This window comes from Anarrhichthys ocellatus, unplaced genomic scaffold, assembly GCF_004355925.1.
Source record: "Anarrhichthys ocellatus isolate YVR2014 unplaced genomic scaffold, GSC_Weel_1.0 scaffold19, whole genome shotgun sequence".
NCBI classification, from domain to species: Eukaryota; Metazoa; Chordata; class Actinopteri; order Perciformes; family Anarhichadidae; genus Anarrhichthys; species Anarrhichthys ocellatus.
Genome location: NW_022280049.1, coordinates 2,249,230 through 2,317,415, shown reverse-complemented (window position 1 = coordinate 2,317,415; position 68,186 = coordinate 2,249,230). Strand labels below are relative to the sequence as shown.

Below are 68,186 nucleotides of genomic sequence, written 5' to 3'. Positions count from 1 at the left end.
GAGAGAGGGAGGGAGAGAGAGAGAGAGAGAGAGAGAGTAGAAGTTATGACACATCAAGCATATTAGATCGTAATGTGTGCACTTTGAGAGAGCCATTTCCATTTCCCTGCATGCGTCTCACTCATACATTCATAACACAATTATGCACTAAACTCAGTTTAATATCTTGTGGTGTCAGCGTTGATAGGGATGACGCTATCTGCAGGAGATTCCAACGCATTACTGCTAATACTGTCAAACACACACACACACACACACACACACACACACACACACACACACACATACATAAAAAGGGGACAATGCCGTGAAGTAAAACATTAGAATTTCAGGAAATGGGGTGCGCTGGGGTTTAAAGCACCGACTATGAAGCGCAATACCCCGCTAGGGATCGTCGTTGCCCATTTTCTGTCATCTCTCAACTCTCTAATAAAGACAGAATGTGCCCAAACACACTTTAACAAAACTACAGGTGCACACAGGGAACATGTCACTGACACACTCAATATAAAGAACATTTACAGTTTATAGTTTAAGGTTATTTGATTAATCAATTAGACAATCAACAGAAAATTTATTACCAGTAATTTTGCTGGTTGATTCAAAATTTCAAGTCATTTATCGAACAAAAATAGCCCAGATTCTCAAATGTGGTCATTTCTGCTTTATATCATAATTTACATTAGTTAGTCAGACAAAATAAGCAATTTGAAGAAGTCACCGTGGCCTTATTTTATTTTTATGATTTTCAAACTAAATTAATTAAAAAAATAATAGTTAGCTGGATCACAGAGCAGGTGTTAGATGAGTGCAACTTACTCGGTTGCTGGACTTGGATCTTTGTTCTCCATGAAAGTAAATGATGCGCTGAAGAAATAATAATAATGTAAAACATGAAATCAACATTAGTGTATCAATAAGGTGTACCCACAGAGCTCAGTGTGTCTAGTATACCAGCTGCTGATTGTGAATACAAAGTATTGCAATGAACAATAAAGTACAGCAGTTGTAGTAATTCTAATATTATGTAGCAACATGATAATATCGGTGCTACAAGCAAAGGTTGCAATATAGAAAAAGGGGGATTTGCATCATCATTCCAGTACCTGTTGCTGGAAATATCAGAGCGAGGCTGGAGCAGGTCAGAAGAGCTGCAATGGAGAAAAGTGGCTCATAATCAGAAACTGCTGCATTATGCATGACGGGATGCTATCTGGCTGGCTGGAAAACAGTCACAGCTCCAAACCAATATGATTACCTGTTAGAGGATGTGGTCCCTATCGGATATGGATCAAACGGATCAGCCGAGCTGAAAAACAATTTCACACTGATTTCACTCTCAATTGTCAGCATGGCCCATCTTGTGTCAAAGGAATTCTGATCACATTGACTCATAATGGAAAGATTTAATGCAGTTTGAATGGTAAACAGAAACACAGAGGAACCCGGGGCCAAACTCAACCAAAATCAGAATCTGGATGACTTTGACAAATGGAAAGACTATCCTGCTGCTGAATGGCAAAACCAGTGTAGTTAAGGCTTTCTTCACCCAAAATGAACCCTGACTTCAGTCTATACCAACTACTGAAAACTAAACAGATCATTAATGTGATCAAATCTGTTTTCAGATTTTTTTACAAACATGAAATGATTTCCTAAACATTTTTATCAAAAAGCATTTATGGCATTAGACTTAATTGCCTATTTAACTGGAATGAGAATCTATTTTACAATTGAATCCTATTTTTAAGCAGCATCAGTGGAGTAAACTATTCCTAAACACATTTAAATACATATTGCATCCACTTTAACACAGACATCTTAAAACACCAGCTCATATGTGACATGGCAGCAAATAAACTACCTTGATTCGGTGACTGTGGTCGTCTCACGTGAGCTCCATGGATCTGCATTGTCCTCTTGGCTGCTTGGAGGCGTGCGATAAAAGTAAGTAAGTAAGTAAGGAGAGTGGTACAGATGAATGGCATGAGATGGGAAGGGAAAAGAGGGCAAGTAAAGGTGAGCGTGGTTCTTCTCATACACTATTTACAATGCCAGTCCATTGGAAAAGATTGGAACCCACTGAACAATTTACCGAGCATGAAAAACATCTGAAAAACATCTGAATATAGTACAGAGCAGACTTTCTTTCTGTATGCGTGTGTGTGTGTGTGTGTGTGTGTTCTCATACCTTTTGTCAGTAATGATCACAGTTTTGGTGGTTATAGTGACGGTCTCTGTGAGGCTGGTGAGAAGAGAGCGACAGCATAGTTGCAGACGGAGTTAGTATAAACCATTACAAGGCATATCTGGATAGAATGCATTTCTTAGCAGGAACAGCTCTGCATAGATAGATAATTGTTTAAGAGCAGCCTGTCATCTCCTTCTACCTTTGTGTTTCATCTGTCTGTTTCTCCTCTCGCTGCATGCTGCGGCTGGCGGAGCCAAAACAAAGCAGCAATACTAATCAGTACAGAACATTCTCTTCTATTTCCAGTCGCGTTCGAAGATAAGACATGGCTTTCTGTTTCAAAGCATTACTCAGTTGCTTCAGGAATCTGCGACTTTGTTTCTATCTAACATGGTGCAGGGGTTAAAATAGAACGCTGGAAGTGGAGGAGCCCTGATTTATGGATCAAACTTGAGGCGGATGGGGTTTATTAAAAATCGTACACCTCAGGGAGCTGGGACGCTTGGCTCCTTCATCTGCGGTGATAAGAATTAATGGTACACATACTGTAGATGGGAGGTATGGGGAGCAGAGGCCATCACAAGCCTGTCTCTGTCTCACCTGCGTGACTCTGTGTTGATTGGAATGAAATCGTTAGCCAGGAGATCCAGGGTGCCACTTGTCTTTGCTGGGTTTGAATCACTAAAAATATCAAACACAAAAATCAAATACAGAGCAGAGTTTGTGCGCATGCTTCCTCTAAACTGCACCCAACTCTGGCAAAGTAATTTAAGGTAATGCCTCTGCTTGCTACGGACAAGGGAGCTATTGATTTTCTACTGATGAAAGGATAATTCTTTGCATAACATCTGTATTTGGGGCTTGGGTGGGAAATAGCTCTCTTCCTATACCTGTTTGGTCCACTAAGCAGATCCTGACTCCAGCGTCCTGTAATGGGGGGGACGGGCTCTGCGGACTCCTCTGGACTGCGGAGGCGGAAGGATGAGAGGAAGAGGAAGAGGAGATGGTGGCGATGAACAAAAGGGGGGTTTAGAATTCAGAGGAGATTTCAGGGCAAGAACAGGCCAGTTGAGGGAGAGGAGAGAGGGGGGGGTCATTAGAAGTCCAACAGTGCCACCTTGTGGGTAATATTAAGAGCATTTCTAATGCGAGGCTTTCTCAAAACGGCAAGAATGTATTTCTAACTAACCCGTTGGTGAAAGCCAGGAGATCATCTGTCAATGGTATACCGTTGCTGAGCGCTGGAGCTGGCTCCTCTTCTACACTGCTGACAGTAAGAGAAAAACAAATGAGTGCAACTGCTTTGGCACGTACGCGTACATCTCTATATTACATTTATAAGTACCACGTGTAATCAAGTCTAATTAGGGAGACCCTCTTGTGTGAGGTAGTTTAAGGCACCTGAAATAGAGATGTGGAATATTTTGTGATTACGTTAAAGTGAACACAGTGGCAGTTAGCCATTATTTATTTTCTTGCCAATCCTGCTCTGCCATGAATGAGGAAGTTGTTGGTTTTATACCCGTTCTCTCTGGTGCGACTGTTTGCTGAACCTGCTTCTTCCTCTGCCATCACTGGCTCATCATCCTTAAAGCTGGAGAGGAAATACACTTATTATCAGATGCTCATTGAGGCTGGAACATAAAAATCTATTTTTTTTCCATATTGGTTTCTGCTGCTTTCATCTTTTTCTTTTGCCAGTACCTGGTTGAACTTGAGTTGAAAGAGATGAGAGTGTCAGACGAGGTGGTGCGCGTGTCAACACTGGAGCTGTGAAAATATATGGAGAACAAACGCATGACATTCCAGGTCAGCTTTCAATCATACACGTGAAAAGAATAAGAGCAAACATGCACAAAGAAAACCACATGAAGGCATATTCAAAGCTTTGCTTAGGAATTATGATATGTATTCATTGTATTACATAAAAAATATCTTGGCAGACTTTATGATGATGTTTGAGGCTCATTACCACCGAGTTAGAGATAAAGTATACTGATGAAAACACTATGCAGTGGTGGAAGTATTCAGATCCTTTACTTAAGTAAAAGTGTGTATTTAGTTGAAGTTTGTATTTAATATATTAATACACAAAGTACTTAGTTACTTTCCACCACTGATACTATGTTAAAATATCTGACAGCACTGATTTTGTTGAGTGGAAATCTGACCTTGGCTTTTGAGAAGGTTTCGGTGCTATTTCTGGTTCGGTCTTCACTGTGATCTCTGTTACAGCAGACACTGGGGCAGGTGACAGAGGGACGGGTGAAGCCGGGGCAGGGGCTGCTGGAGTAGGTGATATTGGGGTTGGTGACGCTGGGGTGAGTACAACCATAGGGGGATTATCCCGCCAAGAAATGTCTGAATCCTTGGGTTCTGGCTCTGTACGGGCTGCTTGAAAACATTCTGGGATGAGTACAGGGAGAGGAGTGGCCACCTTGGTGTAGCCTGGTTCCATGCCTTCAAATGGGTCCTTTTCTGTCACAGACACTGGTGGGGGGTCATCCTTCACAGGCTCTGGGGCAGGCTCCACCACCTTTGGTGCCACCGGCTCATTAGCAGCAACGTCAACAGCTGTCTTAACACTGGTGTCGACTCTGTAAACAACACAGGCAATCAATGAGTTTGAAGAAAGCACTCGTTGTGCTGGATGTAGAAACACGGAGCAGGGCTTACACTTTCTGTGGTTTGGGCTCAGACTTGGAGGCAACAGATGTGACGGGCACGACGGGGGAGGGGGACAGAGGGCTGGCAGGTGCTGGTGTCGCAGCGCTCTCATCCTCAGTAGTCTCCACCCTGCACATTTGTAGCGAAGCACAAGTGTGCACACACATGAATGCATGTGTGGAGTTGGGCGTGCACACACATAGTTGACAGACAGAGTTACATTTGAAAACTTTGACTCACAGGTTTGTCTTTTGTTTTTAAGGGGTTACAGAGGGAGCATTTACCTTGTAGCCACAAATGCTGGAATGCTGTCGACCAAAGAGGTTTCGGGCTCCGTTTCTTGACTCCTGAGGTTTTTTCAACAAACATTTGTCATAAATTCCTCCAGAAATGCCCAATATTTCATGTGCGAGTGAAGAGTCTTTTTAAAATATGCAACTCACTTCTATTGAGTGTTAAGATTAGCATTGGGAGAGTGACATAAGACATACATACTCATATTTCTTAGCAGCAGAAAGCACATAAGACCGTTGCCTGGCTGAAGATTTCTTCAGAACATTGCTGGCAGCCTCCGTCCTACAAAATGAGTCATTATGATGTTAATGTAATCTCTTTTCCGGGGCATGCGAGTTCAAATTGGATGGCGTGCTTTTGCGTGAGGACAGTCATACCGTTTCTCCTGCTCCTCGTTGCTAAGCTGGTCCTCCTGCTTCTCTAGAGTGGGCCTCACAGTGTAGGGGGCTCTAAGGAACAGAAGCGCAAAACACACACCCATGAAAATACGTTCTCACTCATCTGCCTAGCGGTCAACTGGGAATCTGATTCGTGTTTGCTCACATTTTCTTGTAGCTTTCTGAGGGTTTTTTGATAAATGGTGTTGTTGGTCGACTGTCAAAAAAAAACAACAGATCACATTAAAGCGGGAATGTCTAGTCACATGATTAACTTTGCTTGTTTAAGCAGGAGAAGCTCTTACTTAACGCTGTTAGTTGTTGGAGATGAAGCAGGCTTGTCTAGTTTAGTGAAAATGCCTCTGAAAGAAAAATATCACTAAATTCATTAGTTTTTTCATCAATGTAACATATAGTTCAATTACAAAATGCCCCATTGCGTCCTTTTTTTAAGTGCTCAGATGAATCTACATTTTGGTTTCAAACTGGATTTCTACATGTGCAAGTGTTATTCTTACCTAATCAGGTATCCTGATGACGGTGCTCTAAATTCAAAACAGAGACTCAATGTCAGCACAATGGTGTGTTGGGGTTAGGTCTCCAAGTGCTCGTTAGATAACTCTGTGACATTAGAAGTCTGTGTTTACCTCTCAGCGTCAGACTTGGTGGCTGGCGGTGTGGGTGTTGTTGGTGACGACACTGGACTGCTCTCAATGGGGGCTCCGTTCAAACGGTTGGCCCTTACTTCTGCTAACCTGCATGTTTTCACAGGAACTTGGTTTTGTCTCTTCAAGTGACCGAGTAATGGATAATACGTACAGAACCCTACTTGAACACGTGTCTCACCATGGTTTCTCCTTGTCGGTTTCATCCTCAGGCTCAGCCTCACTGCGGCGCTGCAACCAGCTGCCGTCTCCCTTCAGCTTGGTCCGCACTTTGGTGGTACGGAACACAGATTCTTTTCCCACCTCTGCGACACAAACACGTGCATGTCACATATCAACCCACACACCATCTGAGATATTACACACACGGTAGGCTGCATCATAAGGACATCTTAATCACTGTATGCTTGGTAGCATGCGTGATAATCAGTCCCCTTTGGGCCAACACACAATCAACCACTTTTATTTCTGCATTTACTCAAGGCAATGACAGATCAGAAATGACAGAGAGTCATCAGCTTGGCGCAGAGGTACACAGGCGGACGCGCTCTGCTTTCATTGGAGGAAACACGTCATCTCACATTCAGATCACACCAATCAGCCTACTCACGTTTTGACATGCTTGTTCTAGCGGAGTCTCTCTCTTCTTTGTTCTGTTATCTCTACAAGCCACCTGACAAATATATGGAAAAAACACATCTTGAATTTGCAGAAAATTGAAATTGATCATGACAGTCTTGTCTCAAAATGGCCCTTCCCGCGCCATGTTCCCTCCCAATGAAGGACATGTGCTCTGTGTCATCCTTTAGACATGTAGATGATCCTGTCTGACCACTTCCCCAAAAATACTGGTGTTGCCTAAATGCAAATGAGCTCAGACAACTACATATATTTATGATCCTTTGTGTTTGGATACAAAAAACATTTGCACAGAATGATTTATGTGGGGGAACCCACTTCCCCTGGGAACTAAAGAAGAAAGTAGGCGCAGACCACAGCTCATACAAACTTGTAAAACCAAATTCAGGATGCAAATATATAACGTGTAAAACTCCTAGGGCTGGGAATTCACTCCTTCAAAATCATGTCGCCACAATATCTCTGGAGAATATTGTCCACAATAATGGTGACAGAACAAATACACCGAGGGGTCAGAAAGCATATTTATCTTAGGCTTAGCAAATCGGTCCACGGAGGATAAATGATTGATGAAGAGCAATAGCATTTAAGACAAACGAGGAACAGGATCGACAGCTCTGCTGACAAGCAATCATGACAGGGAAACACCCAGAGAAAATGAGAGAGCAAACACCGACAACCACCTGTTAACACTCTAAACAGTTTATGTGGCATGATTGATTACTTTTAGATTTTCGGTTCTTACAGCTGCTGATTACTGACACTCTGAATACAGAATCTATCCATATACTTTAAATCATGTTGTGAATAACACACCTGCCAGCTGGAGCACCTACCTGCTATCACTTTATATCCAGCAGAGAAATGGCCACCAAGCTCAGTCGAGAGTCTGCGACTAGTGTGTCCCTCTGAGTGTGGCTGGTGTGAGCAGAGGGGAAGTCTTTCTCTGTCAGACAGGTGTCTCGGTCCCTGTGCTAGCAAACTGGTACGGGCGTGAGCACTACCAAGCCCAGTCATTCAAGGAAGATAGGTGTGGGGTGGAGCATAACGTGTTTATCTGTGCGAGTATGTGCGTAATAGAGGTTGCTAAGAACTCATTTGTGTTTACTACACCTGCACTGTGTTCATGGGAGTAGGCAAGCACATACCTGTCGTACAAGGTGGCAAACATTCAATTCTGAGAAGGAGTGAGGCAAAGGGAAGAGGGCGACGCAGTGCACAGCATGGCAGACATAAAGGAAGCAGCATGTCCTGTGGGAACGCTGCTCTCGTGCTCACTGGGTAGGAAACCCCCAGGGAGCACACGCACACACATCATTAAAATTAGATCAACAACAACAACACACACACACACACACACACACACACACACATACACACAACCGAAATGAGAGAAACAGAAACAGAGGCCCACACGTCAATAACAAATAACATCAAAGCCAATCTCATTTGGATGGTATTCTAATTTTGTATTTGAAATAGAAAATGAGTACTTTCATTTGTTTTTGTACAAAGAAAACTGAAACCACCACCTTAAAGTATATCATATCTTACATAATCAGAGTGTAGTAAAATCAATCATGACTTAGTTTCACCTTTTGTAGTTCATATTCTAGGGCGGAGGGCAGGCAAAGCGCAGCACAAAGTAAACGTTTGATCAATGTGAGTGTCTACGCTCCTGCCATTGATCAGCAATCAACAGTAAGCATGGATTGGCCGACCAGTGTTTCAGTACAAAAAGCAATCTCACGCATGTCATACATTTACCGATACTTTTCGAATTAGAAAAGAGTGTGAATAGATTTCACAACATATGAGAGAGAGGGAGGGTGGACGAGGAAATTTGCATGTCCGAGAGCCTAAAGTTCACTGTGGTGAGAAGCTCGGCTCTATTATCTACCTGGATAATCTCTCGCTCCCCTGAACAAGAAACCAGTCAGACGGCCCTGCCTGTGACGCCAGCAGTGAATCATTAGGGTGCTGCTGGTGCGGAAATAAAACGAGAATTCAAACTATCTGAACATAACCCCCACCTTGTTGTCACCACACTAAGACACGGAATGACAAAAATGCTTCACCTCGAAAAGGCGAACTAGCTGTGGCAGCTAATGAATACATTTGACACAAATACTTTGAAAATGAATCACTCTGGTTTGTCAGTTTCGTAACTCTGTTGTTATTAAAACAACAGAATGAAAGCCGGCATGTAAGAAAAAAAAGGAGGGTTAAGAAAGCTTACAATGCATTTGCATTGTCCATCCGATTATCGTATTTGATGACAGTCCTTGAATAGTATTTTAACACTTGGCGCAACTCTCAGAAACACATGCCATTAGGATGATATACAGTATACCAGAGATAATCCAGTATCGGTGTGAAGGTAAAATGTGTTTGGAACATGTGAAAAAAATGTGTGAATTATGCATCTATGGAAAAACACTACATGACCGAAAGTGTGAGGACAGCGTTTCCTTCGAGGGACAATTACCCAAAGAGGGGATTTTGTACTTGTACACAGAAGGTTTGGATGTTACCCATTGATGTGTCGATCTTTTATTTAAAAAAAAAATAAAAATAAAAATAAAAAAATAAAAAAAATACAAACTGCCTCATATTGGCTTTGGCTGAACTTCGATATCAATTTGTGCATATAATGAATGAAGACTGTGGATTTGTCACCCATTTCTTGCATTATAAAGTCACATTAGGAAGAGATCCTTTCATTGTCAGTGTGGACAAGAGGAACAGTTACAGCAACCAAAAATTGTTTTAATGTGCATATATGCATGTGTTGTCTTAGGACACACTTGAAGAAGGTAAGCCTACACTCTAAACTATGGGCAGTAATATCTCTGTCCACATACTTATGGCCATATAAATAAGATTTTCAGGCAGGTTGTTGTGGGAGAATTGTGGTTTAGTGGAATGAATTAAGGCATTTTGACATAAACAGCAGCATCTCAATGCGTGTACAGCACAAGATGAAAATATACAAGAATACAAGTCTTTGCAGTTTTCCCAGTGTAAGATCAGAACATTTATGTGGTCACAAACAGTGGTTTTAACTGGTCACTAAGTGCTTTGAAACTTTGGATAGGCCAGACTGCAGTGTGTGGACCAAAATCAGAGGAACTTGCTGCCATCTGCTGTTGGAAATGGTACATACACGTTGAAAAGGCACCGATATGCTTCACATTGGGAGGTTTAGATAAAGGTAAACTTTCTGTTCCCTCATTCTGAATTGTCCATTCAGGGTCCCTTATTGCTAGAGTGGGTGTAACTGCACAGCCTTACGTGTCTCAACAGTCTTCGTCTCCCTTCTACCCTCAAGCTCCTTGTCTGAGGTGAGGGTAGCTCTGCACTGTACGCGCTATGCCGTCCTTCAGACCGACCACCGGTTTGTAGCCCAGGTCCTGCTTGGCCCGGTCACAGCTGTAGTAGTGATGGGTTCCAGCCAGAGCCACTCTCATTGGTGTAAAGGTGGGTTTAAAGGACACTAGAGGGCGCAGGATCAGGGCCAGAAGCCAGAGGAGCAAGGCCAGGCCGTACACAAGAGTGTAGGGGAGGTGGTAGCGAGGAGCGGCGTATCCCAGACCCACCAACACCTCAGACATGAAGTCCCAGAATCGAACTGGCTCGTCATTGGTGATGTGGTATGGCTGAAAGTAAAGCGGAAGATACAAGTTAAATGATAAAAGGTGTGTGACTCGCAACATGATTGTATGCACAGCATTGTTTAAATCGGCTCTGTGTTTGATTTTATTCTCACTCACTTTTCCACATATGGGAGAGTCTGGCCTCAGGCGTTCAGCAGCCAGGATGTGGCCATGAACTACATTCTCCACAAAGGTGAAGTCCACCAGATTGGTCCCGTCACTGCAGAAAACAAAGACAGAGAATTAAATTAAGAAATACACCATTAAGAATACAAAAAAAAGGAGGTTAATCATTCAGCGCACTGGTACAGCGGTCCGTGGGTCTGAGCGACTATCGCTAAAGAAATTTAAACTTTTCAAGTGGCAGGGGAGACGTGGGTCGGCCGGTGTGTGTGTGTGTGTGTGTGTGTGTGTGAGAGAGAGAGAGAGAGAGAGAGTGAGAGAGAGATTTAAGAGGAGGGAGAGTGGAGGTGTAAGTAGGTGTATAAGTAGGTTTGAGAGATAAAAAAAAAAGTCTGAATCCAGTATTTGACTACAGCGTGAAAACATAAATTAATGCAAATATGATTTTAGAGAAGTATTATGGTAAAAACAAGTTAGAAAGGTTAGCAGAACAAGCTGCAGCCTCTGAATACTGGAGCCTCACACGTCGTTGATGATTCAACAGCGTGCACCTCAATACATATTCATATTTTTTACTATTTGCAGTGATTATTGCTGAAACCAGTTGGATTGGCATCATTGGTTAAACCCCTACGACTTACCCGATGATGAACTTCATCTTGCCCCTGCGAGCCGCGTCCACTAGAATAGGAACCAGCTGGGGGTCCCGAGGGCCAAAGATGCCATGAGGCCGGATGGCAACTGTGAGGAAACCCTTCTCCTTGTCACAAGCCTCAAGGACCAGCTGAAACACAAAGACAGTAGAACATATTCCTACTCTGCATCCTTATTCCTCTCATCTCTCTCGTGGGTGTGGCTGATTGTGAAGGGCATGGATCAGATGACGTGCAAACAACAGAGGAAGTCCTGGAAAGATGTACTCACTGCTGCTGAAGATTATATTGTGTTGTTGTATGACGCTGACAAAAAATACAGCTAAGTATACAAAGAAAAATCTGCTACTCATGAGTAAGGAGTAAGATGTAAGAACTATTAAATCATTGATTCATTACATTTATTTATTCCTTTTCAAAATCAGAGCTGAAGACACTGGGATCAGTATATCACAGGGCTAAAACACACAGCTATGTGCAATTTAGAGGCTCCATTTCAAACTGAGGTTTGAGGAAGGTCACATATACTAAAGTGTTGTGGGGCAGCAACAGCACAAACTGGGCTACACTGGTGAAACCAATACTAAAAATACCACTCTCCAACCTTTTCTTGCTCAATCTTGGTCTCTGTGTAATAGTCGATGGGCTTCTTGGCGTATGGTAGATCCTCTCTCCCATTCTTAACGTCCGTCCCTTCAAACACTACACTGGCACTGCTCGTCAGGACCAGTTTCTGGCAAAAAAAAATAATAATCACAAAACAGTTAAGCCACTTCGATGGCATCTTTCATCCCTGAACAGTGAATAGCAGGCATAAACAAAAAAAGAAAATCCTAGCATCTCACCACAACCCCTCCTCCCTCCACTGCCTCACCTGTACTCCAGCCTCGACGCAGGCCTCAATGACGGTGCGTGTGCCCTGAATGTTGACCCTCTCAAATAGCCCGCGGTCATCGCTGGAAGGGGCAGGAGAGGCACAGTGGAAGACCAGGGACACATCCTTCAAAGCCAACAGCAGAGCCTGGAGCAGAATGTGACACACACCTTACAGCTATTGACAATTGTTCCATGTCTAATACACTGCTCAAAAAAATAAAGGGAACACTTAAGCAACACATCCTAGATCTGAATGAATGAAATAGTCTTATTAAATACTTTGTTCTTTACATAGTTGAATGTGCTGACAACAAAATCACACAAAAATTATCAATGAAAATGAAATTTATTAACCCATGGAGGTCTGGATTTGGAGTCACACTCAAAATTGAAGTGGAAAAACACACTACAGGCTGATCCAACTTTGATGTAATGTCCTTAACACAAGTCCAAATGAGGCTCAGTAGTGTGTGTGGCCTCCACGTGCCTGTATGACCTCCCTACAACGCATGGGCATGCTCCTGATGAGGTGGCAGATGGTCTCCTGAGGGATCTCCTCCCAGACCTGGACTAAAGCATCCGCCAACTCCTGGACAGTCTGTGGTGCAATGTGGCGTTGGTGGATGGAGCGAGACATGATGTCCCAGATGTGCTCAATTGGATTCAGGTCTGGGGAACGGGCAGGCCAGTCCATAGCATCAATGCCTTCGTCTTGCAGGAACTGCTGACACACTCCAGCCACATGAGGTCTAGCATTGTCTTGCATTAGGAGGAACCCAGGGCCAACCGCACCGGCATATGGTCTCACAAGGGGTCTGAGGATCTCATCTCGGTACCTAATGGCAGTCAGGCTACCTCTGGCGAGCACATGGAGGGCTGTGCGGCCCTCCAAAGAAATGCCACCCCACACCATTACTGACCCACCGCCAAACCGGTCATGCTGGAGGATGTTGCAGGCAGCAGAACGTTCTCCACGGCGTCTCCAGACTCTGTCACGTCTGTCACGTGCTCAGTGGAACCTGCTTTCATCTGTGAAGAGCACAGGGTGCCAGTGGCGAAGTTGCCAATCTTGGTGTTCTCTGGCAAATGCCAAACGTCCTGCCCGGTGTTGGGCTGTAAGCACAACCCCCACCTGTGGACGTCGGGCCCTCATACCACCCTCATGGAGTCTGTTTCTGACCGTTTGAGCAGACACATGCACATTTGTGGCCTGCTGGAGGTCATTTTGCAGGGCTCTGGCAGTGCTCCTGCTGTTCCTCCTTGCACAAAGATGGAGGTAGCGGTCCTGCTGCTGGGTTGTTGCCCTCCTACGGCCTCCTCCACGTCTCCTGATGTACTGGCCTGTCTCCTGGTAGCGCCTCCATGCTCTGGACACTACGCTGACAGACACCGCAAACCTTCTTGCCACAGCTCGCATTGATGTGCCATCCTGGATGAGCTGCACTACCTGAGCCACTTGTGTGGGTTGTAGACTAAAACTTCAGCCAGAAAGCATAGGAACTGAGAAGTGGTCTGTGGTCACCACCTGCAGAACCACTCCTTTATTGGGGGTGTCTGTCTTGCTAATTGCCTATAATTTCCACCCGTTGTCTATTCCATTTGCACAACAGCATGTGAAATTGATTGTCAGTGTTGCTTCCTACGTGGGCAGTTTGATTTCACAGAAGTGTGATTGACTTGGAGTTACATTGTGTTGTTTAAGTGTTCCCTTTATTTTTTTGAGCAGTGTATATATGAGGTCAAATGTGCAGGCCCTTAATTAAATACTCAAGGTGCCATGCAAGGCCTACATGTCTCTGTCTTATCTATATTGTTCCAGAATGTTGCCAGTTTTTGGTCTTGTCTTTAGTCAGGTCAAGTCTCACAACAGTCAAGTCCACATTTTTTGTGATTGATGTGGTGCTCGAAGGGGGCAAGTGTCACCTGTTTGTCGCAGAGGTCTCCCTGGTGGAAGGTGACGCCAGGCAGCTCGTAGCTCTGGCGGATGTCGAACACAGAAACGGAGTAGCCTCGACCCAACAGCTTCTCCACCAAGTGTCTGCCCAGGAAGCCAGAGCCCCCGATGACTGCACACCGCTTACTGCTCTGTATGACACCGGTTGATACATGTCAAGCGAGCAAACAGCACTGGCATCATGAAAAAGTTCAAACTGATTTTGCACCATTAAAAGAAACGTCTCAACTCACCGGTCGCACGCGCGTGGCCATGATGATGAGGTGAGCGAAAGAGTCAGTCACCGTGGTGAAAATATGTTCCCTTACAAGTGGAATAGTAAGTAACGAAGAGTTTTCCGAATTATATAAAACGCAGGACCTAAATGTGACAACTTTTAACACAAGACGCACGGAATAAACTACTGTATTTACCTGCGCGTGCAACGAAAACACGTATAAACTATGAACTGTCTGAATGAGCTGAGTGACAAGTGGTCTGTGATTGGTGGAGCCAAAGCTCAGCACGAGGATGATGTTTGAGAGTGGCCAATGGTGTACAAGATACGTCAAAGAACGCCACAATTTAAACCAATCGGAGCCCACGAAATGGTTCTTTCCACCTCCTCGCTCAAAGACCACGCCCCCTGGTATTCGTCAGATCAACGACACAGCGGGTAAACGGAAACTTGTTTAATGTAGCTTTTGTCCTTAAGCAGCCTAATGATTTTTTCCGAGAACATTTTCTCCTTCCCTGGGCTTTTGTTTTCATTTTTGTATTTCGTTTGCTCATGCATATCATTGAGCTCAACATTAAATAAACAGAGACAGATAAACCAATGTCCATATGACTGCCGAATACCAGTTGATTTCAAATAGAACTACAGTATGAAGGAAAAACGTGTAGGCTAATAGAAGAAAGGGATAATAGTAAAGAGAAAAAAAGTAAAAGAAACAGCTATAATAAAAGAAAACAAGTATTTAAACGTATAGTTGATATGATAACATATTTGAGGTGAGTAGCCATAGGCTAGCCACAGAGTATAGCTGTACTACTCCGGACCCTTATGAACCATTTCCTCTAAAATCTAATCTGAAATTAGACAAATTGTCTCATGAACGTGATTTGAAGTTAGCTCATGAATGAGATTTTGAAGGGCTTTAATTTTGAAATGCTACATCAGAATGTCCTGGTCCTCTCTGAGTGACACCTTGAGGTGGTCTGCTATTAACCTGTAGTGAAAATATTTTTGTAACGATGCACCATTTCTTTTCAAATCTAATCTGAAATTCAAAGGAAGTTGGCTCATGAATGACATTTTGACGGTCTTTAATTTTGGTCAGAAATGTCCTGAACACATACAGATCAGTACGTCAGATATTATTAATTTCATTATCTTTCCAGCAACCCTCAAATCAAAGAATAAAGACACAATTTGGTTGTATTTTCCCTTTAACTCACGAGATGCAGGTAACATATTTTATACTTAATGTTAATATAATTAATTTAATCTTATTTCCACAAATGCAATTTGTATATACGCTTAGTTGACATCTTATTTTGGAAACCGGAGTTGTCTGACGGCAATCTTTCACGCTTATTTGACATCTTATTTTGAAAACCGGATGTTGTCTCACGTTAATCTTTCCGCTAACTTTGCAAAGTCCTTCGCTCGCTCCCGATCTGTGCCGTTTGAATGCGTTTACCGTGAATTTCAGCATATAGGCGCACTGAAATGTAAGTGTCTGCTGGGTTGACCACGGAGATCCGAGCTTCTGCTGACCTCACCGCAGTACCATCTTTTCTGTTAAAACGCTAATCTGAGGTCTGCAGACACTAGATGGTGTATTGAGATGCGCGAGGAGCAAATGCACCATTTATATTATGCAATGTGTAATATCATGTATTTTGCAATAAATATGAAACAAATACTTTCCCATGCTTCATATTCTGTCTCAGTGTTTTATATTTCTACAGGAAATCAAAGGAGGTTTCATTTCAGTCTCCAACGGCTCTGAATTTTCTGATCGTGCCTTGCACCACGTGATCTTCAGCAGCCAATCATCTTTTTGCCCGACTGGTGCGTTTGATTTTGACTCCCGCTTGTGCCTGATTGTGTCCTGCTTTAATTGCTCAATGCAGATCAAATAATCGGCTTGTCTGCTAACACAAAGGGTGAACAAATCAAACGCCTGGGGCTCCATAACAGCAGCTCCGGGACGGACAAACCTGTGCATGTTGTTAGCTAGAAACGTCAATTTTCCGCGCGTTTTAGCAGCCGTTCCTGCGAAATAAATAGAAGGTTTTGAGGAATAGGAGACTATCTTATTGTCAGGGTAATTAAACAGGTAATGCGAGCAACTGATGAAGTATAAACCGTTTGATCATCTCCTCCCTAAATGATAGGAAGGCTTCATAGACCAGAGGACAACATATTGCCTAATAGATCTGCAGCTCCTTTTTGTCAATCAAATAAACAGCAACCGATGGTGAGTTTAAATGTTTCATTCTAACCTGAATGTTTGTTAGTGTGTTGCATTGGAGGTGATGGGAATATACATTATTCCTTTCGGGGAGGTGCTACTTTTTACCCAGGCACCTCTCTGATTCTGTTGTCATCATAATGGTTCTTGTGTCTAGTCTACAACAATGAAGAATTGTTTCCCTCTGCCTCCCCTCCTGTGTCCCCACCAGGCAACCAGTGCCAAGAGACCATCCCTGCAGGGTCCTGTGCCACCTCCTCGCAAGAAGACGACCCCCAAACCAGAGCTGACCGAGGAGCAGAAGCAGGAGATCAGGGAGGCCTTCGAGCTGTTTGACACCGATGGATCCGGATACATCGATGTCAAGGAGCTGAAGGTAAAAGTGCCCGGACGCTGATCACAACCTCACGTGTGGTGTCAGAGGGGGGGGGGGGGGACAGTTTTGTGTGTGTGCTTCACTCTCTCACGTTTCTCACACTGTGCCAGGTTGCAATGAGAGCTCTGGGGTTTGAACCAAAGAAAGAGGAGATCAAGAAGATGATTGGCGACGTGGATAAGGACGGCACAGGGAAAATCTCTTTCGCTGACTTCCTCTCTGTCATGACTCAGAAAATGGTAGATATGTCATGAAATATGCTAAATATGCAACCCCAACTGTCCTTTATTTGTCTTTACTTTCAAAAGGAGTTACTGGTTTTGTCCTGCAGTCTGCAGAATGCCGATTTTAAACCAGTTTATATATTAGAGCCCACAAACTGCACCCTGTTAGCCACATTTAGATTGACCGTTAACAGGTATTGCTTTTCATTGGCACACAAACTGGCCACATTTCTGTTGTCTGTTCTTTGACTCCTACATACCCCCTGCAGAATGGCTGTTTGTGGTAAAACTACTCTCCATCTTTTCTGATTTTAGGCCGAGAAGGACTCCAAAGAGGAGATCCTGAAAGCTTTCCGCCTGTTCGACGACGACGAGACGGGCAAGATCTCATTCAAGAATCTGAAGAGAGTTGCCAAAGAGCTGGGAGAGAACCTCACAGATGAAGAGCTGCAGGTAAAGCACACCATTATGGAATGAAACAATATTAAGATACATGAAGACTCACAGCAGACTACTGAAGCTCACAGGCCGCTTGTGTTTCCAAGACAATGGTTTTTGAATCCGGTCAACACACAATTGTGCAAATGAATGCTTCTAAACTACCTTGATTTGCTTCCTACATTCTTCTTTTCATCTCCTGTTATATTGTGCGTCTCTGTAGGAAATGATAGATGAAGCAGACAGGGATGGAGATGGAGAAGTCAACCAGCAGGAGTTCCTGCGCATTATGAAGAAAACCTGCCTGTACTGAAGGAAGTGCATGACATTGGGTTTGTTGATGTGGAGGGGTCCAGTGGTGGTGTCACATGTAATGCTGCTCGTATATCTAATTCACCTTTCCTTATTATTGTGTTTTTATTTCCACTTATAGTCAATCAAAAGGTTTAACTGTCACATACTGTCACTGGAAGAAAGTTGTATAAGACTCGTGGTCAATTGCCAAAATATCATCCTCTGACTTACATGATAATCTACATTACATTTGCCCAAAAAAACGAAAGAGATCACTCTCTTTCCTGCTTGGAATGCTGCATACTTTCATGAAGAATACATTTGTTGTATTAAGGATAATATGTAGGTTATTCATTGTCAAGAAATCTCAGTGCCTATGTCAATACAGTGACAAACACAGTACATTCCAATGCTTTGATTGATGGTACAGTATGCGCATTAAATTTGGTTTACACTGGCAACTCCGGTGTTTCATGTTTTAGCTCGTGTAACCGCTGTCTCACCTCAGTGCTACCTGTGGATTTGTGCCTCTTAAAACAGGTGATTCCACTATCTTTAAAATATGATTGATTGTGTATGCATTTTTCGTGTAGCATTGATTATGTATCCCTCTGTGTATAACGAATGTATAATATACAAAATACTCTGTATTCTTGAATGTTTTGTAAGATGCATAGTGACTTTAATGAGTAGATAAACAGCATATAAGTGTTTACGGTACAAATTAAATATCTTGAAGCAGTTTTTCCTGTCTTTTATGATTTATTACTATAAGCATCCCTCATATTTCATCTAGTTATCAGTGTTTGAACGGCTTGACTCCTGTTTTTTTCTTTTTACTCACATCATTCATTTTACTGCTGCCGATAAATTATTTACAGGAAGATGCTGCTACCTTACCACAGCATATTGACTCAGTTATCCAACCCGACTATTAAAAACAATCAAGTAAATGCAAAGCGTGATGCAATAAATGTGGATAAGCTGCTGTGCTGAACAGGAATATACCGCTCTTCTCTTTCAGGCAGCCCAGGAAAAAATAATGACACCCCAAGGTTGTAAATGGTGGTGGTTGCTATATCCAGAGCATTGCTGTGCAGGTAGCCAGGGATCAGGTAGCTGTCCATGACTACCGGAACAGAAAAGAGGACGGTCTGAGCTACCTGCAGGGTCAGGGTCACACAGGCTCTCTTGGTGCAGAGTGGTCCTGCACGCATGTCCCAGCAAAGCAGACAGAAGCACCCCAGGATGGTCAGAGAGCAGAGAGGCACCACAAAAGCAGTTCCCACTGTGCAGTAAAGTACCAGACCCGATGTCCCTGACAGGCAGGGCGTAAGGATGAGAGGACCACAGCGGGGAAGGGTAAAGTTGACCTGGACGGAGTTTAGGTTGAAACCCAAAGCCATGCTGCTGAGCACAGCTGATAGTGTCCATATCGCTGCAACAGTTGCTCTCTTCCTTTGAGGACACATCAATAACTCATAGTGCAGGGGCCACTTGACAGCTACAAAGCGGTCCATAGCCAGAGCTGTGGTCAGGAAGAGGTCCACCTACACAAAAAAGCGAGGACATAAAGTAGATGCTTTTTATTTTCTGTTACCTGCCACGTCAAGGTTTTAGAAGTGCAGTTTTCATAATAGATGAGTCACAGCAGGCAGACTGTCTACAGAGTGTAGAGCATGAATTTAGGTCACATTTATGTCCATGGCCGTGCTTTTAAAGAGGCCTCCAGATAAAATGAGTATTGTTTTTACTGTGAATTACTGTGCTGCCCTTTGGTCGTATATTTGTTCTACTGTGAATAATTCACAAATAACACCCTGCATGGAAATTAAGCAACTCCACAGTGGAGATTTTATACATTAATGATATGGAGTAAGCATGAAAAACTCAAAACAAATTATTAGTGGATGTACATTATCAGGACTACACAATAAGTTAAAGGATAGGTTTACATTGTTTAAACAATAATCGCATGCCCATTGTTACATTGAAGGACTTATTGGTCGCCGCAGATGTGCCTCCTGTCCATACTGGCTGTGAGGAGATTCCTTCTGAATGCCATCGCAAAATCCACAGTCTTCAAGCTAAAATGAATTTCAAAATCAGCCAAAGGTAAAATAACTTTGTATCTTTTACCTTTACTGTGTTTTTAGTAGAACATTCTCTCTTTATGTTACTACTGTTTTCCTCCACCAGAGCTCAACTGTCTGTGGATACCAAAAGAGGATTTTTCTGCCTTTGAAAAGACTAAAATCTAACTTTGTAGATACCAATTGATGTGACTGCTGGTAAAACTAAAGAAGTTGTTTTTACACAGAACGAGGATTCAATACATTTTGTCCTCATTACTTAGACTGCATTGGAATCACATTAGGAAGAGATCAGTTCTTGGCAAATATAGACAAGGAACAATTACAGTAAGAATTCTGATACTTATGGGCATAAGAGATTTGAAAACATGAGGCACAATGAGTAGGATTTTCAGTTTTCAGGACGTTTCGGGGCTTCAACCTCTACAAAAACGTAGCAACCAGGTGCCAGATCACAAGCATGCATCCAAGAGGAAGCCACGAAAATGTAAAAAAAAAAAAAGAAGCTAATATACCCAGGCAAGACGCCAAGCTGACAAAGCCCGTTCCAAAATGAGGTTGAATCTGGGGTTGTCTTTCACCCAAGGTGAGCACCTTAACTCTTGTTGAGCCGGGGCCAACTTGGGACACTGAATGTTGGGATTACAAACCGAAATCGACAAATCCTACTCTTTGTGTACTGCCAATTCATATCCCAAAGAACTGGATGTTGTCATAGCTTAGAGTGACTAAAACAGACATGGATCTCATAAATATAATCAATGTTTTACAAACCAAAGAGCAGGCCTGGATAGCAGCACAGAAGATCAGACACTGGGTCACTGGCATACCTTCCCTGGATCTTAAGAGAACTGCTTTGATTGTCCAGAGGAGCAGCTGGAATGGTAATGATGGTGATCATCTAGCTCAAAGGGCTTTTTTCATCACCTCAGTTGATTAAAAAAAAAACAGGTGTACTGGAACGCTTCAAAATGAAAGAGTGTAGATCTACCTGGAGGTTTTCACACAAGAGTGAGGAGCAGGAAGCGAGTGTGTCTGAGGAGGGACGCGGAGCACGTGATGACCAGGAGTAGAGGAACACTGAGTACGGTGTTCAAGGTGCAGCTCACACACACATGCTGACCATCTCCACCAGGTGGTAGACGGTGGAGTCGATCCGTGTCTGAGTCTCTAGTGAGGTCACATCGCAGGATATCCATGACATGAAGCTCCCTCTGATTTGCTTTTCCAGATACTCTTGTAAAAAATTAATAAAACATACAAGTGTTAGCACCTGCGTAGCTTAAAGACCAAATTAAAATCACGTGTGCCTCATCTCAAATGAGTAAATAAAGATGTTATAGACTCACCCTCACATCTGTGTCTCTTGATGGTCAACAGTCAGTTTCATTCTAATGACTGATCGAGACTGAATCTTCTCGTCATGTGCCAGCGTCACAGGCTGTGCATTTACTCAGCTCCACCACATCAACGTGTCAGACCTCATCCCTGTGGACGGTGATGTGTCAGCTAGTGTTTGTTATCAGGATCACATTTGCTTATTTACACAAATGGTCTGGGACAATATTAATGCATTTGTACAGAATTGTATTCTACCTGTCAATATTTGCCCGATAGCAGAGGTGCAGTCATGGAAAACATAACGCCATCCTCTCACACATTACCACATTTATGTAACATATTTTTAAAAGATGTTTTAAACTTGGACTAGAAAAAATAATTTTGTAACCCAACAATCCCGTAAATGAGTAGATCAGTATGAACCCTCTATAACCAAAGGGACTGAAACCAGATTCAGAAAATTACAAATTATATGTAAAAGTAACTTCCAAAATCTATAATGTTAAAACGATTAACTAAAATCAAAATGTCAAACCATTTAATGTACAGTCACATTTAATCTTTATTTATAGAGTTCCTAACAGGAAGATAAAACCAGTAAAATACATGGATAAAAATCATACGTTTACCGTACAGTACAATGCCAATCACTGGAAGATTCCAGCAAATATTAGATACCAGGGATGAATTTCATTGTTTGACACGGCCTCTCTCTCTCTCTCTCTCACACACACACACACACACACACACACACACACACACACACACACACCCGGGAAAATGAACTTAATGTTTAGGCTCAGATCGTTTTTCAGTGCCAGTAGACCCAGTCTAACAATCACATGCTGATGAACACAGAAATTACATGGAAAACATTGAAATAGATTCATTATCAATAGTCACAGCTGCATTTCAGAATGTGAACAGGTTTGAACACGTGCAGCTCAGTCCATGGCTGCAGGTACAGAGAGCATCAGGATCTCAGCTTTGACTTAGTTTAGTCTTGGAGGCAAAGTCTGCACTGAGTTTACGCATCACTTCCCCGTGGCTTTGTCCCGTTAGCCCCTGTCGTACAGTCCCGTAATTCTCTTTGACAAAGTTGGCAAAAGGTGTGGGGGCCCGCGGCTTGGCAGACGTCAGTAAGACAAGTTGTCCTTTGCAGAGGGCACACGCGAACCTCTGCGTGTCCAGTGACTTGGAATGACGCCCGATCCTGTGAAGAATCATGAATTATATTACCCGGTGGGAAAGTGGCACAAAACTCAGTAAAAGCAAAGGTGGATAGTGAAGAGCGACAGGAGGTTAATGACTAGGAGGTTTTAGTCAATGTGTCCAAAGAGTCAAGACGTACGTGTTCTGGCAGCGGGTGCACTGGTACTGGAATTTGTACTTGATGTCGTAACTGTGGCAGCGGGTGACCATGGGCAGCTCAGGATGCGCCATAGTGGACTTGCGAGCATACAGCTTCCAGAAGTTTCCGTGGCCGTCCCTCACGCCATTGATCAGCCAGGTTGCAGCATGACACATCTCATGAATCAGCGTGTCCCTGAGACGATCTAGGAAGGGGCAATGAGGAGATGGTGATGAAAAGATTCAATCCAGCATAAACAGACAAGAGGATTTGACTATGCATGACATCACATATTTACATTCAGGGACTTTCAAGCAGACAGTTTATTACTTTGCTATATCTGGCTTACTAAAGCTTTACCTGCAGAATCACAGACTTTCTCCGACAGTTCAATGCGGCCATAGCGGTTCCCTCCACCTCGCTCCTGACCGGTGATACAGTAACCGGCTGTTTTCCGCATCTTCTTATTCCAAGTCACCGACATATCGATGGGGAGCTAGAAGTCATGTCAGACAAGGAAAAATAATACATTCTACATGTTAACAAAGCGATTACACAATCATTGAATACAATCAAAATCAGGTGAAAATTCAGACAGAATCAAAAGAAGGGAAACACTGTTGTTCATCACCTTACTGTCAAACACACTGGTATTGTACAGCTGGTACAGTCTACTGGTGAGTTCTTCCTTGTTCTGCTTGAAATTGCGGCCATAGCTGGAGCCAGGGTTTGATAATGACTGCAAGAAGCACCCGGGGGTCTTACACGGTGCTACCCTAGAAGGGAAAGAACAGGTGAACGCAAGACAAATGTCTGTGTATGAAAGACAGACTGGAGTGAGCGACGTTCGAGTCTGTATATGAAAGCTGCTCAGTAGATGTACCTGCTGGTGGGGCCGTGTCTGGGCTCTGTCTGACTCACTGTGGGCTTCAAGATGTTGGGTTTTCCAGGTGTCGTCACACTCAGAGGGGTTTCCCCAAATAATTTAGAGGCTGGTGTTACAGGTGTCTTTACAGGAGGAACTGACACAGGAAAATATGTAATCACAAAAGATATCAACAACTAGAATACAAAAACAACACCTAGAGATTGTTTAAAATGCGACAATCCAAACAAAACAAGTTACCATGGGTGCTCCTAGGTGAGAATGTCGTGCCAGTGAACTTGTTTTTATTTTTCAGTCTCTCCAGCAGGGATGTGAACTCCTCCTCAGAACTGTCTGATTCATTCAGCTTAGAAGGTGCAGATAGATTGCGTTTTGGAGAGGCCAGGGATGTTAGAGTTTTGTGGGGAGGAAAAGGAAAAGGAGAATGGACGGAAGGGAAAGGCAGCGGTGGCGAACTGTCCTCTTCATCACACCGCAGAGCATTATTCTTGTTAGCCTTTGGCAGGGTTTTAGGTTTTAAATGGCGAGTCCTCCAAGTGCTCTTGACCACAATATTATCGTCATCATCATCATCACTGTCACTAACGAAGACTGGGGAGTCACAGTGAGATAGCGGTCTCCTCGGTGGAAGCTGGGCTGCTGGAGTGTTGCTCTTCTTAGGCACTGTAAAACAGTGGACACAAAAACATCACTGTTATACACATATAGTGTTAAGTGCCCTTTCTTTGAAATATAACAGAACATCAGCACTGATAGGGTCTTTCAAAGTTACCTTTAAAAGATGGTTTGGTCTTAATAAAGTCATCATCTGATGAGCAGTCATCCACTATGAACTTTTTGAGGCTTAAGCAAAAACAAAAGAGAAAACATATTTTTAAAAACAGAATTTTCCAGACATTGACAATGATTTAGTCGAAGAAAAATACATTTAAAGAAAGAAAGAAAGCTCACCTATCTTCACTCCCACTCTCTGATATTTTCTTAGGCTTGACATTAGGGGTTTTCACTCGTTGCAGAACTTCAATGTGCAAAATGAGAATTAAGGAGAGTAAGATGAAGTGCATAAAAGATGTTTTCCTCATCATCTAACTGATGAATCTACTGTTGCAGATACAGAGAACTGTACCCAGAAGAAAAAGGTTCCTTACATGTCTCGAAACCGTCGTCATCGTCCGAGCTCACCACAACAACATTTAAACTAAAAAAACAAACAAAATGCTTTAGAACATAGAACTAAACAGAAAACTTTAAAGAGAGAAATGAAATGGTAAAAGTGAAACCAGAAAAAACACAAAGATGTTGCTTCATGAAAACATTTTCCGCTCACTCCGTACCTGACTTTCTTTGCAACACTACGTGGCTTCAGTGAGGCAGGTTTGGTCTTCGGTGTAGCCCTTCCCACAAGAACTAAGGAATAAAAAGGTCAAATGAACACATTAGTGTTTGTAAACAGAGTCATTCAATTCAGCAATATGAATTCATACACTTTAACTCACATTGGTCAAAATCCTCATCGCTGGACTCAATCAAGGGCTTGTTTCTGTAGCCGTTGCTCTTGAAGTATTGGTTCTCCTTCTCCGAGTTATCTTCACTATCAGAGCGGGAAAGCTGGACCGGAGAGGCCGAGTGATCCACCGATCGATGCCCTCTCGTGGCAATATTTCGAGTTTTACCAATCGAGCTCATCAGCTACAAACAATAATGACAGACAGAAAATAAACATGCCCAACATTTAAATAGAGATGCTACTAACGATTATTTTCATCATCAATGAATCTGTTTATTTTCTTGATTGATAAATTAATAATTTTGTTAATGAAATTGCAAAATTGTATTTTTTATTACTTGTTTTAGTCGACCAAGAGTCCAAAATAAATATATATTCCGTTTGCTATGATAGATGACTATAAAAGCACAATATCCTCACATATAAGAAGCTGGAAACAGCTTTTGCTTGTAAAAAATACTAAAACGATTCCATTCTCAAAAGAGTTAGAGATTTAATAGCTTTCACTCTACTTATCATTTAATATGTTTGTATACTAGCAATAATATTTATCCCAGTGACCCAAAAACACATAACGTTAGCTTATAGTGAAATATAGTGAAACAAACCTTTTTTTCTGCTGTGTCCAGTCCTCCCTCGTCAGCCCAGCCCATCTTCTTAGCAACTCCTTGAAATAGTTTGCGGGTATCATCATTCATTGTTTCCCCTGCTCTGTGAAAACGGTACACAAGTCAACACGACATTTAACATTTAAAGTCCAGCGCTAACGTCAAACCTTTCGAATATAATTAACTAACGATATAAACACTCAGTGCGGCTAAATGGTGGTTAAAACAACCGTTCAACCTGTTCGTTTTAATGCAATTAGTCTGTTAACAGGTTCTAAATGTACACACGCGCTTACTGTAGAAAGAAACGTTAGCGTCACTGTTAGCAACTTGCTAGCTAACATTAGGTCTGGACTCGAGCTAACATTTTGAAAGCGGTTCAGACTTTTCCCTTAGTATGCATGAACCGCACACTGAATATTAATAGTTTTGCTAAAATAATATATATTTGATTCAACAGATGATTACCAAATTCGCGTCTGCTGTAAATACAAGACGTAGGGATGACAAACCGAGCTAAACGATGGTAAATTCAAATATTGTGCTCCATTAGACCGGAAGTTGTCGATGAACACATTCGACCAATCGAAGCGGGTTTATATGACAAGAGGACGTTATGTCCACGCCCACCATCATAGAGATACAGCGCCGCTGTTCGTGTGAAAACCAACCTAAAGAAAAGCTACAAAGCGGGCTCGACTACAGTTAACATTTGTATACAGAAAACGTGTGAATATATATACTTTTTAATATTAGATTGCTGGCGGAATTATTCAACTGTATTATGGTAAAAAAATAATGTCAATCTTAAAGTTGTCGATATCGGACAGAATGGTCCAGACCCTAGCAAACACTACAGTGCCTCAACATTACCACTAGCATCTGAACTTTTCAATTTGAGCACATGAATTTGTTAATGTTGAACTCAGAACTTTTACTCAGAACTTTGGCATTGTGAAACCTCGAAATTTACTTCATTAAAAGATATGAATACATGCTCCTCTAGTGGTCTTTTTTCACCATTGAGAGCACATATACCTGGCAACCCATAGCAGATTAAACATCTTTTATATCATTACAATGCACCAAAAAGACTAAATCTATTTGAGCAACTATCAATTCTTCACTTATTTTACAATTATTGCCGCAAAGAGAGCCTATGCTAGCTATCTAAACAACAAAAAGGTTTATTGTCCCAACAACTGAATCAAGCAAGCACAAAATACCGTATCAGAGTTCTGCCATCTCTTTATTCTTTTTAATTATATTTAGAACCTCGCGGCATTATTGACAGCATACAGTTAACGGACAATACAAAAAAAAAAAAAAAAAAAGCTTAGAAAATACTTACCTAGGCCGTTCCTGGTTTGTGTGATTAAAAAACAAGATCAATTTGACATCTAAACTGAAATTTCGGCCCTTTCCAATGAATTGAAGCTCCCATGACCAGCTTTGTCCAATCATTTTTACAAGCATGGTGTGACATCAAACAGAACAGCCATTAAACATATTCCTGGACTGACAAAATCAATAAAATCTGGCATTTGGTGAAGGGAAGAACACATTCCTCAAAACTTCCACATCTACTCGTAGTAATTAAACAGTTTAAGACAAACTAAAGAGCAATCTCCGTTGCGATCTAAGTTTTACAATTGCATGTTAAAGCTGATGAAACTTAAGAGTTACAATTTCAATGGTGCAACATTGTCCCTTTTAAAACACAACACTCTTAATCCATTTATAAATAGATTAACAAGAAATGACGGTTGAGTATTTTCTCCACAAGCTGCAGATAATCTCTCACACACACACACACACACACACACACACACACACACACACTTCACTGATCCAAGTACAGAAGGGTTAGCAGGGCATTCACAAGCTCACCAAATATACTGTGTTTTAGGACAAGAGTCTCAGACGAGATGCCTGAAAGTCTCAGGCTGCATCTGGCTCAGGAAATGCAGATGTGTGAGGAAACAACGGGTGTGACGGGGAAAAGTGTGTACATCTGTAGGCTCCTTCACAAATAAGAGTCCCATTTATAGTAGAGGAGAGCAATGGAGACAATCATTGAGGGAGAGGGCTGGAGTGGACACTGACCATTCCAAGCAAGAGTGTCAACAATGGTTTAACAAAACAAAAAGACGGGGGGAAGGGCTGGATAGGATTTGGGGTATAAAGGGACAAGAATTCAGCATGCTTCCAGTTCAGGCATTGTCACTGGCCTCTACTGAATGGATGTTGATCAGGGGTTCGGGCTTTTTGCCGTTGCTGTGGTGCTCCCACATCTGCAGATAGAGCCGCTCCAGGTCAATCGTGTACTGCTTGGTGTTGAAAAGAGGGCTGCAGATCCGCTGCTTCCAAACACGCGCTCTGACCATCTTCAGGCTAAAAAAAGGAGACAAAATAAAATAGTCAAGACTTCAGAGTTCAACAAAGATGTGTTTTCAAAAGAAGTCGATCAAATTCTACTTACTATTCCATGTCAGAGCCCAGCTTGACTGCTATGTCCTCATAATCCTGACGACTCTGCGCTATTAGCTCAGGGCAGCCCAGACAGTAGAGTTGTGAGGCAGCCACACGGGAGGCAAGGGTCTCACCTTAAAAACCAGGCGTTACAATTAAAAAGCAGCCTTCACTTGAAATGTGCTCTGCGTACTTGGTATCTTGTCAGAGAAAATGTGTAAAATGATTGTATTGCAGAGTATTGCAGTAAGATTGACTCAAACATTTGTATGAAATTAGCAACCAACAGTTGTAAGCCCGCCCCTCGATACCCTAGTTTCCTAACCTGGCATGGTGACCATGGGTGTTCCAGCCCAGAGGACATCCATGCCTGTGGTGTGACCATTGCACAGAGGAGTGTCTAGACACACATCAGCCAGCTGGCCCCTTCTCACGTGCTCCTCCTTGGGGGCCACAGGAGAGAAGATGATGCGAGAGCCAGGCAGACCCATATTCAGAGCGTACTGCTGGATGTTGGGCTCGCCGACGGCCGGGAACCGGAGAAGCCACAGCACACTGTTGGGCACGCGCTTCAGGATCTGCGGGGAGAGGGGAGCTTTAAAAGCAGAAGACAAAAGGAACACCCAAAGCAGCTAGAACCAAAGTTTATCCAACTTACATTGGCCCACATCTGAAGAGTAGGGGGGTCAATCTTGTAGAGCTGGTTGAAGTTGCAGTAGACAATGGAGTCCTCTGGGAGACCGTACTGGGAGCGGGTCGTCACAACGATGGTGCGTGGCACCTCCTCCCCAGTGGCAGCTTTGTTGTTGATCTAAAATGGGGGCCAAAACAGTATTGCTTAGAGGTGGAGTAATCATAACACTTTCATCTTGAAGAGTTACCAAGTGTGACAGATCTTAACTTAATGGTACCGAGCCTACTGGTGATAATATGGTGTTTGGAAAGCCAAGATCGCATTAATCATTTTACAGCCAATCCATTGTGCCACCATTTCCCTCACCAACAGCTCTGTGCCTCCACCTTACATACCTGTGTGGTTGCAAGGCCATTGCTGACAGTGAAGCCATTGATGGTGACCTGGATTTGGCCTTGGTTGATCATGTTGATGATTGCTTCAGCTGCTGTGTTCATGGGGATTACGGGCATGGTCAGAGCGCCATTTGTGTCCCCAACAGCTTCCTGGTTGATGTCACACTTCATCTGGTCACAGAGAACAGTTTCAACTTAAAATCATTCAACAACATGATGATAGGTCCTTAATTTATATTCACTTATTGCAAAGATTTCCCCCAGAAAACTTGAACATAAGGAAGAGATATATCGTTTTGTTTTGCTCTAAAATTGGGATTCACTAGTTCCCTAGTTTGTCATTAACACACTTATAATAACGATGTCTTCTTCAGGAAATGTTCTTAACTCACCTTTATCACTTTCACATCTGGCAGACTGTCCAAGTAAGCCTTCAGATCAATACCATTAAGAACAATGCGGTTGTCAAAGATATGTCCATTAGATTTGAAGTCAATCACAGCCTTTTTCTGTGGGGCCAAAAAAGAAAACAAATGTTTAAAATATAATCAATCAAAGTGTTTCCTATTTAAACAAGACTGTCAGCTCACCGACACAAATAGCAGAATTGTTGGAATGGACAAACCTTGAGGTGAGGGAACATGTTGGCGTGGTCTCCGATGAAGAAAGTATGGGGCATGTAGGCCAGTTTCTCAGAATACTGGTCAGCTACTTCAAAAGGTGACGTTTCCTTGTCAGAGATGATGTAGTCCATGAAGGGAGCACCACTGGTTCCAGGGTAACCCAGCCACATAGTCTGTTGAGATCAGATTAATAGGACTGTGAAGATGCAGTTATTCATTTGTACAGGCGACATTTATCCCCCAGAGTTATAACTCTGTGTCTATCAGAAATCATAGGTATTGATCACCTGAACGGGGGCAGGGCGGAGGGCAAACAGCTCATTCCGGGCTCCCTTGGTGTATCCGTTCATGTTGACCAGAACGTGGATTCCATCCTGGTGAATACGATCAGCTGCCTTGCCATTGCAAGGAATCTACAGGACAGAGGTACCAGTTTCAGTTTGTTTTTGACATCGCATACAGCAACGCTTATATTCAAATGATCCTTAAGGTTAATAGACACACAAGAAGCATCCCCAGGTCAGTCACCTGTGAGAGGTCTGTGAAATGATGAGCCTCTGCTACCACTTTCACACGGAAGTTGGTGTTGTCATCAGGGCTGAGCGCATAGCAGAACACCTTGAGGAGAATAACAGTATTGACTTGTAGGCTCACATTTACTTACATGCAATCTATCAACTATATCAGTCAATTACCGGCAAGCCCATACTTTGTAAAACATTATATTCAACTTGTCAGGTCAAGTTTGTAATTTCTAAATTTGAAATTACAATAAAGGTCTCCTACCTCAAATTTCTCCGGATTGTGCATTCCAGGAATGGACTGCATCAGGTGGGAAGTCGGGTGGTTGCCGAAGTCGGAGCTGACGTAGCCAACACGCAGACGACCACCGCTGGCCTTCAGGTCCTTTGGATGCTCAAAAGCAGGTTTGTGCAGCGCATTGATCTGTGGAATTAGCATTAGTGTGAGAATACAACGACAGCAGGATAGCCAATTCCAGTTTGACTGAGTTACACATACTGTAGCAATGTTGGACTAATACTGAACCAAGAGTAACAACCATTGACTCATTTAAATTCATGTCCAACTTTAAAACCATACCCCTATCCCTGCAAGCAACCCATGCACCACAAACTGTCACCTCTTTTTCTACAAAGCTTAAATACATCCAGTATGTTGCCCATCCCTTACCTTCCCCATATCCCTGCAGACAGCCACTGCCACTTTCCATCCCCCCCCCAAAAAGGAATTAAAGTTTACTTGCTTTGATCAGTGCGTGTACCTTGTCCAGGCAAAGGTTTCCGTGGCGTTCTGCAATGGCCTTGCGGAAGCCGTGGGAGAGTGGATACAGCATGCTGTGGTGTGGGTGCACTGAGGGCAAGCGGTTCTTATCCAGCTGGTCGGCCACGATGCTCACAAGCTTCTTCATCCGCTCGTCGTAATCTGTCCAGTCGCACACAATCTGGGAGAGTGACAGAAACAAGAGTCATTAGAAAATGTGCTTAAATTCAACCGGAGCAAAAAAACAAACAACTGGTATGTACTGTAAATGCATTGGCATATATGGACCTGCAGACAATGTGCCAAGTTGCAGTAAGCATCAGGGAAGTCCGGCTTGAGCTTCAAGGCTGTGCGGTAAGATGAAATAGCCTCTGGGATGTTTCCAGAATCCTAATAGTCAAGAGAAACATTAGAATACAGAAGTAAAAATGCATTACATCACACATAAACAGGTGGTGATGTATGCATCAGTGCGTAATCTGCATGTGACTCCATAAAGTAATCATTACATGTTCTTCCTTTCCCTAGCAACAAGTTCATCATCGGTTGCCTCAAACATCAATTCAAGTGAAATCCTACATACTGTATATAATTTAAACTAATATGAACCAATTAGCCATTACACCGTTATTGACTAATTCCAACTGTTTCTAGATATGTACAAATATAATTTGAGTGATATTGAAAAAACTATTGCAATGTCACTGCTGTTCGAGCTGCTGGCTGAACCTGGAGAGGTAGAGCTCAACAGGGAACAGACACAATTCTGAACAGTCATCTTAATGGCAAACAACAAGGGAATATTACCAAAGATCAAAGAATCCTTCCTACCTTGTGGATAGAGGCCAAATTACTGTGAGCGTCAGCAAAGGCCGGGTTGATCTGGATGGCACGGGTGTAGCATTGCAGCGCTCCCTGTACGTCTTGCATTTCCTTCAGTGTATTGCCCATGTTGGAGTAGGCGTCGGCAAATGTAGGGCTGATTCTAAAACCAAACAGGAAATCGGTTTAAAACGTGTACAACACCATCACGTCTTGTAAATATTGTGCCTAGTTTATGATGATCTACTTTAGATCATCATAGGTTAAACTATACAGAACATGGAAAGTGTACTTGTTCACCAACTGATGGAATATCTGAGTGATGTGATCTCACACCAATATCATTAGGTGCACTGTAGGTTTTGCTTCAACTATTGTAAAATAATATTACATGAATCCAAACTAAGTCAGCAGGTAGCTCTAATATATAGCTACAAACCTGATGGCCTCCTTGTAGTGCATGAGGGCCTCCTGGAGTTTCCCCTGCTGCTGCAGGACACTGGCAAGGTTAGAGTGAGCTGCTGCAAACTCTGGGAACACCTGAGGAAAAACAAAACGGGTTACCGAGAAGAACAGCACAAGAAATGCCATGCTCACTTTCACAGCAAACATGTTAAACAGACCTAGTCACAGCAGAACATATCAGTCAACTCTGAACTCGCCTCTAGTGCCTTCCTATAGAGCTGAACTGCCTCCTCAATGTTGCCCTGCTCACGCTTGATGTTGGCCAAGTTGTTAAGAGAGTCTGCGTGGGTTGGACACAAACGCAAGGCTGTGTTGTAGCACTCTTCTGCTTCAGACACCTGGGAAAGACATTGGCATTTTAAAAAGTGAAATTCATTAAATGCTGACTGAATTATAGAGACCTCACAACTATGTGCTGCCTTACATTGCCTTTCTCCTTCAGGGCATTCGCCAAATTGCAATAAGCATCGGGGAAGTGGGGCTGCAATTCAATAGCCCGGCGGTAGGTGTCAATAGCCAGATCGATGAGGCCTTGCTCGTAGTAGACACAGGCCAGGTTTCCATGGACCACCGCATGGTTGGGGCTCAGACTCAGGGCTCTCAGGTATCCGGCCACAGCTCTGGAAACAAAAGATAAGGGGCGTATAAATTGTAGTTTTCATCTTTTTAAAATAACTTCTCACAAGCCATCAACAGTCGAACTGCTACATTTTACACAATTTTATTTCATTTCTACTATTAAAGTACAAATTCAGTTCTGAAAATAAACCCACTGTACAGCAGTTGAGTTACAGCCATGACCACGATGGTGCAATAAATGTGCCCTGCCTAAACAGCTCCGGGGTCAACACAGATGAGGAGGTAGTGGAATGGACAGAACAAAAGTTCTTGACTCATTTGAAATTCCACAAGGTGTGGCAGAGGACAAAGGAGCAGACATGAATGTATAAAGGGAGTATCATACCGTCTACCATGTCATGATTTGAACTCACCTGTCAAAGATGCGGGCTTCTTTCAAAACATTTCCTAAATTGATGTATGCGTCAAGGAAATTTGGGTCCAGGGTCACCGCCTGAAAATTGAAACCAAGCTTAAAAACATGCGACAACAAGAATATAGACCAGACAGTAGCAGGGTGCAAAAATCAAGGTTCCTAATCTTCACTAAAGACAATTTTCCAGGACATTCTCAGTGATAATCGCGCTTTATTCTGTACGCTCATCTCTGTGGAAGTCCGATTTAAAATGACGTGCAGTCAATAACGTATCAGGGAAATCATCTCTTACATGCTTAGAAATTATGACAAATTGATCCTAAAATAATTTAATAAAAACTACCACAATTACTGTTATCGGTTACAGTGATCGCTGGTAAATAGACTAGTAGTTGATTGGAAAATAAGAGAATGTTCAAACTAAACACAAGATCTTCTGGGACATTTGACTTTTTCTCTCATTTAACATGTTTTCCATGACTGGAACATTGGTCAACTGTTGTCCAGGGACAACTGGGAACCCTGAAAATGGTACCAAAAAAAAAGTGTGGAACTGACCTTTTCAAAATGGTGTATGGCCAGCCAAATCTCTCCTTGAGCATTGAACACACAGCCCAGGTTGCTCCAAGCCACTGCAAAGTTGGGCTGAGTCTCTATGGCTTTCAGGTAGCAAGCCTTCAAAGGGTGTACAATGAAAAACCATAGGAAAGGAGAAGAGGTAGAATGGGAGAGGTATAGTGTGTAGAGGGGAGGACAAGGGATGGTAAAATAAAAAAACAAATAGAAGATTGAGAATAAAAGCAAGAAAAAACAAAAAGGGCAGAGAAAGCAGAATTAGTGACTATTCTCCATCATGGCAAAAAGTGAGTCTACAGCATGGGCTCGCGTGCGCAAAATTCTGCCGCGCTAAGCTGCATAGCTTTTTCCTACGCTGCGCCGATCCAACCAAAACCCACACTTGTGCCCGCATCCTTCAGTTATAACCACATTGTCACCAAATGTAGTGGTCCCCACATCAGGCACAGCATGCTGTCCTTCGTCAAATCAACGGCGTTTAGTTAAACCCCCCAAGAGTACAACATATTATACTAAGATCTAAAAGAAATCCCAAATTTAATGTGGGTATGATATCACACAACCTGGGATGCTGGACAGTTCGTGCCAGTGATGGTCCCTGTAATGCGTGCGCAACAAACGCGAGCGCATGGCGTGTCTATTGCCACCACCACAACGCCCCATATCATGCCATTCGCGTGACCTCGCTCATGGCAAAGGTCATTTATCGCTGCTGCGCTCGCTGGATGCTGCAGACCAATAACCCCGGGCAGAACGCCTGAAACACCAGACTAGCACACACTCGGCACCCATCACATCTCAGAATTGAGGGGGATTGAGGGGGATTGAGGGGGGGGGGGGTCACCCAGTGGCTACACCGGGATGTTAACACAGTGGGGAATTTGGAAATTAACAGCCAATAAACAATAACATTTGTTATTGAAGTGGTAAAATGGTTTTACTGTATGGCCAAATCTGTGTTTTTCAACAGGTCTGAGATTAAGGGGCATTTGGGAGCGAAGCTGGTTGTGAGTGGGGAGAGGTCCGCAACCAACGGGCCAAAGGGAGTGAGGGTGTGTGAGTCGCATGCTTGTGCTTTCCGCCCTTTTGGTTTCTTGGAGGATATCGCTGCGCGGCCCCTGCGCTACTGCAGACTCACAGCGCACTATCTGCATCATCAGAACGCTGCAACTCCAAATCAAGAAGGAAAAACAACACAAAATAGGAAAAATAAACACGTAAGAGTTAGAGGGTTCTTACTTGTTTTGCACGATTATTCTTTCCAAATCCTAGTTTCTTTTTACTTAATACAGAATTGGGTTATTAGTGTAGCATATTGTAGGGAATGCTTACTGTAATTCGTTTTTGCTACTTTTTTTTTCTTTTGCTCTTCAAAGGAAGCCACAAGACAGAGGAGCATGAAGTGAGGTGGTTTTTCTTTTCTTGTCAGTTACAAACCCGTTACCATATTTTTGGACTTTGTCAGAGTTGTGGCCGCAGCTGGCTGGAAGAAGAGGAGAGGACTGAGGCTGCCCTAGTGTTCCTTTCCGCCAGGCACCTACGCAGGAATAGTGTCACCCACCTGAAACCTTCTAAATAACAATATCAGTTGTGGAAAAACCAAAAGAGACAAAATCAGAAAACAAGATCGTTAGTAAAAGTCTTCAAACAATACAATCTCTTTAAATTTGGAAATAAAACACAACAAACAGACTATACTTAGGCTTTCATTCATGCAATGACCGTTTCATTTCAAAGAAAACAAAAGAAATGCTTCCGGGTAAGTGGGAGGGAAGAAAGGCTTTGATGTGTTCAGTTTTATCAGTAAAATATAGGTTGAAGTCAGATTTGCAGCTGTTCATCAATTCAGGTTTCATATGAAACTACAGGAGGGCAGTTACTGGCTTGATCTTGGCCAAATGAACTGATCCCATTTCTTTGGGAATAGTATAACATATTTGAAGGAAAGGGGAAGAAGTATTAATCACTTTCGGTCATTCTTTTTGCATCGTCATGAAATATTTTTGAATCTTGGATTTCGTTTTCCTGGCTTGCTTTCTTGAATCCTGGCCAATGGGTGGGGAGAAAAGTCTGTGGTGTAATTATTGGCATCTAGAAGCCTCCAAAGCTCTGAAATAAAGAAGTCATCGCTGTTGCTGCGCGGGCCTGTCTTCTGGCGACCCAGCATCTGACGCAGGTGGTGGAGTACAGATTGTGAGCTGTCTGCCTGACGACACTTGGAACCATTTTATGGCACTTGAGAATGAGCACTCATTCATAACCCCCCACTCAGTTTAACACACTATTCAACAGCAGTGGATATCAGTCAGATAGCCAGCTGAGTGCAATTTCATTTTATCAACCATAGCCAAAAGAACTAATGCATGTGTGCACGAAAAGCACTGTCGCGGTGTGCTTGAGCACCGGCAGGGCGAAGCTAAAGGGTCAGGAAGGCAGCTCTCAGCGCGCAGACTCCACCAATCCTTTGCGAGCGCGCGGGGGGTGGAGCGACAGAGCAGGGGAGCTTGTGACTCCCTGATGCTCCTCCCCACTCCTTTACCCCCCTCTAGCACGAAATAAGATGGCCTGTAACCACTGAGACAACTCCACGTTTGATCCAACCCAGGGAGCCCCTTTATACAGACCGAAGTCTTAAAATGACAAAAGGGAAGTGAAACCCACACTGGCAGCAACTGTGCTGACAGCAAACTGAGACCAAAAGCTTGTCACTGGGCACTTGATAAACCATTTTGGGAGTGTAGTGGTTAGGTTAGAAACCATCTTACCTTTTGCACTGCAAAGATAAACTAGCTTCTCATCAGTTCATATATTCTTCAAAGACCGAGCCAGCATTTTCCCTCCAAAATCTATATGAAAATGCACGGGCTGAGTTCAAAATTGACAATATAGATCAAATGTTTCAATTAAAAAAGCTCCAGCCTTTCTTCCTAAAGGAGAGGGGCTGACCATTGGTAAACGGTCGGGGTAAAGCAAAGGCTTAAAGGGGATACAGGTCGGGGACAAATGTGATAATATACTATATAAAAAAAAGAAAATTGATCTAGCCATTTAAAAAGTAATCACCAGAAAGTGTGTTGTATGATTATGAAAAAGATTTTTTTTTTTTTTTTTTTTAAAAAGGTAAAATTGGTTGCCTCATATGGGTGTCAACTCGTTGTAGTCCAATACCTTCAAAAGTAGGTGAGGAGTGAGAAGCTTACTGCAACTCTGAGAGAAGAGAGAAAAGCCTCCATGTCCCGCCCCACACTGGGCCGTAGGGGTTAAAGGGAAAGGACTGGATTTGGCCTAAAAATTTTAAAGCAGAGACAGGAACAATATCTATTTTCTTTTGTGGGGGGGGGGGGGGGGGGAACTAAAAATAAAAAAGTATTTAGAGAAAAAAAAAAAAAACACAAACACATGTATACAAAGGGCAACGCGCTGTAACATACCTTGGCCTCTTCCAAACGTCCGAGGGCTTTAAGCAAGTTGCCCAAGTCGCTGCGCACACAATAGAGATCCTGGGGGGGTAAAACAAAAACATTTTAATGTTACTGCTACAATAAACTGCAGATCAATGTTTCCAGTCCAAATATGTTTGCATCATTAGCAAATAGATTGCTGTAAATTTAAAGAGTAACTCAACACCCCTGAAAACCTCTTTGCCGGCCTCCAGTGGTTGAACTTTTCACCTTCCTGCAGTGAAATACAGGTGTACTCCCGGACTGCGGCGTAATCAACGACGTTAATGTGTTGGCATTATTATAAATTGATGCAGAATTTTTTTTGTCAATCTTTTGTCATTGGAGCTGCTAAAGAATTTCCCTTGAAGAAGTGGTTAAAGCTTCTCATGCACACAGAGCCTCCCCTGGCCCCACCCACATCTGCAAAGTGACCTGGCATGGTGGGAGACCGGATGCCACTCATTTGAATGTATACTTCTGTCTGGTACTCGCGCTGCAGTTACATATAAGTGGTATGTTATGAAGATTTATGCTGCCTTGTCTAAATGCTAGAGTCTATTGATTTGATTACAAACAGGGGTAAGTACTGGCAGAAAATGGGGAGCATATTTTGTTACTCCATTATAATATTTATCTAAGATTTCAGAGGTAGCGTATTTGTTTTGTGCTGCACTATACAATGACATGAGAGTGATGGGTGTGGTCAGAGGGGGCAGATAAACTTTGCTTTTCAGTCGGTGTTAAGTTACTCTTTATGGTTTTTCACAAATACCACAGCACTTACAGGGTTGTACTGTAAGGCAGACACATACGCCTGCACTGCTCCCTCCATGTCCCCTGCGGCCACCAAAGCAGCTGCCAGGTTGATGTAGCCATCAATAAAATCTGGTTTCAGTCTCAGAGCATGGCGATAATGCTCTATGGCCTCCTGCAGTTGCCCTCGCTCCTTGTACACGTTCCCCAGGTTGGAGTAGGCCTCTGCCAACATTGGGTTCTGTTTGATGGCCAAGGTGCTGAAGTGAGCGGACCTGTAGGGCCAGAACGGGTACAGAATGGTCAGAATCCTGAAGAGAGTGGCTGGCAGCGTTTGCTCGATGCCCTATGTAGAGGCAGCAGGAGGTGGATAAATAGTCAAACAGCACTTCAAGGTGAATAGCCTTAAAATTCTGCAAACATTGATACATGACATACAACACACAGTTCACCAACTTCCATTCTAACAGAATCCATTATTTGAGCGCACATGATACAAAGTTTAGTACGGCTTGCAGTATACTCCAAATTAAACCGTGTTTGCCAGGTAAGTGGTGCATCTATGATGAAGACTATGCACCACATTTCTGAAGGAATAGAAAAGAGTAAACAAAATGGAATGTTTAAACCTGTAACTCGCAAGACCCGAAACCATGGCACCTGTAAAGCAAGGGTATGGCCACCACCGAAACAGTGTTAGAATCACAAGGGAACTGAGCGAGACCAGATCAAGCAAAAAAAGGATTTCCAGAGGACTGCTCAGTTGCTGCAAGTTGAGTCAGCTCCCCACACCTCACCTGTCGAGTCTTCGGCACTGGAAGTGGATGGAGGACAAGAGCAGCAGCACGCCTGTGTTATCAGGCTCCTGCCTCCATAGCTGCATGCAGTGGCGCTCGGCTGCCTCAAAGTCCCCCGACTGATACTCCCGGTGCGCCAGCTCAGCCAACCCTTGGAAGGAAAGCATACGTTTTGTCGGTTCTGGAGCACCAACCAACACATCCCAAGGAGGGGGGGGGGGGGGAAACAACACGTTAGATGCGATGAAGAAATTAAAGCAGACAAATGAAAACAAAATTAAATAAAAAGAGGTGAAGCTAATACTGTCAATGACAAATAATAGCTATCAATTTGAACTCAATTGGAAGCAAACCAATTGGGGAAATAAAGTGAGCACTCAGATCAAATGTTGCAATCTAGAAAACTCAGAGAATTCACAATTGCAATTTTTAAGCCATAGATTGGATTAAAGATTAATTCTCTGTTCAATAAATCTAGTTGCAGTTTTACTGTTTTCTATGTATAACAAAATGTAAGGTCACAAAATGACATTACTTGACTGCAGACGACTGTTTAGTTTAAAATGCATCTCCTATGAAGACAAGAAACTGCATACGCACACACACTATATTGTGTTTAATTTATAAATGTTTTAGCGGGATAATGATTGCAAACAAGAACACTCAGCTGAAAGACTAACTAGGGCTGCGTTACAGTGTGCTATGTACCTGGCTCAGTTCCAATATGTTATACTGATTCACAAAAAACAGATTAATGAGATACTGTTTCAAGTAAACCTGAATAGATGCATGAGATGAAAAACAAACAGGGAGGGGGGGGCGATATACCGGCAGAATTTCTGGCGACAGTTTGGCTTTCACATTTTAAAAAGATAAACAAAAAGATTGACAGTACAGCTTTTAGTTGCTGTTCAATATTATACAGTCTTATTATAAGAGATATGTTGGTTGTAAATATTAATTTACTTTTCATTTTGCATGCGTTTAATGATTAGCCAGCTTTCTGGTATTCATTACTTAACGTGTTATATTTGTCTTTTTCACATATTATATATACATTTTTAAAGGCTCTATGCTAAATGAGATGAAACAGTCAATATCAGATGAACCTACAGTCACTTGAGGTCAAATTAGTCAGGGTGTGGCACCAACAACATGCCACAGATGCATGCATGGTGAACACAAGGGTGGAGAAGCTCATGTTTTGGGGACATTCCAACTGTTGTGCAGTGGATGCACACATCTGCAAACTGATGCCAGAGCACACTAATATCCCAGTAGATCAGGTTCCACGACCATTACGTAATAATACTTGCATGTAGGATGGATAGTTTCGATTACATAAAGCACCCTGTCGTAATGAAACATTATCAGTTACGCGAAATGCCGTTAAGGACTACATTAAGATGTACTATCAGTGATCTCCTTTAGGATTTATTCTAACGTGGTTTTAACAAAGCAGTGATGTGTACGCGCTCATTTTTAACAGCATGACGCTGCACGGCCCACGTTACGTTGGTTGTCAAGACGAGTACCTTTCTCTCATAGCTGTTAACGGTCATCACAACCAAAGATGGAGACGTTTTCAACAGAGGAGGACATGTTTCTCTCATTCACTGATCTGAAAATACAACGGCATCTTAAAAGGCCGTTTGGACTAGCATACATGCTTGCTAGCTTAGCTTAAATACAAACTGTTTAAGACAAAACCACAGACATTATTTATATATATATATATATATATATATATATATATATATATATATATATATATATATATACAAACCCCTTTATTTTAGCACACTTGCCCGTAATTTAGACTGTCAAGTAGACGCTCGTTAACTATTTTAGGATATCCCTTACAACCTGCTACTAATTAGCATTCATAGCGCGAGACTAAAGCAATAATATGACGGGAGAGGCATAAACTGGGCCTACAATACCAATAAAATCATGTTCCGATATGTGACGAGAAAGACTAAATTGGTGAAAGCATAGCCGTTAGTATATTCGCGATATTAATTTGAATAAGCATGAGCTACTTAGGAGTCGCTGGAAATAGCTAGCGTAACATTTTAACACGAGATAACGTCGTCTTACTTGCCATTTCGCTACCGTTAGCTTAGCTAAATGATATCAACCAACCTGTGCTGTCAGCCACGTTTCCCACGGAGGTCGCCATCTCCACAGTCTTCGTGTCTCGCACGGTGGTCGTCAATGCGTCTCCTGGTAGATTACCGTTTCAGAGAAAAATTGTGCGACGAGCAGTCGTCTTTGTCGGCTGCGACTAGCAATCACGTTGCCAGGCAAGCTAAGTAACGTTACCCTAATATTAGATTCTCCGTACAGCACTTAATGACGCTCTTGCAGTAGTCTGTATATAGTTCAGCCGGGTGATTATTAATCATCTAACCTCGCTACAATCCCTAACAGCTAACCTTTTACTGGAGTTAAATGTGCTGTTGCTTTATGGTTGAAGGTGATTTCTCCTCACAACAAAGCTGCTATGGAACATAAAATGGCGGAATGGGTGGAACTAGTTTTTGAGAGAAACTAGTTCCGCGCATCGTCATTACGAGGAAACATGCATGTACGATTGTAATAAATGTCGTATTAGCAACATGGTAATTCATAGGATGTGGGCTTGAAGTAATGTGTGCTAATCGTGTGTTATACGTTTCATGACGAAAAATAAAAAGATTATAAAATGATTTTGCGCGGAAGAACACATTGGTGCAGTGAGACAGAGTGCAAGTCACGTCCATACAGAGTGTTCTTGAGAGAGGCATCATCAGTGCCTCCACGATTCATGACATAGTTTGCTTATCAATTACAACATGGCATGACATCTAAATATGTCTGACATGCATCAATTCTGCAGTCTATATAAGGCTACAGGTCGAATAATACAAGATAACTATATGATTTAATAATGTATGCAGGCTTGTAATGTAGACTTACTTGTAGTGTGCTGTACAATCAAGCTGGAAAATGTACGTTACATTTAAACACTTAAGTATACAGCTGTACATATTAAAGCACCGGAATAGAGATTACACCATACTTTTTATGAGAAACAGCACAAGCAATGCTAGACAGTACCAAAAGTTAACACGGCAAACATCTTGTAGTGTACACTGTTTTTCCAACCATGCATTTTTTTACCAAGCGGAACAGGACAAATCAATTAATTAGAACATAACTTCATACATTTTTAATTACTTAATTGTGTTGTGTCGTTTTGTGTAGCACATGTGCCATTTCAATGTCCAGGGGAATACAGTATTTTCAATTAAATTATTTCTAAGATTTAATTATAGAAAAGAAAGATTTCCTAATAATGCCCTTGGCCCAGTTATGCAGAACCATACTTGAGTGTAAACACTTTTTTTGATCTGTTATTGAAGTTAGTATCAGGGATCTGTAGCTTGACCAAATGTGTATCTGGTAGAAGCATACAGTGAAAGTAGACCTCCTGTATGTGGGCCTCTGTACAGATGGTATGCAAGATTCAGAATCACCAACAGAGGGCAGCCTCTGTAAACCTATATGAAAGAAAGATTTCTGGAGTCATGCAAAGTGGCTTTGAACATGATTTTGCTTTAGATTTACTTATTTTTGCAGGTCCTACATCCATGGTATTTACTTGTCTGTCGTTAGCAATAGAATACCCTGGGTTGTGTTATAATATGGGGTTTGTATTCAACTATTAAATAGTTGTTGCTCATTTCATACCACTGAAAGAGACCCTTCTACAGTTTGTTAAGAAAACATTGGTAATTTTGGCCAATGTCACAGTTTTATTAAAGACCTCAGTCGATATTAATTTGAAATCCAAATTAAAGGCAACACAGGCCCTCATCTTATTCTCCCATATGCACAGTATGGTCTCAATTCATTTATGGTCAACACATCAGTTTTAAGAATGTGGCCCCTGAAGTGATAGTCATTAACATGCCATTCTGCCCTGAAGATGTTGAAAAGGGGGCTACTGCTTGCTGCATCCCAGTTTTTCCCATAGTCCCTCTATGGGAAAGTAGTTGACATCATTGCCCATGTTGGCTTTGCTCTGTGTGCTCAAAGCATGCATATGGTGCAGGGTTTGTGTACTCTTCCTCGCGTTCCTCTCCTTTGCTCTCACTCTTCACACTGCTTAGCGGTCACTTGTGCACAGAATGATGTCATGGGCACTGTGTGTCTGTGACAATTGCATCTGACATGCTTTATCTTTGTGCAGGCTACAGTCACTAGGAAGGCGGTCAGGGTGAACTCATCTTCCCCTGCCTAAAGGGTCGGTGACAGCTCTCCACAACAGACCCTGCTTTCACACAAGCTATTTTAGGAAGCATGTGAGAGCAAGAGGTCCATTCACTCACAGGTCAATTTAGGCGTTATTAAAATCGCAGCACAGCCTGGAGATATTGGGAGTTTGTTGTGCCGTTTAATTGCCAGGCCAGAAAATTCTGCTACCAAATGAGTGGCCGAAATTATTTCAGCCCATTTAGTTTGGGAGAAGATCCAATGCAAGCTGATGACCCACATTGTTTGTGGTGTTTTGGTATGCTTTCCAAAATACTTGAATAGGGTCGCTTTGGGCTACAGAGGGAGTTATTTGTTCATTAGTTAGATATTTTTTGCTCTGTTCGGTGACTCATAACAGAAAGCTGTCTTACAGGGCATGAGCTCAGCGAAAACATATTTCACTGTAATGGGGGAATTTTCTCTTGCTGGCACACATCTGGAACAGCCATCATGGATCTCAGTGTTTCAGGCCTATACTGATCAAGGAGTCCTCCTGATTTTATGCTGTTTTTAGTGTTTTCCAAAGGTACTATAATACAGAAATGATGCTCCAGCTCTATAGGGATGATACAAACGTATTTATTTAATTTCCTGGATATGGATAGTCACAGACCAGTAACTAGAAATTCATGATGAAGTTGAATTTCACTTTATGATGCTGACTTGGCAGGACCTAACTGACGATGATAACTGATCAAATTGCACCGAGTGCATCTTTCAAGAAAGGGCCTATGTGCTTTTTGAATTCATCAGCTGTCTTCACACAGAATTCAGTGAGAAAAAATTATAAAAAAACATTAATGGCTGCACTTTCAAGATTGTCAATAAATGGTAAACGAGAAGAAAGTTTAGATTACATCAGTGGCAAAACAGTAGACAACCATCGTGTCTGCATGAGTGCAAAACTTTATTGCTTTACAGCCTGCAGCAACGCACATATTTGTCACTCTAAGCTTCCTCTCTTTAAGACAGACAGAACAAAGTCATTTCCTCAGGAGCATCTTTAACGTTGTGGTACGGACCAGCATACATATCGTGACTGTTGACACACTAACACAGTGAGACAAAGTTGAGTCACTTTTAAATGTGTGAAGCTATAATAAATATTGTGATTAAGGGTATTATTATCCCTATTTTGTGTTCTAAGAATGACAGCACTTTGTGGAAAACAGGCAAGCAGATATTGGACTTCTAGCTGCCAGCCAGGTTAATCATCAGGTACCAGTTTGATTCATGCTCCCGGCCTTTATTTAAGACATTTGTCAGGTGCAGACTGAGGTTTTATGGCCGCACATTTTGTGGTTGGAAGTTATGTCTGAACAACATAACTACTTAGAAAAATGCACTGCTGTAAAATGTTTATTTTTGTTTGAAGTTACATTTTATCTCTCTGGGGTTATTGGTTACAGTGATTATATGCAGGTGGAAAAATACAGATGGTCTCTATTTTCAGTTAGTTTCACACTAATCTCTGCCAGTGGCATTCATTTGAAGGTATTGAGCGCAGACGGGGGAAAACACATATTGGAACATCATCATCGTTTGTCATCATTCAAGTCACATAACAAGGTTTAACCCTGTCTGCTCTTGTGTCAGAGAGCAGGAACGGGACAGGTCAGGGCTGGTGTGGTGCCAGGGCCTGCCTGGATCCTCCTTCAAATCTCTGCATTCATCACCTGTCGTCCCTCTGACTCCCTGACCCCTCTCATTTCACCCTGCCCGCTCCTCTTCTTATGTGTCCCTCGAGACTGGCAGTGTGTAGGACCTGGTGACACCTTTCATGACAGCAGCTGTCAGTCTCTGCTATCAATTACACCGGCTGACTGACACCCTCTCCAACCCTGATCCTGGCTTTTATTCACCCTCTGGAAATCTCTACCAGTTATTACAGCAACCACCTCTGGCGTAATCGCCACGTTAATGCAGAGCCCCATTTCTCTCCAAGACTTCCTCCTACTACCCCAGGAGAGCAGTGCATTGTCAAATATTACTTTTCTTCTAGTAATGTTTTAAGGAAGTCACTGGATATGCTGACCACTGCAGTGCATTTTAATGGTGAATATGTGACATCTTCAAGGGTTTAGACTAAATCTCCCATGTGAGAAGTCTACTCGGATGGAAAACTCCACTGATCCCGGCTTTGCCAGATCTCATTTAGATCCACCTGAGGGGGCATCCAGTGGCGTGCAATCCCAGAGACGGGATGTCTGGGGTGGGGAAGGATTAGAGGAGACTCCCCCTGGCTGCCTGTGTGTATGTGTGTTGTGCAGATGATTGTTTGATATTGTATTCTACCCTGAACCAGCGTGCAGCTTTAGATCAGACAGTTTGAGACTAGCAGAATCACTCTCATTTTTAATCGCTTGTCTTTCAAGTCTTTTACTGTTTTACACTCTTTGTATCTTTTTCATCCTGCAGCTATTTTCTTTCGACTTGCTTTAATGTATTTTATGAGCGTGACGTTTTCTTTCACTTGCTTGTTAAAACACTTCTACATAAAAAAACGTATCTCCATGATTTGTCCTCAATTTGTTTTATAGTGTTGTTAACTTGTTCGTTTAGATATTCAGCATTTATTCTATACCCTTTTAGTTTTTTATTGCTGGTTCTAATCCAAAATTAAGTTGACTTTGCACCAACCAGGCGTCTCCACTACATAACACTGGGAACATGCTCACTGGCCTACTCCTCTGTGACGTCTCTCCTCTTTCCCACTGTAAACAGAGCACTTGTTGTGGCCTGTCTCTTTGTTTGTCTAAGATCAAAGGAGGTGGAAACTTACATGAGAAACACAACTAAGCTGTCAGAGGTTAACCTATAATTATCTACTGTACATGCCCTACAAACACTGTAATCTCAGGTTGATTGCTCTGTGGGCCTCACACACCCATATTCCACCAGCTATGCGATGGTCCCCTCTCTTTAGATTGATGGGGCTTGTCATTCACCTTGCAGTTACTGCCTCTTTCAGTTTCACTCTGCATCATTCAAATGACTTTCCTCACCAGTGACAGTTACAGCATAATTGACCAGCCTTGAGCAAATAGGACATGTGTTGTGTGCCCCATTCTCACGCAGAAGTCATCCACTTTGTCAAACCTTTTATCCAGAAAAATGGATCATCCATCACTAACCCCACTCCCCTGTTGTTGTAGCCCCTTTCCTCCCACTGGCTGCGTAATTGGCCGTACCTTGTGAGTCAGCCATGGAGGGGGGAACATTTTGTCCGGAAAGAAGGTCACTGCCGGAGAGTAGAATTCAACCTCTGACCAGGATCAGGGCACAATACACCACTGTTCACCCTAAAACCAAAGGTCTCCGCTTGCCGCCTTCGTGTAAGCTGCTAAAGAGGAAGCCCCCGTGTTTGAACTGTACTTATTGCACCTGTTCGCTTTATAAGTTGACAGTTCATACTTCATGACCAACTTACTATGGTCCTCCACTTTGTGTGAGAACTTTTCCCCCTCTGCCTTATTGATGCCGTTCCAAGTTATGTAACTGCACACTATGCCACAATAAAGGATTAGACCAACTTTGAGGAGATAAGCTTCATAAAAATAATAAGCAGTAGCAGAACAGAGCCGGTGTTCTCAACTCTGGGGTGTTTATGTTTGATCTATAATCTCATTCACCATCACCAGTTGCAGAGCACAGCCATAATTCATAGGTTAAGCAGTTTAGTCTGGATTTTTCTTCTCATATGGCTCAGTTTATTTGCCCATCTCCCTGGAGGTGACTCACTATTTCTAATCATACAGTAACTGTACAATTATTTTTTCATGCAATTGTTTGAACAGTGTACTTAAAATCCCAGTCAGTTTTTCCCACCCTGTTCTTTTCCTCTCTATGTATCCTGTTTATATGACACACACAGTTGTAGAAATATTGCGGAAACCGGGACTCATTTCCCGATACAATACACACTCGATTTGAGTTTGTGTATGAAAGCAATATTTTGTAAATATTGTCACTCTAATCTAACTTTGCTCAGGGTTTTGTCTTTCCATTTGCCGGTTTGGATCTTAAAGAGATTGTCAGGGTTTTACAGTGTTTTTCTTTTGTTGAGAATATGCGCGTGTGTTACTTTATGCACGCGCAAGAGTGTACATGTGCAATCATATCTGGCCAATTTGTATGTTTATTCTGTGTTTCTGTATCTGTGTGTGCACAGCATAGGTCGGAAACGGGTTGGACCACAGCGGTTGTGGAAGGAACAGGGAAAGAGTCGGGAGGAAAAGGTGTAACTGCTGCCTGTCGTCCACCAATTTCACTGCCCTTACCATAGGGTGCAATAAAACACTCTCCAGACCATTTCACACTCACACATACACACAATTATGCACACTCATAAACAGGGAGACCATAATAACAAAGTACAAAGCTGACCATTATTGTACGTGTTCTGACCTCCTCTTATAAAATGTCATGTTGCAGCAAAAATGACAAGGATATTTTTGGGCTGATTTCACAGAGTGCTGGCTGTGGTTTTACTGTAGATGTGAATTCTCGGGAAGTTAAGCGGATAATTGGAGTAAAACTACAAATCTTTGTGGGACCGGGCTACTGTTGTTTAAGCACAAGAAGACTTTTACTATGGTCACCTCAAATTTGCACTGATCACACCCTGTTTTCACCTCAAATTGAGCGGTTAGGTTTGTGCAGTGATTATATCATTATCTATTCTACTAAAAGTCACACACCCTAAATCAAATTGGACATTATATAACAAACCAAAAGAATATTCACGACAACAAAATAAATACAAAATTGTTGACCATATGAGATTTGACTTTTTTGGAAAAGTGTGTGAACTCTTTGTGTACCAGTCCTCTTGGTTAGAAGAGTAACTTTACATGTAAAGGAAACAGTGTGGGATGACATTCAGACACAGCTGTGGTGGCAAAGCTGCAAGGGTCAAATGCCACCATGAGAGCAGATGGTAGCGCGATCTACTGTCGAATTTCTGTACGGGCAAGGCAAGCTTTTCTCTTTGTAACATCCAGTTATTTTCTGGAATGTCACAATATAAGTGAATACTTCCTCTATTTATCTGGAAGCTCTTCAGATTCAGGGGATTACAATCTCTCTTTTTCCTGTGTTATCTCTTGCAAAACAATGACAGGAATCATGTGAGCTTCTGTCCCACTGAGTGTATGAATGAAAAGTGAAAGAATTAAAACTAAAATCTCACCTCCCTTGTAAGCAGCTCTGTAATCTTGAATGATCTTTAACCCTCTATCCACAGCTCTGGGTCCCTCCCTAGAGACAGGCCCCGGGAGACGGGACCAACCGGGGGGAAACATGGGGATGAAAGGTCAGGGGTTGCTGATGCAGAAACAAGGTTCAGTGAGGGAGTGTATGGAGTGGTGACCTTTGACATCACAACTGAAAGAGTTGCAGTCTCCACATCTTGGGCCACCAATCATGTTAAAATGACTCACTATATGTTTGCATTTCTAGTATATTACATTGTAATATATATGTAGTTTACAAGCACTCAATGAACTCAATGGACCTAGTTCGTCATGTGTGATAATCAGTCCACTGCACCGTAGCATAAAGGCCATCAAGCTAAAATGTGGCAGATTTTTAGATTTGTTTTGGCAGGTACAGCAAATGTATCATTAATGATGGCTCTATGTGTACACAACATAGGTCAAATTGACCCTGGAACTGACACACCTAAAATGAACATTATTAATGTTATTTAATACACCTGTGCCTTTCATGCTATGAACTGTCAGTCACATTTCCAAATGCCGTAATCAAAACTAAGGCTGGCCTACATTCAGCATTTAACATTGATCAGATATCCTAATATTGGAAAATAATAAAGAAATAATGAAAACAAAAGTAGGCTACCCATGTTTATTTCTTGTGGACGTTTAGCATGGAAACTGATGTAAGGCTGTGTTGAATTAAATCAAGACAGATAATTCATGCAATCAAGAAGATATGATAAAGACTGTGTGCATTCGAAATCCACTTTTTTCAGCAGAACAGCAGCAGGCTGGCTGACTAAAGGTCGCAAGGTAGCTATTAGCTAACTCAAGCTACGAGCTAACACAAGTCCTGTTCCTACCCTGAGGCAGCTATTTTCCCAATTATTTTTTTATTTTTACACAAGGAACAAGCATTTGACTAGCTACACACTTGTAATGACAATGTGAGGACAATAAGGTGAAATGGGACATGAGGAGAATTGTAATGGTTGCTAATAGTTTGGCTAATGTAGCTGGCTAGCAATGTTAGCATATCCAGGACATCTACACTAGCCTGTGTCTGAGGGATTGTCAATTTACCTATTGGAAACAAAATGTGAGATAAAGGCAGCAACTCAGAGGCAATTTGTCATGGGCCTGCCCCAACATTGCTGTTGCACCAGCAGGCTGTTGGGTAAGGCTTTGAAGGCCCAGAGGTGGGAGGGTGCTGAAGAGGGGAAGTGCATACAGTATGAAATGGATATTGGCACAGAGCACTGACTCAACTACAAGTGAGCATGTTTGTTCCAGATAAGGGCCATTCTTTTTCTGCTGAAAATAAGAGAAAAACACAACCATGTGAAAGATCTGAAGGATGTTGGCTGTTCCAGCAACTCTGCATGAGAACATAATATATCAACAGCAATGTGGAAAGGACGGATAACAAATGTTGACCCACATGTTTAGTCCCTTTGAAGTATGGCAATCTTCAGGCCAAAACAAAATAAGAAACACTTAGCTGAAGGACAATGTTTGCTACAGTATGATTGACTGACTTTCTTTCAAACTAATTCTTACAGAGTGAGACATGCTCATACGATTTCTGGATGTAGAGAATAGATTTTAGGTAACAGAGCAGTTGTCAGGGTGATATAGGCATATGGCCATAATACAGACTTGCAATCATTGTTTTAATATACTTTACTGTTATCTAATCTAATAATAATAAATAATATAGTATGTTCTATCTGTAATAATTGCATTGCTTGCATGTTTGACTATTATCTGGCATTGCTTTAATATTTGTAAAGCAATGTCTTTTTTTATAATTGCCAGCTGTTGTAGTTATGTTTCTGTTATTATTATTGTTAAAAGAAGGGACAAAAAAATGATGTAGTGACATAACCAGTAATTCAGACATCCCGGCAGCTTATATGCATTGGGTGCAGTCCGTGTTTTTTTTTGGCATGGCCTTGGTTTTGGAGCAAATCCCCTTTGTGTGGGACACAATGCTGAAACCAACGAGCTCATAATTAACATTGCTTGGCAAAGACCTGCCCAGTGCACCTGGGGATATGGGAGTGGAAGAGGGACAAATGGATGAATGGTTATAAATGCGATTTGCCCTGATTGTTGCCACCTCACAATATGTTTGTGGTCTTCTACATACTGAATATAAAAAAATATTGGACAGCTTGTCCAGTCGGAAATGGTCATGGTTCGGTTATTTACTCTGCAAGAGCAAGACCATATACCACGGCTCTGCATAGTCGACTTCATCATGGCTGTCAGCTGTAATAAGTACCCTTATAGCTTATCTGCTATTTTCATTGGAGCACTATGTTATTATGCCCGTGGAGCACACAATTTGTGTCCCTCTCCTATTTTTACACACATATCAAGCTCTGGTGGGAAATAGGCTAAGAATTAACGTTAAGGAGACAACATGTCATTAAAATTCCTCGTATATGCCTCTCTGCTATACATTTTACTTTGATCAGTAAAAAACAAACATGGTCTGACATACAAGGTCATCTGTGGTCATCGAGTGGGAATAAAAAGTATCCATTTCAACATGTTAAACCAGCTTTGAAGTAAAGGCCTCACTTCAAAGGAATTTCCATGTCAGTCAGGGTTCAGAGGGCCGCTGAAAGACCCGCTCTGTGCCCAGATCGGTGCCCCTGGACCCTACAGCTCTGATGTGCCCCATAGTGGCACCCTTCTTTACTTTGATGCCCACATTGTCACTGAGTCCTATGGAAGTAATCAGGCATGCTCAGTTTATGCTTGATCACAGCACCAGCGAGAGCAGGGCATTACGACCGGCGTGTTTCATATGCGACTCCTCTGCGGGTCACTGGAGATGACTGAGATCAGCCTGAGATACATAGAATTCACTGTGGGGTCTCCTGTGCAACAAGAACCAAAACAATGATGACGCCAAGGCGAAGCTGAGGGGGATGTCCTACATGGACAGAGCTGCTGTGTGGGTATGTAGTGTGTAGTGACAGCAGTTCTGTCAACCGACAAGCAATACTCTGCGTGAAAATACACAAAAACAAGCTTCAGTCAGATGCAGTCAGTATATGAACAAACAACTATGATTCATGATTTAAACCAAGACAATCAACAAATGAGCGAATAGAATATTCTGTTTCTTGGAATTAGACCAGTGGAGGACACAGATTTGAGCCAACGCTTTTTGTTTTTGTAGACATTGCCTCCCTCTCTTCTTAACACCCCCCTTCCCTCCTCCTCTTCCTCATCCTCCACACCTCTTGCTCGGGGTCACAGTTGGAAGACCATTGAGAATGCACTGTAGTACATCCCCCAGCATGCCGAATGAAGGGGGCGTTAAACAAGAGCCCTGCCATTACCATTCACATAAATGTGTGTTTGTGTATTTGAATGTGTACCAGGGGGTGATTGTTGTGTCTGTTGTGGTTGCGTGTACTCTGCCAAGCCCTTGGGTCAGTCAAGATGAGTTATTTCCATGCCCTATTTAGGTTATGGTATAATTAAGTGGTTCCTCTCTGTTGAATTTCATTGGTCGCAATACACAAATGCAGCAGCTCTTTACGCTCTCTGGGAACAACAGGCAGGTGTGACCAGTAACAACAGGATGACAGGGTTCAACACCTCTGCTCCCCACTGACTTCCTCTCACGCCCCACATTCAACCACACCCAGAGCAACAAGCCACACAACTCCCAGTATGTCTGCCAATGTACAGTATGTGCACAAAAATGTGTGTGTATATGCTCTATGTTTGAGTAGATGTGGGCTTGCACTCTGGTTTTAATCCCTGAATACCTTCACTGAGGTAATCCATTTAACTGTAGGAGGGCTCATCTACTCAGTTAACCCTAAACAGTTGCTGATAACCCCTGAGCCTAACCTGTGACCTCTGACCTTAACCTCAGGACTCTTCAAACAAGACATTGGCCTCTAGGGATTCAACACACATATCTTTAACGGGTCTCTTTTTTCTCTTTCTGTTTTGCCTTCTCCTTCTTTGGGTCACACTCTCTCTGGTTCTCCAGTCTCCCTCTGGTTTTTGTTTAAGGCTGGCCCAAGATAATCCTTTGAGCCTGTTTCCTTTAGAGCCCATCCTGAGTTTTCACAACACAGAGCCAGAGGCTGCTGTGATGTACACGTGAGGAGTAAACAACAAAAATGCCTAGATCCATTATCTAAGCTTCTCTGGGCTGGGCGATACTTCTCCTGTGTACACACAGTATAGTTTCTTTTTACAACTGATACCTAAAAACTTGATTTTCCCTTATTTCTTAGTAGATATCAGTCATTGATGAAATGGATTTCAATTGTTGGCTTAATTTTTCTCCATTGTTGACAATTACACTAAACAGGTTTGAAACATTTAAAGGATAAGGTGGGTGATGGTTAATATTTTATTTCTGGTGAAGTTACCAAAACCAACTATGCGCAAGGGCTGCGTTACACAAGAAAAGGACTAGTTTGTACGTCGTGTTGTCCAACCATGTCAGAAGGCAAAAGTGTTGCAAAGGTTATCATAGAAGTTATAATCGAGGGAGAAGATGTTATAATCATCTACATATGTGGATCTCCTGGAAGACATTCATATGGTTGCACTCGGTCACTTCACATGGAACGTGACAGAAATGGTCGTGTAACAAATGAAAAAATAGATCTTAAAAGAGAAATTCCAACCCTGACTCTCTGTGTATTTCCATCACTACATATATCTAATGGGTCACCAGCTTTTTGCTCAGATAGAAAATGAAAATAAACAAAATTGTCATGCACAAAATAGATATTCATTTTACTAACTTTTCACAATTTTTGCAAAAATGTGCACAAAATACTCATGAAATACAATAAAACAATATGAATTGTGTGGTTCATAACTGCATTCATCATTTCATCAGTCCTCGGTTCCTGCAGAACCAGATTATTAGATATTTATATAGGTTTTTACCATTGTTACTATTCATGTTTACAATCCACTGCAGTCAGAATTACCTGGGCAAAACAAGGGTGTGATTTGTTCTATGAACGAGTTGTGTGTGTTTTGGTGTGTTGTTCTTTGGTTGTCATGGACAGAGAGGCCATTATACTGACACCCTGATTTTGACCTTTGATTCATCACTATCAAAACCTGAGCCGCTGAGATGCCGTACCTTTCCATATATTCGTGGCATAGTAAATTTCCATCTGTATTGTTTATTTCCACCTATCATTCACTGCTATTTAGGCTCTGTCTCAGGCTCTTGGTAAGTCCTTCAGATCCTGTTCATCATGTAAAGTGGTTAATGAAGGCTCAGTGAGAGTGATAGGAGGTAGTAATAATACTAATTGGTGGTGATTGCAGTAGTTCTAAAGTGCTATATCTGTGTGAGTAAACAGAGACCTGGTTCTTTTCAATGAGCTCTGCCAGAGTGCTCTCTCTTTCTCACAGCACAGCCTAGCAACAGCCCGTCCTTCCATTTTACTGGGTTTTGACCAAATAACTCAGCTGGCCATCGCAACTCTACATTGGTCACTCATCCTTTTGTTCTCTCTCTTTTCTGCCTCTGCCAAACATGCCAGATCTCCATGTGTCGGGGAGAGAAGAAGGAAGGGAGAGAGGGTTTGCACGTGGTTTCCAGAGAGCAGAATAAACCCCATGCTGTCTTCTCATTTATCTGACCCACATTAAGTCATTTGTCCCTCATTCTGCCCCTCTCCATTGCCGGCTTTGGTCATTTTAAATGCGTATAACTGCTGTGCTACCAGATGATGCCTGTTACTATCACGTTTAAGGTGACTGTGGGCCTTTGTGTTCAAGAAGACTTCATGCTCTCAGCAATACTTAAAGGAATACCTTGACTTTTGGGGAAATACGCTTATTCACTTTCAGAGTTAGATGAGAAGATCGATACAAATCCCATGTCTTTATGCTGAATATGTAGCTACAGCCGGCCGGTCAGCTTATTTCACCATAAAGACTGGAATTAAGAGGAGACAGTAAGCCTGGCTCTGTCCAAAGGTGGCAAAGTCTGCCCTCTCACCTCTAAGCTCACAGATTAAAATGTTAGATCTTGTTTGTTTAATATCGACAAGAAATGATGTTTAAATCTGTGGTTTTACTGGGGGATAATGTGCCAGTTCATTCATTGTCCTGTTTGGAGCACTTAAGCTAACCGGCTGATCACTTTAATTTCGTATTAAATGGACAGATAGAGTCTATTTACCAAATGTCAAGCTATTTCTTTCAGCAATTACACAATTTACATGCCACTCATTATTTCCTGCCACCACTTTAGAGACAGAGGCCCACCCACACTGGAGGGGAAAGCAATTCTTCTCAATTCTGCTAGCAAATAACAGAACTACCAACAGGAAGAACCCAAAACAAATTTTTATAAGATGCCAAACTGAAAAAAACTGAGCCTTCAAGAATTCAGATGTGAGGCATCAGCAGGAAGAATGGGAAAACGGTGGGATGCTGAACTTCAGTATGCCTACATGCGCAGCAAGCTTTTTATCCAAAGTCAATTTTAGGGTAACAAAATGTCGGTAAGTTGAGGTGAAGCATTTTGACAGTATGCAACTTCTGTTGGTAGAGTGTGGATAAATCAGAGAGCTATGCAGTATTATGTTTGCAAGTGCCTTGGCTAACTACAGTAGTTTTGTAACGACTAACTTGTCCCATCATAATTTTAGTTATCAAGTGCACCCCTGATAGACTGTGTTTGCTATGGGGCAAATATAATCCTTTGACATGCTGAAATCTGAGGTTTTTGTTTGCGTTTCAGCCCATGGATGCATATTGTGGTGCCACGGTGGGCGTGGTTTTCAGAGTATGACGCATTGCGTTCTGTCTCTATGACGTGTGCCCCAAATGTCCAGTCGCTCACACAACTTCTCCAGGCACCAAAGCTTCCCCCACAACACAAGAAACTGGGCCTTTGGCTCGGGGGTTCTGGGGGCCCAAGGGTGCCTTGTTTTACCAACAGCTCCAGTGCTGCAGCAAAAGGCCGGCTGCATTGTTATGCAACAGTTTAGTGACGATGAATATGTTCCAGCACAGGCCCAGTGAATGCCAGGGGAAATGATGGGAAGAGAGTAGCAGCTAGGTTAATCCAAGAGGGAGGCCCCTTGGGGCCTGGCCCTCATAATTCCTCTGTTTTCCATTCAGCCTTAAATGTGTTGGTTGAATGTCCGTCGTAGCCACAGAGAGAGCAGAAAGGAGGAGGTTAGGTTCTGTGGATGCAGCAGCAGACCAGGCTGGTTAATCCCTGCAGCCCCAACACCAGGGTCAGCCAAAAATCTGGGCACCCTCAGGCACCAAGCCAACCATCCCACTGTCTCTCTGTGGGTGACATCACTGGTTGGCACCGAGAAGCAGGGGGAGAATAATTAGGTTTAGATGGTTGAAGTAACCATATGTGTGTGTGTGTGTGTGTGTATACGTGCATCTTGAGTGTGTGTGGTGATGTAGAAGGGAATTTGCAAGGGTTTACTCGATAGGAAGCACGTAGACATTACAATTGCTACTCCAACAGAACCCAAGGGAAATATGTATCTGAATGCTCTAATTGGAAAGAAATAATGCAGTTCATATTTAATGAGCAAATTCCGAGTTGATGCGACAAAATGCAATACATTTGGTTCTCTCATATAGCAAAATGTTGAGTGTCGTGACAAAATAAAAAATAAGAATGCATTAAAGCCAGAGCGGCATGAAATGAAGAATGTGTGGTGTGGATGGTGGGGGAGGAAGAGCAGGAGGCCCTGCTTTAATAACTCACTATAGACTCCATACATGACCACCCCAGCAAAGCCCATCCCTTCACTGCCCTTGGTGCTATATACACAGCCTACTTGAAGAGAAGCCTTTGTTTGTACGACGCGCTTTGTCAACCTCTATTTAGTGGCTTCTTTACAACAGACCTGGCCCTTTGAATATTAACTGTGTGATCACTCTTGCCACACAAGCAGCCGCTCAGGACCCCCTATCAGCGCAGCCCAGCTCCCCTGCACTCTGCTCCAGGGCTTTGTGCCCAACCACAGCTTGGTATACAGACTCTTGTGGTCTCTCATCAGCCAGTTAGGGAGACATTGAGTTTCCATTGCTTTGTTGACATCATTTATGGAGCACGGATCAAATATGAGAGGAGTCTTTCATTTCACAAAAAAGAGACAAAAAGATTCAAGAAAAGGAGGGGAAGAAAAGGGCTGATGTGTCTATGTCGCTGTATGTCACTGTGTCATTGTGAGCCTCTAGTGGAGTGCGACTGTAGTTCTGGCTAGTGTAATGACCGTAGCAGCTGGGGCAGGAAGGCGACGCAGGGTGGGAGAGTCTGGGCTGGTGTTTTTGCAGGCCAATAATCCCCTTTATTGAGTCTCAGGAAATCCTAATTGGAGTCGGAAGTGGCTCTAGTGGCCAGATGTGCAAAGACAAACAGAGTCGACCCAACCCCCAACTGACCACAAGCACTGCGGCCTGCCTGCCACCCTGCTGAGTTTAATTTAAACACAGCACACACACTTAGACACACACAATATGCAAGGACAACTGACCACAAGCATCTCCACAAGCTTCCCCTCCATCCAACCTGGGGGAATTCAACTTATTTACAACACAGCAGACGCAGACACACAAGTGCACATATACATCCAATGCTAAAAATGTTGTGATAGTAGAAAGCTTGGTAAATCAAAGCGTCACTTCTGACAAAAACAGAGTGAGGTGCAGTCATACTTCTCTCAATCGATAATAAAGCTGAAGCTTAGCCAATACTTCTACAAAATCACAAAATGTACAGGACAAAAAGAGGAAGAAGAAAGAATAAAAAAAGACGTCTCAACACACAGGTCCTTCTCAGACAAAAAGATGAAAAGCTCAACAAGTGAAAGCTTCTATAGATAGCTCTTCATAGCGTCGTTCCCTTTCTCCACGATTTGACTCACAGCCCTTTCATCTTTCTCTCCCCATAATGTTTGTATCGTGGTCCAATGACCTGTGTCTGTGAACCCCTAAAGTCACATTGTGCAGCAGCAGTGTGTGTCTTTTATTGTCATGTATAACATATGTATGTGTGGGAGTGGATATACTCAAAGCACCCATGTATGGAGCAGCCATGTGTGAGTGCGCATGTGTGCTTGTGTGCCAGAGAATTTGGGAAAAGGAGGGCAAGACGCTGAGAGTGTGTCTGTGTTGTCTGTCTCTTGCTGTCTCTCCTTATCAGGCCGGCAGTCTGACCAAAGCCAGAGATCCTTGTCAGGCTGTTCTGGATAACTGCACGTGATCTGAGTGCAGCTGTGAAACCGAGAGAGATCTAAGGAAGCTGGGTTCGATAAGGAATACCTCCCCAGACCTACTGTCCCAGTCTGGGATCAGACCCAGGTGTACGTATGCATGCATGTCGTTTTCACGCACACATACACACACTTTGTGTTTAATACCCCTGCAGAGCAGCAGTCACACTGACCTATTTACTCCACCATGGAAATGGCCAGGAGACCCAGGAGGCCGACTAGAGTGGCAGAGTAACACTAAGCCCCCATACAGTTATATTGATAGTTTCACATGGAATAGTTTTACAGCCTCTTTTACACGCTATATAAATGGGACATCTGGGCAAAAAATCTATTGTATTGATTTCTCAACATCCGGATTCATTTTCTGCAGTGTGAAAAGCCAATTGTAGCAGAGGCCACTGTGCAGAATTTGACACCCGTAGCAAAAGTACAGCATCAGATAAATTTTTGTGTGTTTTTGTCCAACTCTGATTATGTGTGTGTAAGTTAGGGGAGGAGGGAGCTAAACCCCTCTTGGACTTCAAAGCGACATTAAGAAGGGCTAACACTTGCAACCACCCCACCAAACTAAGGGCTGAGCTCCTACGGACTTGCTGCTGTTGGGGTCTCATGTGTTACCTTCCTTCATGCTTATGAACTACCAATTCTGGACGTTTACTTAAATCCTTGATCAAGAAAAACTGCTATTTCTTACCAACGTATGTCTACGCAGCATAATTCAACTTGCATGCATGGATTCCCCCTCACACAGGTTCACACACAAATCTTATACATGAGCACCCTCATGCACATTCATTGACTAAAGAATGGGCTGAGTGAAGCGCCGACTCTGAAGCTCACTGTTATGCAAATGGAGGTACACAGTAAATTCCCCAGTATCAAATATGCAGTGTCAAAGTATATGGACTCTTTCAGAGTTCTTACAACAACGGCAAGAGTAATTACTACCAATTTATCAGCCAGTGTTGGTGAAAATAATCAGAGTTAAACTTTTCAGTGTATAATATACAGTGTCAAAGTACATTGACTATTTCAGAGTTATTACAACAACAGCAAGAGTAAAACGCCCCCCCCCCCCTAGTGTCGATGTCATTGTTCACTGCTACAAGACGTAGTGTACTCTGGAAAGTACTCTATACTCTGGAAAGCTCCGCTCCCCTCCTTCTCCTTTCAAATGGATCAGGAGTTTCACCGCGCCATTTTGCACTCAAAAGACTGTGGTAAGGTTCTCTAAATCACTTATGAAACCAAATTTTGGCATTTCAGCAGAAAATAATAATTACAATAACTTAATATTGTTGTTCAACATACACTCCAGTTGTTTTTGTGTCTTGAAATACCGAATAGCAGAGGGCTAACATGACCGAGTTGAAAGCTAACGTTAGCTCAAATGTGCTCGCACATTCAGTTAGCTAGGCTAACTAGCTAACATCAAACTCCACAATGTGGGCAAGAGAGGTCAATGTGGAGGACTGACAGTGTTGTATTGTTTTCAATGTCCATAGATGACAGTAAAATAGCAAATACTGAGTGTGTGGGGAGTTGTAATATTATCTGGGACAAACTTTCCCTTTGAGTGCATGGGCACTCCTACAAGGATTCACTTTAAAGCCAATTAGTTTAAATTAATAGTTTATTGAACTGAATAAGCACTTTTGGAAGTAACGTGAGCGTTATATTGCTGTCTAATTACAGCCAGTCGTTTTTAATGTGTGTTTGACAAAAGCTAGTTAGTGTTAAGTTTATAAAACTGTCTGTCTGTCTTTCTCTCTGTCTGCCTGTCTGACTCACTCAGTACATAAAACTGTCTGTCTGTCTGACTCACTCAGTACATAAAACTGTCTATCTCTCTGCCTGTCTGACTCACTCAGTACATAAAACTGTCTGTCTGTCTGTCTGTCTGTCTGACTCACTCAGTACAAAAACTGTCTGTCTGTCTGTCTGTCTGTCTGACTCACTCAGTACATAAAACTGTCTGTATGTCTGACTCACTCAGTACATAAAACTGTCTCTCTGTCTGACTCACTCAGTACATAAAACTGTCTGTCTGTCTGTCTGACTCACTCAGTACATAAAACTGTCTGTCTGTCTGTCTGTCTGACTCACTCAGTACATAAAACTGTCTCTCTGTCTGACTCACTCAGTACATAAAACTGTCTGTCTGTCTGCCTGTCTGTCTGACTGACTCACTCAGTACATACAACTGTCTGTCTGTCTGTCTGTCTGACTCACTCAGTACATAAAACTGTCTGTCTGTCTGTCTGACTCACCCAGTACATAAAACTGTCTGTCTGTCTGACTCACTCAGTACATAAAACTGTCTGTCTGCCTGTCTGACTCACTCAGTACATAAAACTGTCTGTCTGTCTGTCTGTCTGTCTGACTCACTCAGTACATAAAACTGTTTGTCTGTCTGTCTGTCTGTCTGACTCACTCAGTACATAAAACTGTCTGTCTGACTGTCTGTCTGACTCACTCAGTACATAAAACTGTCTGTCTGTCTGTCTGTCTGTCTGACTCACTCAGTACATAAAACTGTCTGTCTGTCTGACTCACTCAGTACATAAAACTATCTGTCTGTCTGTCTGTCTGACTCACTCAGTACATAAAACTGTCTGTCTGTCTGCCTGTCTGTCTGACTGACTCAGTCAGTACATACAACTGTCTGTCTGTCTGTCTGTCTGTCTGTCTGACTCACTCAGTACATAAAACTGTCTGTCTGTCTGTCTGACTCACCCAGTACATAAAACTGCCTGTCTGTCTGACTCACTCAGTACATAACACTGTCTGTCTGCCTGTCTCACTCACTCAGTCCATATACCTGTCTGTCTAGGGCAACAGTAGGGTTAGGGTAGAAGTAGGGTTAGGGTAGGTTAGGGTAGATGTGGAGTTAGGGTAGAAGTGGGGATGAGTCAGGAGAAGAGAAAGGATGTTGCTTCTCTCTTTTCTACTTCCCCCTTCTTTTTGTTCTCATCAACTCCTTTTCTTTCTTTTGTCTTTTCAGTTCCCCCTATTCTCTTTTCCCATTTTATTTTCTCTCCTTCTTCTGTCTTTTCAATTCCTCATTTTCTCTCTTCTTGTTCTCTTTGTTCTCTTTCTTCTCCCTCTTCTCCTCCTCCTTCCTGTCCTTCTTCAGCGTCTTTTCCGCCTCCTTCCTGGCCTTCTTCTCCTCCTTCTTAAACTGCGCCTTCTCCTTGTCAGTTTGTTGGGCGAGCTCTTGAAGACTGAGGTTATGTTCCTGGAGGTCAGCATTTTGCTGTGTCAGGAGCTTGATCGCCTCCTCCTTTTGGTTGCGCCACTCCTCCTCCATTTCTCTGCTCTGTCTCTGCAGCTCCTGCTCTCTCTGGAAGCTCTCCTCCTTTGCAGCAAGCTCACTTCTCATCCGATCTTCCAGAGCCGTGAGTTTTATTTTCCACTCCGCCTCGCTCTGGATGAGCTCGCTGTCTTTCTGCCTGGCGTAGCTCTCCAGGTCCAGGATGGTCTGCCTCAGCAAGTTCTGTTGCTGAGTTTCAAGTTTTGCGTCCATGTCCATCACATTCTTTCTGAACGTCTCGTTCTCCTCTTTCAAGGATTTAACAACCCGGTTGAACTCGGCACTCTCGTTCTGCTTTTCAAGCAGACTTTTAATTTCGTCCTTCTTCTTCTCTGTGACCACCTTTTCTATTTTGCTACGCTCTCTCTCTGACTTGAGAGTATTGATTATTTTCTGTTTCTCATGGTCCCAAGTGAACTCTTTGGCGGCCATCTGCTCCTTCACGGCAACAATTTCCGATTACTGCTTGTCAGAGAGAACCCTGATTATTTTCTGTTTCTCATGGTCCCAAGTGAGCTCTTTGGCGGCCATCCGCTCCTTCATGACAACAATTTCTGTTGCCTGCCTTTCACAGAGAACCCTGATTATTAGATTCATTTTTATTAAGAATAGCAGGAGAAATATCTAAGTTGTAAAAGTAATAATAAAGTGGCATGGAATGCAGATAGAATAGATTAATAAAACTAAATAAAGTATCACGGAATATTTGTACAAAAGTACAAAATATGAAGACTTGTAAATGCTGTAGCTGTTTGATTTAGGGCAACATAAAGCATAATGGTACTTTAAGATCACTTTCAAAAGCAGCACTTAAATATAACTCAGGATAATCAAATGCTGCCAACTGAGAGCAGATAAAGGCTGAAGGAGCCCTTTATCTTAACTTTATAGTTTGCATTAACAGAGGTGTGGCCACATAGCGGCCGCACAGTTGTAATGATCTTCCTGATGTTGCAGTTTATCTCCATAATCTCCATATCGCCAAAGTTAGAAAATATGAAAAAAATACTTTGTAAATGTTGTGCTACTTTCTCTAAGTGAGTGTTATTAAATAATAACAAAAAATATCTCAAAATGCAACATGTCTGTCTTTGATTCTTTGACTTTTTGCAATGAAAAGTTCAAAGCTAACAGCTGAATTTTCATGTATTTTAAGACATTCACCCTCACAAGGGTGCACTTCAATAGTGCACGTTGTCTGACTGATTTCAGTCTTGTCTAATCGTAAAAAGATATGAGGCCATCTGAGGTCAGCAAAATTGAATAAAAAGACTCTGGGCTGAATGCGAAAGTGTTCCTTAAATAGGTATTTCAAATGTGAAGTCTTCCATCATTTAAATCCTGCAATATTTCATATTTGGCCTATTAAAAATGACAAAACTCGCGCAATGTTAATTATTTAATCATTAGAAAATGTTTTCAGAACACAAATGTGATTTTGTACATTTACATTCAAGCACATGAACAAGATCAATAATTTGTAAATCATGTGACACTTTTAACCTCTTTAACCCTGCAACAGCAAGAAAACACATGACAAAATGAACAGTATTAGTAGTCATTAATAAACGGTCTTGAGTTTCTCAATTTCTCACAAGTCATCAATAAAAGCCTGTCAGTCAACCAGAATAATATTTAATAAATCAATAATAAACTTCATAAAAGGCTCATGAGCATAATGCTTTATAAGCACAATCATAACACATTCTAATGTATCTATAAGGCTTCATAACAAGCCATCCTTATAGTTATCTCTAAAAATAAAATAAATCATATAGTACGCCATAAAACTGCCAAAGCATAATGAATCATAACAAATGTCATAGTCATTAGCATGGCTTAGTATGGTATGCTATGAAGATATCATACAATAATATGTTATAAACAATGTCATAGTATACATTTAATAAAAAATCATAATATAGTATGCCATAAAAATGTCAGAGCATAATGAGTCAAAAAATGCCATAGTATAGTATGCAATAATAATGTTATACACAATATCATAGTATACCATAAAAATGTTATACAAATATTTAAAAAATCATACTATAGTGTGCTATAAAAATTGTTAGCATAATAAGTTATAAAAATATCATAGTCTAGTATGTCATAAATATGTTATAAAAATGTCATATTATATGTCAAAGAAATATATCACATGCAATAAAAATGTTTTCAGGATGTTGGTCGTGAGCTACTGAGCCACACCTGAGCCTGCTGTGGTTCCAGCTTCATTTCTCCACCTGGACATTGAGGTCTCTTCATTATGCCAATACCAAAGCTGATCTGATTTACTAGGCGAGGAAGTCTGGCCACAATGTGAATTCTTCATCAAGACACAAATACATTTTTCTCCCACACAGGCTGCCAATGTGATGGCCTGAACTGTGCCAACATATACAGTATATTAACCTTAAGCTTTTAAATAAAAAATGACATTTCCACTTGACAACCTTGTATTGTAATGCCTTTAGTTTCATAAGAAATTCATATTGCTTTGAGGCCGAGGGCAGATATCAAGGCACCATTAGTGAAACTTGAAATGAATCCAAGAAATGAGATCAAGTACCATCTGGGAGTGAGCCTGTAAACACATCACAGACTGTTTTGTCTCCTTGCGATGTAAGTGTCTTGGTGAAACATCTGAGGGTTGCCAAGTTAACTCCTTACCATTCATTAATCAACGTCACAATGTCCGTGTTGCATGAATGCTGGCATAATATGTGAAATCGTGCAGGGTTGTTCGGAGCCTTTATGGACTATAAAGCTGCCATCTCTCGCCATTGACATCTCCTTGTATTCTGAGAAGTGCACTGTACTCCGAGAAGTGAGTGACTGAATAGAAAGTGAAGTTTCCTGAGAGAGGTTTATTCTGGCACGGGTACACTATAACATGCCCTGCTGCACAGGCACAATAATAACCAGATCTTTGGGGTCGTAACCCCCTAATTACCGCAGAACCCAGAAGTGATGACAACTACCTGTCAGCGTGGCCTGTGAAATGTGCTACCTACGCCGGACTGGGTTGCACCAGGTGACATCGGCCAGGAGCGCTCCAGCACCTCGGATGAAAGGTCGGTGTTATGGGTCTACATCCCAGAACCTGGGCCATTTCAGCACCTCAGAGGGACTTCTGGTCTTCTTGGCTTTCACCTATGCCTCGTTCATGGTACAGGGAGGAGCTGCAGACATCATTTCCCATGTCTGATAGCCATCTGCTCCCTCTCTCAGGTTCTCAGTATACTCCTCTTAGCCTGATCAAGGCCTTCTGCACCAATTACAGATCAGAGTCCTGCCCATTATGATGATTAGCCTGAAATAGAGACATGTCATGTTGTCAGTACAGCTCCTGACAGCAAGCTCTCATGCACAATCTTATCTGGACAAACATTATTATAAAGACAATAGATGAGGAATCACTGCCATCAAAACAATTCCTCTAAAAGATGAAAGAAAAACAGGAATTACAATTTTAGGTTTATTGATTGTGTTGAGGGACTTAGTATGTTTCAACATTGCAAACATACCAGACATTCAGTCCCATCACAACATCTTCAAAGTCTAAAAGTGGAGCAAAGGAAGTTAAGAGCGAGTACTCCCACCTGAAAACCCCTAAATCCGCCCATGGAAAAACTGGGAGGATACAATGAGGCATATGCGGAGCGGGTGCGCGCGTCTGCGCGTTCCCAGTGGACTGTGTGGAAGTTTCCCTGCAAGTTGAGAAAGACAAGGGGACTGCAGCGAGTGGAGCGGCACAGGTCACTGAGATAAAGGGGATACAGGAAACAAAAAGCTGGCATTGAAGCGTAAATGCGTCTTCCATACAATTAAGTCGCGAGCTCTTGTTGGTGTTTTTGGGATTACCTTCATGAAGAGTAACTTTAGCCGTAACGGCAGGTAAGTGAAATAACTTGACTGGGTTATCCTGACAGAATTACTTGAACAATGGTATGTCAAACTTTAATTGCGGCATTAACTTTTAATGTAAGGCTACACTTAAAATGTACTGGGATAAATTACCGGGTTATGAGAACCGGTGTTGTAAGCTCAACAAAATGTTATTGTAAAAAAAAGAAAAAGCCGTGAAGATGCTTCAATTAAAAGTTATCACTCTGCAGTTTTTATTTAATTGATAAGTCACTTTCCCCGCTACTTTTTATAGTTCCTATGAACTCTTGGGCAACATGATTTATCAAAAAAAAAAAGTTTCGCTTGTCAAGATACAGATCTCATTAAAAGATGCGGGGTGACATCACCAGCGGCGGTTTTAGCAGCGCGCTCGTGCGGCGCTCGGCAGAACAGCACGGCAATCACGCGCATCCCCGAAAAGCTTCCCATAAGTTCTGATTCATGCTACGAGCGCGAGACAGGACGAGCTGTGTTTTTGGCCAAATACTAATCCATGTCGTGATTAAAGACTTTTCCTTGAACCAGACACCTGAAACCTCTGAGTCACACTAATTGCATCACTAATCCTGTTTAAAACTGAGTGTGTGCAAACCAGCTTTCAGATGTTCACCTCCCATAACAAGGAAAAGTCACGGTTCGGAAGTTGCAGACATTTCTCATCTTTGTGGTTAACTGCGCATCTTACCTTGCCTGTGGTGTCAAGGTCCATGTATTTTAATTAGAAGGGAGAAGTGTGTGTGCGCATGCAGTGAGGTGAAGCTGAACAGGATGGGACATGAAGTTCAAACAGCCGACAGAGGGGGGAGAGCTCATTCTAGCTCAGCTCGTACTTTCCCCAAAACACCTTGTACTTCATCCGAAGGTTGAGCCAGGGGTTACGTTTTTAGCTCCAATCACTTGTTGGGCCAGTTAATGCACTGGAGTCATGATAATGAAAGGAAAAGTGAGGCCAGGTGTCAGACGAGCTCAGGTGAGGTCATCAGCCGTCTTGCTGATACATGACTCTGGGATGACACGGATTTCCCGTGTCTCTCTGTGTTCAATACTGCCTGAGATAAGATGTATTGTTGTCCTGTCTCCTAGGCTGCCACTATTGATGGGCCTTTAAACTCACTGGAAAACCGGAATAAGACGTCACTGACCGACTGAGCAGAGACAGCTCACCCGCCATCCCCCCTCCCTGTTAAACCCATACAGCCTCTATGCTCATCAACCTGACGGTGGCCATCAAGGAATCTCGTGCCTTTCATGGAACACAGCCTGCCCTCCCCACCGTTGCCCCTGACACTGTGGGAGTGACAGCCATGGAGTCGCGTCCGCTGCTGGTCGCCCCTCCACCGCCTCCCCAAACACCTCCACCACCTCCGCCTCCCCCTCCTCCACCTCCACCCCCTCCGCCGCCACCACCACCTCCTGGGTCTTCCTCGCCTTTCAGCCGGGCCGACAGTTCCCGTCGGAGCCGGCTGAGGAAGCTGAACTGGGAGCGCATCCCCAAAGAGAAGGTGGAGGGGAGGAAGAGTGTGTGGAACGGGGCGGCTCCGGGCGAGGACGAGTTCCCCATAGACCTCCATTCTCTGGATGAGCTGTTTGGTCAGAAGGACAGTAAGCCTCGGGACAGAACCAGCACCCTGAGACGCCGGTCTTCTCTGCTGCGCTGCAGATCCCCTCAGGACAGCTCGGAAGAGGTCAGATCATTAGGGTGGCAGTGATATTTTTCAGCTCTTTATAAAGACAGGGAGATTTCTTGCACTTTTCCTCCCCTTAATTGTGCCCTTTGCCTTTTTTTTACAGATTTCCCTGTTGGACTCCAAACGCAGTATGAACATTGGAATATTTCTACGTCAGTTTAAGATGTAAGCTTCAGTGCTGTTTTTCATCTGTTTTGTATCATCGTAAATTGAATATCTTTGGGTTTGGGCCGTTAGTCGTACAAATGAAAAACATTTGAGGCATTCAGGCTTTGAGAAACTGTTATGGACATTTTTTTCTCAACTTTTCATTTAAAAGCCCATATGCCCACATGGTATTGGTGTCGTCATCGGGACTGAAAAGGTCAAATCGGTGCATCCTTATTCACCGTCAGTCAAAATGAAAGAGGAGGAAACAGAAGTGTGTACAACTGTGCCCTGAGGAACAGTACGTCACTTGAGTTGAACGAGAGTGTGTGGCCATAAATCAAAGATTTTAGTGTGTGGTGTCAGAAGTGTGAGGTCTCATCAGGAGAGAGGATGTCTGGTGTCGGAGAGGGGACACAAGTATATTGCAGGGGGACAGGTGGAGGGGAGGGTGCACGCTGAGCAGCAGGACTGGGGGACTTGTAGGAGGGTGGGGGGTAAGTAGCCGAGTATAGCCCGAGGAGTCACAGTTGACACCTGCTGATGCCCTTAAAGAGTGTCTTATGTTAAGGCAACCCTCTACAGAAAGAGACCCCAGGTGGCTTGTAATATCCACCCATCCCCTAACACCTGTTTAGCACGCCGGCCTGCCTCAAACAAAGCTTCTCCTCTTGGCAAGAATAGGGCTGTTTTACACTTACATGTAGTTCAATGTCTGAAAACTGCAGGTTGCAAGAATGATACAAAGAGATGGAAAATAAGTGCTGAGTGGCTATATTGTCATGTGTGCATGAAATGTTCACAGAGACTTAACGGAAGAGCGTTTCTTTTTTTTTTTTGCCTAGATTTGTCAAGACTTGTAGGGAAAGCCATTATGTGAAAAGAGCGTCTTGTGCACACAAACGTTTGTCTTGTTGAGCGCTTATTTGCCTGCTGTTATAAACACAGACAGAGCTGCTGCTGAATTGTGGGTGTAGTTCAAACAAAATATGGTTTTGTATTGTAGTCGTCACTTACTAGTTCAGTTTGTAGGCTATTTCCTGACGCATTTTGTTTTCAGCAGAAAACTAGTTGGGACAGATAACAACACACAATAAGAGTGTCAAACCACGCTCCAGTTTTGAAAGAGAGTTCTTATGAGAATAATTTATCTGGATCTCTCTAGATAGGTAGAGCTATCAGGACATCTAGATAGAAGTGCTGTTGTCAAAGGATTGGATGAATATGGATGTGAATGTTGAGCTATGAATGAGGAGATTAAGCCTCACACACAGTAGTGTAATGGAGTATGAGCATGTGTGATGAGGGGGGAGGGGAGAGGATAATGGAAAACTGCTGGACAGATGTGTCACTCAGAGGAAGTAAGTCAGAGGTCAAACAGTCAGTTATGTTTCTGCTCTTTCACC

At 42.6% G+C, this 68,186-nt stretch overlaps 5 protein-coding genes and 1 pseudogene across 12 annotated transcripts in view; 2 read left to right on the top strand and 4 right to left on the bottom strand.

Annotated features, from left to right (window-relative positions):
• Nucleotides 1–8,290: 8,290 nt before the first annotated feature.
• Nucleotides 8,291–14,578, bottom strand: nsdhl (NAD(P) dependent 3-beta-hydroxysteroid dehydrogenase NSDHL). Its single transcript, XM_031858015.1, has 7 exons — nucleotides 14,329–14,578; nucleotides 14,065–14,226; nucleotides 12,140–12,286; nucleotides 11,870–11,998; nucleotides 11,254–11,396; nucleotides 10,607–10,709; nucleotides 8,291–10,492 (listed from the first exon to the last, which is right to left on the bottom strand). Exons 1-7 carry the CDS (start codon nucleotides 14,347–14,349, stop codon nucleotides 10,160–10,162), a joined length of 1,038 nt encoding a protein of 345 aa, XP_031713875.1. The 5' UTR covers nucleotides 14,350–14,578; the 3' UTR covers nucleotides 8,291–10,159.
• Nucleotides 14,579–14,709: 131 nt separating this feature from the next.
• cetn2 (centrin, EF-hand protein, 2) lies at nucleotides 14,710–18,631 on the top strand. The gene is made up of 6 exons (XM_031857948.1): nucleotides 14,710–14,750; nucleotides 16,052–16,563; nucleotides 16,769–16,933; nucleotides 17,044–17,172; nucleotides 17,473–17,610; nucleotides 17,819–18,631. The coding sequence occupies exons 2-6, from the start codon at nucleotides 16,474–16,476 to the stop codon at nucleotides 17,906–17,908; spliced, it is 612 nt and encodes a 203-aa protein (XP_031713808.1). The 5' UTR covers nucleotides 14,710–14,750; nucleotides 16,052–16,473; the 3' UTR covers nucleotides 17,909–18,631.
• A 44-nt stretch (nucleotides 18,632–18,675) lies between these two features.
• Nucleotides 18,676–21,359, bottom strand: LOC116389323 (olfactory receptor 4K13-like; annotated as a pseudogene).
• Nucleotides 21,360–21,867: 508 nt separating this feature from the next.
• gcna (germ cell nuclear acidic peptidase) lies at nucleotides 21,868–26,322 on the bottom strand. 4 transcript variants are annotated; one of them, XM_031857943.1, is made up of 13 exons: nucleotides 26,144–26,322; nucleotides 25,676–25,778; nucleotides 25,057–25,249; nucleotides 24,895–24,967; nucleotides 24,709–24,758; nucleotides 24,512–24,578; nucleotides 24,333–24,403; nucleotides 23,801–24,223; nucleotides 23,558–23,696; nucleotides 23,306–23,450; nucleotides 23,035–23,170; nucleotides 22,675–22,879; nucleotides 21,868–22,536 (listed from the first exon to the last, which is right to left on the bottom strand). In XM_031857943.1, exons 2-13 carry the CDS (start codon nucleotides 25,763–25,765, stop codon nucleotides 22,305–22,307), a joined length of 1,824 nt encoding a protein of 607 aa, XP_031713803.1. In that variant the 5' UTR covers nucleotides 25,766–25,778; nucleotides 26,144–26,322; the 3' UTR covers nucleotides 21,868–22,304. The 4 variants fall into 4 exon arrangements, with proteins under 4 accessions (XP_031713803.1, XP_031713804.1, XP_031713807.1 ...); XM_031857944.1 differs by having other exon boundaries at nucleotides 25,676–25,773; XM_031857947.1 differs by having other exon boundaries at nucleotides 25,676–25,773; nucleotides 26,188–26,231.
• A 583-nt stretch (nucleotides 26,323–26,905) lies between these two features.
• ogt.1 (O-linked N-acetylglucosamine (GlcNAc) transferase, tandem duplicate 1) lies at nucleotides 26,906–41,447 on the bottom strand. Of its 4 annotated transcripts, none has more exons than XM_031857939.1 (22): nucleotides 41,076–41,447; nucleotides 38,931–39,111; nucleotides 38,165–38,408; nucleotides 37,369–37,437; nucleotides 33,920–34,036; nucleotides 33,360–33,439; nucleotides 32,792–32,987; nucleotides 32,565–32,705; nucleotides 32,342–32,442; nucleotides 31,912–32,065; nucleotides 31,369–31,470; nucleotides 31,064–31,261; nucleotides 30,586–30,744; nucleotides 30,328–30,417; nucleotides 30,087–30,212; nucleotides 29,802–29,972; nucleotides 29,569–29,685; nucleotides 29,177–29,347; nucleotides 28,806–28,958; nucleotides 28,473–28,725; nucleotides 28,158–28,281; nucleotides 26,906–28,069 (listed from the first exon to the last, which is right to left on the bottom strand). In XM_031857939.1, the coding sequence occupies exons 1-22, from the start codon at nucleotides 41,110–41,112 to the stop codon at nucleotides 27,889–27,891; spliced, it is 3,165 nt and encodes a 1,054-aa protein (XP_031713799.1). In that variant the 5' UTR covers nucleotides 41,113–41,447; the 3' UTR covers nucleotides 26,906–27,888. The 4 variants fall into 4 exon arrangements, with proteins under 4 accessions (XP_031713799.1, XP_031713800.1, XP_031713801.1 ...); XM_031857940.1 differs by having other exon boundaries at nucleotides 31,082–31,261; XM_031857941.1 differs by having other exon boundaries at nucleotides 38,931–39,081.
• Nucleotides 41,448–64,747: 23,300 nt separating this feature from the next.
• fhdc2 (FH2 domain containing 2) overlaps nucleotides 64,748–68,186 on the top strand; it is a 9,344-nt gene continuing 5,905 nt past the window's right edge. Inside the window, exons 1-3 of one of the 2 annotated variants that reach the window (XM_031857605.1) lie at nucleotides 64,748–64,933; nucleotides 66,029–66,630; nucleotides 66,737–66,798. In XM_031857605.1, the coding sequence (XP_031713465.1) occupies nucleotides 66,148–66,630; nucleotides 66,737–66,798 (545 nt within the window). In that variant the 5' untranslated portion in view covers nucleotides 64,748–64,933; nucleotides 66,029–66,147. Of the gene's footprint in view, nucleotides 64,934–65,379; nucleotides 66,631–66,736; nucleotides 66,799–68,186 lie in introns of those variants that run through there. The other variant, XM_031857606.1, reaches the window with a different exon arrangement.

Excerpts from the sequence above, each read along its gene's own strand:
- nsdhl (XM_031858015.1), bottom strand. The coding sequence starts at position 14,349 with ATGGCCACGCGCGTGCGACCG. Across the intron at positions 14,227-14,328 it reads TGGCCACGCGCGTGCGACCG|AGCAGTAAGCGGTGTGCAGT; the intron begins GTGAGTTGAGAC and ends GGTGTCATACAG. Across the intron at positions 10,710-11,253 it reads AAGATGAAGTTCATCATCGG|TGACGGGACCAATCTGGTGG; the intron begins GTAAGTCGTAGG and ends TGTTTTCTGCAG.
- cetn2 (XM_031857948.1), top strand. The coding sequence starts at position 16,474 with ATGATAGGAAGGCTTCATAGACCAGAGGACAACATATTGCCTAATAGA. Across the intron at positions 16,934-17,043 it reads TCGATGTCAAGGAGCTGAAG|GTTGCAATGAGAGCTCTGGG; the intron begins GTAAAAGTGCCC and ends ACACTGTGCCAG. Across the intron at positions 17,173-17,472 it reads CTGTCATGACTCAGAAAATG|GCCGAGAAGGACTCCAAAGA; the intron begins GTAGATATGTCA and ends TTCTGATTTTAG.
- gcna (XM_031857943.1), bottom strand. The coding sequence starts at position 25,765 with ATGAATGATGATACCCGCAAACTATTTCAAGGAGTTGCTAAGAAGATG. Across the intron at positions 25,250-25,675 it reads TGGACACAGCAGAAAAAAAG|CTGATGAGCTCGATTGGTAA; the intron begins GTTTGTTTCACT and ends TATTGTTTGTAG. Across the intron at positions 22,880-23,034 it reads GAAAGTCTGTGATTCTGCAG|ATCGTCTCAGGGACACGCTG; the intron begins GTAAAGCTTTAG and ends GCCCCTTCCTAG.
- ogt.1 (XM_031857939.1), bottom strand. The coding sequence starts at position 41,112 with ATGGCGACCTCCGTGGGAAACGTGGCTGACAGCACAG. Across the intron at positions 34,037-37,368 it reads GACGTTTGGAAGAGGCCAAG|GCTTGCTACCTGAAAGCCAT; the intron begins GTATGTTACAGC and ends CACCCTTTGAAG. Across the intron at positions 30,745-31,063 it reads AGGTACACGCACTGATCAAA|ATCAATGCGCTGCACAAACC; the intron begins GCAAGTAAACTT and ends CTAATTCCACAG.